A 72089-nucleotide genomic window follows, 5' to 3' on the forward strand; every position below is an offset into this window, starting at 1 on the left:
TATCTTAAAATGGTAATTTGCAGTTTACAAATTAAATTTTTTGTTTCCGAAATTCATACAATCTCAGAGGCTCATGTAGAATGAAGTGTGGCCAGGTTCTGTGCTAGCTCCAGAAGCTAGATCTGTGTTGCAGAGGCTAGAAAAGGCATTTTCATTGAAAGGGTTTCAAGCTGATATATATTGTCATCAGGTTATGGAGTCCTGTGCAATCTACAATCGGAAATCTAAGTTTCAAAAACTAAAATATTTTGGGGATCAAGGTTGTCAAGGGTCATTTTAACAAAGATATCCGGCATCAGTCTAATAGAATGAGACAAAAATGCTGTCAGTGGGAAGTGAGACACTTATTAGGGCTGCTGCATAAAATGGTACTGGCAGCATCTTCCTTTCTGCCATGTAATGTAGTTTCTTAATTACAACCCCAGCCGAAATGACTAGTCTTTGAGAATTGGAAGGAGTTCATGTAAGCACTTACATTATCAGGAAATATAAATAGTCCATTTATTTGCAGGACAGCTACCATGCACCTATTATCATTTTTTGATGGACGCTAGCACAGTATCAATCCACTCAAAATTCAAAATTGTTCTTTTGTGCAAGGACTCGATGGCAAAAGCACTATAATTTAATTTAGTATAATGTCTTTAAAACAATGATGTTTGTTTCTTAAATGAATATTTTATATGTTGTGTTTAATTAAAATAAAAGTCTGCCACTGATCTAGGAAACAGAAAACAGACTTGAGTTCGTATTTATGAAGTGTAACAATATTGGCAAGAAACAACTTATCTTGTTTATGAGACATGCCTCCCATTACTGCTACAGATTGCAGACGCTTTATTGCTGAGCTTTACATGGTTTACAATTCAACAAATGTAGCGAGACTGTCATCATGAAAATAGGCCTATAAACGTAGGTTTGGAGGTTTTTGTTTTTAAGGATAGTACTTACACATCAAAATGTGTCCCTGGTAACTCCACACCCTGGAATATTTCTTGCTTTTACATCTGTAGAAAGACAGAGTCACCCTAGGGAACATTCTTCCAACTACAAAAGGGACATTGAGGTGAAATTTTGGCTCATATCTGAAAATTACCTCTAAATGACAAAGCTTGGCTTGACTTCTTAGAAAGGGGCGGTGGGGTTGCTTGGTTTGAGAAGACAGTGACTTCAAGTGATCAAATTCAAGAACTGTCCATGAATACTGAAGTTATTAACTCGGCTCTTTGGCTGGAGGACGTTGTCTCTGTCCATCCCTTGGTCTTGGGTTTGAGGGTGAAGCTGAACCCCGAGCAACCTTCCTGCTGTGCCCTGCCCTGGCTTCACCCCTATTTCTAGCTGTTATGGCTCAAAACTTCTATATTTTTCATTAAAGCATCTGATGAGATAAAGTATCCCCAATATCTAGGTTTTTAGTTTCAACTCACTACTGGAAGTATCTGCACTTCTAACAGTAGTAACTAGGTGCCGCCTGCTCAGATGCTGAAGTTTTTATACAAGTTTTCTTTCCTTTTCTTTCCTCAAATCCACATTTCTTTCATGGAGACAAAATAACAAGGAGGAAAACAGAGTAGACACAAGCTAAAAAGGGGTGCCAACCTCTGAACGGTGCCGTGCAGGGCTGTTCGTTCGAGACCTCGTGCCCATCATCACATCAACTCCTCTTAGTTTCATCCCAGCCAAGTTCCACGCTTCTGGCTTTCCTTGCAAGGTTTATCAGACTGCTCCAAACTCGGAGATTCATTATCCTTTGACATATTCATTTTTCTCACAACAATATTTTGACCAATTTAATCATCTACACAGAGAGTGTGGAAGTCTTGGCAGCTACTTGGCATAGATTCCCCAAAAGACCAGATACACTTCTGAAATGTTGGAGGGGAAGTGGTGATATATAATTTGCTTATTAATCATAGAGGAGAACAAAGCAGAATAATGTATCTGCTCCTCCCTTTTCTTTCTTTCCTCAAATTCTTTCTTGTCTGAATATCTGAGGCACTTGGGGTAGGAACTTGTAAATTCTTATTTTATATTTATTTGGTTTCATGCCTTCTTTAAAATGCAAAAGAAAAGAGTTTTCTTAAATATTGTGTTTATTTAGTTTATGTATTTGCATTTTTAATGTTATGTACCTTCAGTACATGTTCAGTACTTTTTCTAACTTTATAATTTTATGCCTGATCTGCCTACCTGTGTAACTGCTGAACACTTTTTTCAGCTATTATACACTACACTCATGCTTTTTCTCTTGTTCCTTGGAAAAAATACTTAGCTGTGCACTAAAGTAAATTATGTGATTTTTGTCTTCATTAGTCATTATAACATTGGTGCTGTTTTAACACCTGGTACTTTAAATTTAGAATACTTTTGCTGAAGCAAATAGGATTATTTGAGGTAGATTCCTCTTGGTAGTAAATGTAGGAGAATTTAAGCTTTTATTAGGTAGAGTCAAATGCCTTTTCCACGTGAAATGGGAGGCGGTGTGAAATGGCACAGCATGGAGAAAAGGAGATATTATGTGTTCTCCGATGTCTATACAGACAACTATGTATCCGTGCAGAAAGTGATTATTCTAACATATTTCCTACCCATATGTTTATTCCTCCTTTCTTACAAGATGGCAGCTTGCATGCAATGAAAAAATGTGCAATAGACTTAGATCGGTTGGTGTGGAAATGCAGGGAGGATTTTACACAGGGGTGATCTTAATATTGGCCTGTAGGAGAGCTGAATGCACTGCTATGCTCTGCTAGTAAAAATATTAGGTATTAGGTTTATCACATTTAGAAGATGTGGCCAGAACGGCATTCTGGACTAAAGACAGGCAAGTGGGTCGTTGCATCTGTCAAGAAAATATAAAGGAAAAAAAGGAGGTGAGACTATTGCAAAGACTGGCAGGTGCTCTGTAATTTTTTTATCTTTCTAACTAGTTGCAGCTTGTGGAGTGAGATGGGAAAGTACCAAAAATTGCAGCAGTGTGCTGAGATTTCTAACCCGTTTCCTTTGGCTCTTGCTAGTGTCAGGGAATGCAAATGCCGTGGAGGCAATAAACATTTTTCAGATCTGTATGGGACAAAGTTATTTCGCTTCTGTAGCTGAAGAGGCCATTTTGTGGATATATGAGTTCATATAGATATTCGTTGTCATTTACGTCAAAATGTGAAGAATATATTTGTAAACAGAATATATTTGTGAACATTGTTCATTCACTACTGAAATTATTTTTTAAAATTTACAGTAGGTTATAATAAAGAAAATTGAAATCCCTAATACCCAACTGCATAAATGTTGCTGCCCAGTGCTTACGCTCAAACCTGGGAGAAATTTAAAACATAGGTGTATAGTTTTGTGTCGAAGATACAAATTGAAGTACTGAAGAATATCCCACATAACAGAAGCAACTAGGCTTTGTTCTTGATTCCCTTGGCTAGCAGATGGACATTGGAAAGGCACTATGGTAAGAAGAACAGCAGAAATTTGAGGAATCAGCTAAGAGTCAACTCCCCAGCCACAAAGCCCATTTCCACTCTCTGTCCTTCAAGTGCATCTCCCACCCCAGCCTTCTCGTGACAGGAGAAATCCCATGGCCACCTAGTGAAATTTCTATGGGAAACTGCCTTGCTTTCACATTGGCTGCTAGAACTGGGAGAGCAACAATGCTTTTATGCAGGAAAAAATTAGAAAAAAGGTCCCTGTGCAGCTTTCCTGGCACATAGAGTCATTCCTACTGCTTGGTTCAGACCTCTGACAGCTTCTTAGGCTGCTGAGTTGACTTCCATTACACTACACGTATAATTATTTATTAAGGGTATTCTTTGTCTGGCTTTCTAAATCCTTATGTCTGGTTATAACTCACTTTGCAGTTACGAGGCTCTGGGGGTATTTGAAAGCACCTGGACAGTAGACTAAGTGCTGCAGGTGATTTTTAGCATTTTACTAACATAAATACTTACCTATCGAAATTTTTGAACATAAAACTGCATTCGGGTTGTGCCAGTGCAAAGTACTTATTGCGGAAATTGCCTTGAAATGTCATTTCAAATGCTGGCAAAAAAATTTAAATTTTGCTTTGATAGGCTGCCAAGAACAGTGCATACTCTGGATAATATTTACATCTCAAATGCAGAACTTAATAATAAGCAAGCCCTCCCAATTTATCCTGTCAGCAACACTTACAAGTGTGCTGAAGCTACTGTAACACCCTATCATGCTTTCTAATGACTACAATTCATCATGAGAAGCTATCAGCTTGAAAATAAAATATTGCTATGCAGTATGGAGATTGATAGCCATGACTTGTTTATTTATTCCATTGGAAAAGTGAAAAAAAAAAAAGAATAGAAAATATTTTTTTTAAGCTGATAACACCATGATAAGTGATTTGTAATTTGCCACTTTCTTTTCCACACTTCTGTATAATGTGGCTGCAGCATAGACAGACAAAGAAAATTCAGTGTTATGTTACCATGCAAAAACTAGTTTTGCGTTGGTTTTCTTTTCACATATTTTTCACCGCATTAGATTTCTAAAACAGTGTCATCACTCTTTGAAAATTAATATACCTGTCAACTCATCCCCATTAGCCCTTTAAGTCTCAGTCTTTCTCAAACTTTGAAAAGCCTGGAATTCTGTCATGAAAATAGTCCTTTGAAAGCAGAGGAAAGCTGGTTGAACAAAGCACGGAAAAGGGCAATCTACCTTTTAGAATAAATAAATCAGATCAAGACAGATTTTCTCTTTGCTTGGAACTGAACAACCAGGTTCCCAACTCTTTCACTTGGAAAGTTTCTGTTGTCTAAATATGTTAATCCAGTTTGAAGCTCGGAACCTTCTTGAGTCTTGCCATTACAAATGGAATTTAAAAAGACAAAAATGATTAAAAAAACTTGAGACTTAAACTATAGGTGAGACCTCAAAAGCAACAGAGAAATGGGCAAGGGGGATGATGTTTGGACAGGGCAGACTGGCTGCCCCCCTGCATCTGCCCCAGGTTTTGTGGCTCAGGCCGCAGGAGCTGGTTTTTATCCATCCTCCCGAGTTCCAATTGCAGCAATCTTATTTGCTTCCAAATTTGGTCGCTATGGATACAACCACTCAAAAGTAATCTCCACTTTGGAGGGAAAAAAAAAGACCTTAATGTCCTCCTGTGAAAGCAGGAAAGCGCAGAGACGTTTCTGAGTGTCTGTATTTGTTAAATTCCAAATTGCCTTTCTAAAAATACTGATATAAAATCCTTGGGAATGAGAAGAAATGTATTTCAGAGAGCACATTTTAGAGCAATTTTATGTTGAAAGGAGTCCTAAAACTCCGGCCTTTTGTTCTTTGCCATAGAGGCGAAAGGAAAGAGAAGCCACTGATGATCCTTACGTTAAGTGATTGGAATAAAGAACATTTTCTGATCTTTCTTCCACTTGAGCTCTCATTAACTCTAATGTAACTGGACGTGTTTTCTTTACAGATGAAAATTCAAAGGCCAAATTCTGTTTGTTCAATGCCACTGTGATCTGTGGAGCTGGTTAACAGATAATTTGTTTCAGAACATTTTAACTCTAGTGGCAAATGCAGAAAAGGTTTCTAGGCTTTTAATCTCTTAATTCTTGCTTGCCTCCAAATTTGGAAATGACTAAATAGTCTAAGAATACGGAACAGAATCAAAGTCAGTGAAATAATAGCTATAGTTAAGAAAAAAAAAGACAGCTTAATATGTTTCAGATATTTCTCTGTTAAAGTTACGACTGAGATTTGGCAGGGGGAGTTTGCAGTGGTAGGACTTGTGTCATGTCTAATGTTCCACCTTGATCCAGTTTTCACACCAGTCAAGGGATGTCATAAAAATTTCGTGCTCTTTTCCAAGTCGTAGGCAACTAGATTCAAAGCCACATGCTGCAAAAATGAAAATATTGAGAAAGTGCAGTTAAAGGAATTATAATCAAATTACTTTTTTATGTCATTAAGAAAATGCCGTATCTACATATCATAATTATAAAAAAGAACAAAGTCTTCTGTTTCAGAAACATGACAAGGTGTCACTCGGGAAGCCAGCGATTTCTGCCCTTTCTGGCTAGCACCAAGGAGCTTTTCTGTGCATCCTTGGGGATTCCTGCCTTTCACGTTCTGGACGTGTTCTCCTTGGAGCTGGAATATTGCATGCCTTGTTTCCCTCATGAACTTGGCATCTGTGGAAGCTCTTGGTGACATTTCCGTTATGTCCCACAGGAGTTCTTGCTTCATGCTTTCTTCTTTGCCTTTTCATAGTTCTTATTCCCATGAGGAGCCACCCCTTTTGCTCAGGGAGTTTCTAGGAGAAGAGGGTTATTCAGGGCAAATAGAGGGTCCGTGGAACTACATTGACTTGCAATTAAATCTGCTCCAGGTTCTGTCTGCTTGAACTCAGAGGGACCAAATGACAGCAGACGGTTTTCCCTCTTTGTGAAAGTCTTCCTGACTTTGAAAAGTGGTTTTGATTGACTTCATACTAAAGTTTCATCTGATGTTATCCATTAGCACCTTTAAATAGATAGAGGTAATTCCTATAAATCCATCTCTGGAAGAGCTGGGAGAACTTGGGTCTATTCCCCAGGTCTGTATTGTGTGATCTTGCACAAGTCACTCCATCATGTTGGTCCTCATGTTGCCTAGTACTTTTCTTGACTGTGCTATGTATTGCTCGAGTGCCTAATATATTCATTACAATTAGGAAATTTATTATTCTTAGGAGCCAACCACAGTTGGGACATAAGTTTATAATATGGAAAGTTATTCTTGCATTCTGTACTACTTATTGTAGCAAACAGTCATAACTGGCAGGAACTGTAATCCAACTAATTACTGTAAATATTTGTAAGATAGTCATAACCACTGTGACTGAAATCCCCACCTGTAAAAGTTATGTCGGTGATATTTAAGAAAAATATCTGAATAAATCAGAATTCAAAGACATGCATGTTCATCTATCTGTTAACTTCACAGTCCTGCGTAAAGACATTACCACATCTCAATTCTTATGTATTTTATGTATTTCTGACAGCATACGAATATGCCCTGGAATAACAAATAGATGGATTTGCTTTTTTTTCCAGCTATATTTCAGGACAATCAGTGTCTGTAATGGTTTTACATTGTAAGCCAATGTTGTCAGAGAAATGTATCCCATTAATAATTTGTGAAAAATATATAAGCCATTAAATCAACAGGCAGCATGCTATGTTGCCACAATCTCTAACAAGTTCAGGGGCTGTTATTAATTGCAGAGAACATTACTAAATAGTCAAATATTTCTAATACTAGTAGCTAAGGTCTTGAAAGAAACCATCACATGGAGGGAAGTTTCCAGAAAACAGGTTGATTGTTTGGATCATTGAAAGGTTTTTTTTTTTTTCACATATACATATATAAATATATAGGATATATATATTATGATGGCAAGTTCCAAAATAATGTCAGTTAAAAATGAATGATTCCAACATGTCCAGTCAGAGATTTGTTTCAAGCAGAACTATCGCTCCCAGGACTTGGTTACATTTTAATTTTGCTTTCCTGCTACAAAGAGGAGCCTTTGTTTGCAGTCAGGAAGAGCACCTGTGGAATCCTTAAACATTTTGGGGCATGTTTTAAAAGCTCATCCTTGTGGTAAAGATTTAATCTATCAAAGTGGTATAAATAATGTAGACATAGCCTGAGGTGTCACTTCTTCCCCTTGCAGGCCAGAAAATATCAGAAAGATTGCTCTGCTGCAGGTTAAAATATTGCCTAGGCGGAGCAGTGCCGGGGTTCTGTGCTCTCCTTGAGTTACCGGCAGCCAGCTGTTTATTCCTGATTATTCAGAAGGTCCAAAAAGCCACATGGGAACTGCCAGGCTCCTGACCAGCTTCAAAACATACACAGCAAAATACTTATTAAAACAGAAATGGTCAAAAGTTTACCTTTTCAAGTAATTAAGAAGAAATTACTCAGCAGTAGTTAGCTGATTTGTTTCGCTTACGATATGCTGTTTGATGAATGTTTCTTGAAAAATAGAGCTCCCTCTAAGACGAAGACACGTCAGTTTCTAAATGTATCTACATAAAAATATTTGGGTTTTTTTATGTCAATTGAATACGACCGCATCTAAATAGTCTTCCAAGTCGACGCTGTCTCTTTGCTCCTGCCTGCTGCTTGGCTGGGGAGCTGCTAAGACCATTGGAGAGGTCACCCCGCTTCACAACTTCACAGGGGTTTGTCTTAAGGGCAAGTGCCACCACCTCTTCCATTTGGAAGGAAATGGAATGTTTAGACAGAGAAAATGTGTTGCCTTCTTAGTGGTGGGAAGAGAGTTGGAAAGGGTACAAATACAAGAAGAAAAATAAAAACAATTATTAAGAACCAGTCAAGATGCCTTGGTGGGAGATCTTTCTTTGGGTTTTAGGTGGCTTTTTAAGGAAGATTTGAGGGTTTCTTCTGCTCACAGCTGCTTTGGCACTGGGCATGGCTGATTTCAGGAGAAGTGAGGAATGAAGTGACTTTTCCTGAGAGCCAGCTCAAGGCAGAGCAGCAAGGAGGTGAACGAAGCCTTGTGACCATCACGCCTGGTGGGAATGAGCAGAGGACATCAAGAGGGATTAATGGGAAATGAGTGTCCCTCCTTCTTCTGCCATCCACCACTATGGAGAGCCTGGCTCCTCTTTTATTCTTTTCCATTTATTTCTCTTTATTTTTCCATCTTTCCTTGTGCTTTTTTTTCTTCTAAAAGTTTGTTTCTGTCTGGGAAGCTTTTACCTTTTCCTTTACATATCAGGCTACAGAATGAAATGAAACATACTCTTATCCAGTTGGGGAGAATTCACAAAATACTGATGTTTTGCCCAAAAGACTGTTTCCAAAATATAGAAGAACATCCAAGGTTTATGTGATGTATCTGCGTCAGGGTGAGTTCTGGATGCAGCTCACGATTCGTGTGAGGCACTTGCAGAGTTTGCTGGGTCATTAATTAAAAGAAAAGGAACCACCACAAAGTTTTCCCATTTTCATTAAAAAGCTACATTTTGATTGTTTTGAAAGATGTCCTTTGGTCAGGACATTCATGTGTTGTGAATGCAGATTAATTTAATAAATGCCAATTTATTTTTTTACGTGCAGCACTGTGCTTAGGTTTGGAAAGGCTTTTTTTTACCATAACCTAAGGATCGAGAACAACAATAATTTATGGGTGAATCTTTCAAAGGAAATTACTCATGAAGAGCTTGTTTGTTTGTGCTGCATGTTTAGTTACAACCAATGAGATACTTCATGTGTCCCTTCCTACATAGGATACCCTTATAAATCATAGCATTTCTTTCACACGTATGCAAACATCTGAAAAGATTATTTTTAAACTTGAGGACCAGAGTTGAAGAAGTCGTCTTTATCAGTTACTGCTTCAAACGTTGCGAGTTGCATAAATATCATTTTTTGTTGCCACGTTTGTATTCAAATGCATTAAAAGGAGCTCCTCCGTTGGGAAATGTGGCTTGAAGGCTGGGGTCAAGGTGTCTGGTTTGCTGGGGATCAGGATGGCTTTCTTGGAAGGCCCAGGACGTGTTGGGTTCGGTGTGACAGAAGGCCAAGCGTTCAAAGGCTGCTGAGATGAGCTAGGGAAGGGTGTTTTGGGGGTGGTGGGTGTTCGGGCATGTCCCACAGCGTTCTGTGACCTGTGGGATCGCGTTGCTGGCCCGACCGTGTCAACGTGAGCAAGGCAGCACTGACGCTTCCCTCATCTCCGCGGCAGGGCAGGCCGAGACTGCTGAAACTTCTTCAAATCTCCATGATGCGCTACGCAAATGGCTTTGGTGTCTGATCGGTTCTTTGTTAAATGCAATTCCGTTGTTGTTAATTTTGCGGCCTAGCCTTTTCCACAACAGAACCCTCCAAACCTGCAGGATGAAGGTCGGGAAATCAGGAGCCGACCAAGCCAATGTGCAGCATGGATGTCCAGGTTGGGCAAGTGGCTCCTTGTGTCTTTGGAAGTTTCGAATCAATTCTTTGAAAACTTGCAGCCATATCTCCAGTGGTAGAGAAGAACTCACAAGGGAAAGGGGAAAGGGAGAAGCACCAAAAAAAAAAAAAAAAAAAGTGATATTTTTGCCTCCAGAACTGTGTCTGGACCTCTTATGTCTTCTGGACCTGGCCCAGAAGCTTTTGCATGCCTAATGACTTAAAATTATTCCTGGTCTTGTCGCAATTACTGGAGTAGATCTTGACTCTGCTGTCAGCACATATAACTCAGTACGATGGGGTCTGTTAGGCAGGCACAAATCCAACATGTTCAACATTTGCTAAGATGTGAAATTGTTAGAATTGTTTGTAAGCATTAGAGTAGAACGTGGGGCAATTTGAGAGTGGTAAAGGAGTGGCAGAATTTAAATAGAAAGTTGCTGATTAAAGAGTAAAACAGGAGAAATGTCCTGGCCTGAGCTGATCTGTACAAGCAGACGCTCGAAACCACCTTCATCTCCAGTGGTATTTCTGGGGTAAAACATACCCCATGAAGGTGTAAATACCTAAAAGTTGTTTTGATGGGTTTATCTAAATATTCAGTGTATCTCATCTCTTCTCATGCAGATTACTTTTGAGTGTATTCTGATTTTTAGTGATGGAAGTAGAAGTTCAGCAGTTTCTGTAATGGAGGCCCATGGTGGCTACAGGCTTTGCAGAGATGAAAAGTTAAGGTAATCCCTGTTAAACCTCCTAATTCCTGAGAACTTTTCTGATTCCTGAAAGCTTTTCTAACTCTCCCTTGGTTTCATGTGCCAAGGACTGAATTTTTGACAGGGAGATATTAAAATCTGGGGGGTGGGGGTGGGGGGGGAGTCAGCTATGTTCAGTTTCAGGTATAAAAATTAGCCAAAAAATTCAATTTTGCTACTTGCAAGTCCTACTAAATTAGCTTTCCTGTGGGAAAACAAAAGTTCAAGTAAAACAAAAGACTTGTGTGGCAAACTACTTAAAGTTCAATTTTCAGGTAAGAGACAAATGAACAGTGATTTTGAGGTTTGCATTTTGAGAGTCTGCAAGCACACCAGTGTGTAAAACATAAATAGAGTCTGCAGACGGTTTTGCATGACTTCTGATATAAAAACTAATAGGATGGAAAATTACTCTGATGTAGAAAAAGTGATATAAAAGTAGATATTAATTAATTAACACAACTTGAAGTTGGGTAACTGCTGACTGACAGGTAAGTATTTAGTATCTATAGCAGCAGATTAATGCCCATTTATTGGCAGAAGTGATTTAAAAACAAAATGGTAGTAGAAAGGACTGCCTCCTGTTTCCACTGTCTTATTCCCAGGATGCTTCCCCCCTTCTCCTTTGTTTTTGTGCTTTTGGTTTTCCCTGGAATTACTTGCAGTGTGGCAATGCCCAGGTGCCCCAATACCGTTCAGAGCCCATTTGAACCAAATGCTTCACGTAGCCTCCTCAGGTTCATCTCATTGAGCTTGGAGCATTTCTAAAAGATAGAAGTTATAATGGCTTGGCCCCTGGCTACTTCTGTGAAGGTAAGTGAGTAATTCTTCAAGTCTGCATCATCCTTACCATCTGAAAACTACTTTTTTTAACACAGGCATCTCAGTTGAGTACCTGACCCCAGGTGAGCAAAATCAAGCCTTGATTCAAATAGCTTATGAGCTTGTTTGGTGAAGACCAGGTTTCTAAAAGCAGCTGGGAGCCTCTCCTGGGAGGCTGGAGGGAGGGAGGCTCTGTGACCGTGAGCTAATGCCTTGATCCAGCTGTGGGCATTTGTCCACAGCCTGTTTGCAGAGACAGGTTGAAAGCTCCTGGTGCAGAAAATGTGACAGGGCATGGCTAGACCTGGGAGCCCAGGGACGTGGTGGATGCTGCTGCTCAGGCTGTTGCAGATGCTGAAATCTTGAGCTGTGTGTTATGATAATGCTGTTTTTTATCGGCAAGAACATGAGAAACGCCCTTCTGGAACAGGTCAGTGTCCATCCTGCTTCAGTATTCTGTCTCTGGAAGTGCCATAGGAGATATTATTTAGGGAGAGCACAAATCTGGCCATTCCGAGGCTCATTTACATTGTTGTAGCTTAGCCAGTTGCTGTACTTGACCTCCTGTTTGGCTGAGCACCCATGCAGGGACTTGTTGTGGTTCATGTGGTAGTTCATTAAGCTGCAGAAAGTTGCCTACCTGCTATGAGTCCAAGGAAAAAGGTGCTGGCCTGGATGAATCGTGCTCTGAGGACAGTGATGGAGCACTAGCTCTTGGATGTGGTAGATGATTCTCTGCCAGCAGATGGATAGAAGGAAATTAATAGTGATTTCTAACAGAGTGTTGGTTTGGAAGGCCGTGACAGTATGTGGATGGACAGGAAAGCAGAGTTGGGCCCCACCAGGCTGCTCGTGGTGGGATGAGGGCTGGAAGGGCATGGGAATGAGGACAACGCAGCGAAAAGGACGTTGTCAGAGACGTCGTCCCGCTCTGTTGGTGTGTGTGCATCTCCCTCAAGTAGCTATTACAGACCCGGTGGTCAGAGAAATTAGAGAAATCACCAGTTCTGAGTGTTTTAAGAGTGAAACCAGCCAGGACAGGCTTTCCTGAACGGTGCCTTGGGCCAGGGCACGCTCAGAGCCGTCCTGTGTTTCAGCACGGCCTCGTCCGAATTAACATTCCCCGGCTGCTGCTTCGCAGACACAATATATCTGCAACACGATCTTCATCCCTACAGCTGGCAGCTGCGGTGTCAAGTGCTGCAGATAGATGAGACCATTACCACGATACAAATATTTTCTTTTCCCACATTCGCTCTTTGAAGCAGGCACACACCGCTGTGTTTGCAGCAAAAATCTACACGATGAGGGTCAAAACTCACGTTTCTCTCCTCCTCATCTGTGAGAATTTGTACTCTCCCTTTCCTTGTAACCCAAGGGCCACTGAGGTTGAGTAGCAGCTTCCTGCCTTGCTGGCCAAGGGAACAAAGCAGCTTCCACTTGTAAGTAAGCAGAGAAATGTGGTTAAAATAAGTATTATCTAGCCTTCTGTTTTGCATAATACAGCAATTAATATACATTTGCTCTTAATAATACACCCTGGCAAGAACGATTTGCTCATGAATGAAAACCTCCTCCTAAGAGTCTTTTATTTACCAAACTCCTGCATTAAGTGGTACTTAAATGTATAAAGATCACAGTGGGAACAAAAGAGAAAAATCTACTGAGTGAAGAAAGCAAAGCATTCAAGTTTGCCTGCATAGAGTGCTTGGGTTTGCTGTCTTGAGCATTTTCACGTGCTGCTCTGTTTTTCTGGACCAAATGGATGTGGTCAGCCTTGTAAGTGTCATACACAGCTGATTGCTGGGTTTCTTTCTTGCATCAGGACAGCAAACCAGTATGGAATGAACCTATTTTCTTGCATTTTGGTTCTGCATTTAGTAGTCACAAGCCATTTGAGTATTTGGGATTACAAGTTTGAGGCAAGGAAGGGGGAGAGCGTCAGGGACAGTATTTTGATGCCTGCCTTAGACCATCTAGGGGAGATGCTCTGCCAGATTAAGAATAAGAAGGATGTGTGGATCGATGGCGACCTTGGCTGCTGTCACCATGGGATAACGGCGTTTACGATCCAGCGGGAAGCAATGAAGCCTCGAGTGACTTGATCCAGCTTTGAAGCTGCTTCTGCTTTGGGCAGGTGGCTGGGCTGGAGGCTGCCAGGGGTCTTGCAGCTGAGGTTATTCTCCAAGGCTCAGATTTCTCTGGTCTGTATGAAAAAATGAAACTCTGGTCATTTCCCATTTATGAGGTCAGAATCTTTTCCCCATGGTTTTGCTTCAGTTTTGAATGATTTGTAGACATGTCTTTTCATAAAGCTTTTTTCTTTTTTTCTTTTTTTTTCTTTTTTTCTCCTCTTGCCATTATTTGACTGATTTTCTTGGAAATCAGTCTCATTTCTGGTTTTAGGAATTTACTATCACCATTTACTTCTAGTAAGAAATTATTTTGCCAGGTTATGTTGGATGAACTCTGCTCCAGCTGCGTTGCATTCAATGTTTTGCCATGCAATGGTACCACTTGCAAGTTTTATTGTTACTTTGAAGTTAAAGATGTGGTTAGGAAGGCAGATAGTTATTTCCAGACAGGTTATTCTTTGGGCTTTTAGATTATTTTCTAAGACCTAGAACTCTTAAAAGGCACTGAATACACTTAAATCTAGACTGGGAGGATATGCCATCTCTACTGACTTTCAAAATCTGAGACATTTGGAAATATATGGATTCAAATGAAACCTCTGCAACGCACATTCAGATTTTGATCGCACTCCAGCAGGATTATTCATCTTCTGTACTCCCTCTAGTGTTTAATGCACTATATGACTGAAAAGAGAAAACAAGTAGAGACTTGTGCTTGCTCAAAGCCAGTGAAAGAATTAATGCCATCTTCTCTCCCTTGGCGTTTCGCTTCTGCTAGGTTTTCCTCCCTTGGGATTAGCCAGCCGATGGAGCTGATAGCAGGCGTTTGTTGTGTGCCCAAATGCATTGGGGGAATTAGGCCAAATTTGGGCTTTAAATATAATATTGCTTCAAAAATTTCCAAATACAGGATAGTCCCTAGATAAAGCATTTGCGATCACTCGGTACCTCATAATTAGGCAGACTTATTGGTATTTAAATTAATACTATACTTAAGCCTATATGTGTTGCGGTTCCTTGCAGTCATGTTTAAACGGGGACTGGAAAGAAAGCCCTGGTAAAAGCAACTCGGATTTTTCAGTTACATAAAACTCTGAAAGGCTTTTACAAATTGCCTCTGTGTGGGAGGCAGCTTGCTGCAAAGCTGTCACTTGAAACTTTATCAATCAGAAGACAGTGTGGTTTTTAATTATGCAGATTTTTCAAAGTAAAATAACTTTTTCTTACATGAAAATGTGAAACAGTTACAGTCAGGTGAGATGTGGAACAATCAGATTTTTTTTTTTGAAGTGTTTGCTAGGCTTAATTGAAATAGCTTCAAAAATCTTGCTCTTGTGAAGAAATACAGTGTACTTGAAATATTTGAGCTTTCTCTTTTATGAAAAGAAAACCTTTTCTTCCCATATATATGGTACAAGGTGTCACTAACTTCTAATTATCTCTTTATCCAGCAAAAGATTCCATCTCAGCACCTCCTTGCATGTCTCTAGCTGTTAAGATCTGCACTTGCAGCATTTTTGTGGCTTAAATTAAGAATCATGAGCCCTAAGACAGTGGGATGGTGCAGAATTTTCTGTCTGTCAACATGCAGCAGGGGCAGCAAATGCTCTGCTCTTTGCAAAGTGTCTCATAAATCCTTTTCTTGTGGAGACGGTTTGAAGTTCCCACCAAATAGGTAGAACTGAGTGTGCAGCCACCCTGATGCTTGCGAGGAAACCTCAAAACCGCTCAGCTGTGCTTTGGGCTTCACTGTTACATGAGCTGCCATGATGTCACGTCTCCTCCGTCTTCAGAGAGGAGAAACAATGCGCTGAATTTCATGCTGCTCTAGCAAGATAGACGATGGGAAAGGAATGTGAATTAATCATGAACACTCCATTTTGCTAATGTATCGCATGATGGGAGAGAGAGAGAGCCCTTCCTTTTGCTCCCTTACTTTCTCGGGTTGTTTGACTTCATTAAAAGTTGAGTTATACTGTTTGTTCTCGCTCTAGGAAACATGCCGTGCTAACATGTCATGCAGTTATGACTGATGTGTTCTCTAAGCTCTTGTCTCCAGTGTTTATTGTGCAACAAAGTTGGCGCCAGAAGCTGTTGAAATTTGATCAAATCATGACTTCTACCAGAAAGAGGCACTTCTGAAATTACTGCAACAAAATCAATAAGTAGTTTTGCTTCTAATTTCTGCTGGCATTTCCCCTGTTTTTCTCCTTTTTTCCCATCTTGGCATCCTCTGATGTTTTTGCTCTGGCAGGGCTATCCTTTCGCTAAGCCATGTTTTCACCCTGCCTTGCAATCAGACAGGGATGCAGGGCAGGAGCAGAGCTCAGTTTACTCCATTGCTCTCTTTATTTCATCACTGCTGCCTTCTCGGAGTGACTGCCTGTATGCACGTTCGTGCAGGCAATATGTGGAGGTTGTCTGAGAAATCCCACCGGCCTCCCCTAGCACGAGGGTAGCTCCAAGCCTCTTCCCTTCCCTTGGATGTGGTAATGACAGCGATGGATTGCAGATCCGGATGCCTAGGTGGTCCAGCACTGGGGTCAGCTGCATGAGGATGTCACAGGTCCCTCTGACTCTCTGCAGATCTTTTACTCTCTTTGCAAACTTGTACTAGTTGCTTTTTGCTCTTTTTTTTTTTTTTTTTTTTTTTTTCTTTTTTTGCAGCCTGGAATTAGCCTTTTGGCAGCTTCCCTTCCCACCATTGCTTTGTCTTCCCTAGCACTGTTTTAAACCATGTTGCATTTCTGGATTCAACACCTACAAGGCTATGACCTCTTGCTCAATGTGAAGAATTGCTTGGCCTGTAGTTTTTAGGGTTTTTAGTCTCAGGGCTGCAGCTGCTACCTCTGCTGCCTGGGAGTAGGGCACCTTAAAATTATCCATCCTAATTTTGGTATTCAAAGAAAAAAAACCTCAAAATAATAAAAACAACCCTCCGCTCAACAGGACCTTTGTGACTGTTGCTGGTGTAGAAACTGCTCTCCAAAGAGATGCTGGAGGCACCAGAGATCACTGGTGCTCCAAGGCTCTTTGGTGCAGAGACATTTCAAGGGAAGCTCGTCTGAACACTAGAGTTTTGTTCTCAGGCTGGCAGCAGAAGTCCTTGACACGGCCTCTCTGATCAAAGGGAAAGAGAAGGTCTTCAGTACAGTTCTGTATCACCCCCCAGGCAAGAAAAAAAAAAATCCCCAAACCCAGAAACTCTGATATTCTTGTGTAGCACCCTGTAATGAGCTAGCACGTGGAGCTCGTGACCCGCTTGATGATCCACTTTATGAATTAGCGTTCATCCTGTAATGTCTTTGGAGCAATCTCAGTGTTGCGGGAACCAGAGCCAGATCACTTTCTGGATGCAGCTTAGTCGCTGCTCATCTTCCTCCTCCCTCTCCAATATGCCACTTAACCTTCAAAACAAGAGTTGAGGGAGGGATTGGCCTTGGAGTCCTCTCTTGGCCTATGAGCTCAGGCAAATGCGTGGATGATTTTCAGAGCTTAAAAACTCCGATCATCAGGCAAATCCCTTATTTACTTGTTGACGAATTATGCCTGGAAATTGCCTCAATTTATTTGTGACTGGTAGAGCATCTTGTGGTTCTTATTTTTCTTCCTGGTAGTACTGCAATAGCTGGTTATTCACATCTAGCAAAGCCTCCAAATCTTTTTTTTTCAAAACTACAGACTGTGAAGTGGGATTGACAGTTGTTGAAATTTATGGCATTTGTGGATGTAAAAGAAAATGTGCGACTTGAAGTAGCACCCCTACTGCATTTGGATTATAGGTTATACACACAGAGCATTTATGACATTTCTGTACTATCCCTAATGAAGACAGAAGGGGAGAATTCAACATTTAAAGATTTGTAATTAAAAGAAGAGCTCTAGAAGCTGGCAAATCTGCTCTTAAAATTCTCTTCCCTCGTTTGGGAAAATGGGGTGATTTAAAATGCCATTTCAAGATTGACATGAAAATGTGAAGACTGTATCAGTGACTGTTATGTAAATGGTTCTTGAAAAATTGTCTCTGGATCATTTACTCAGAGGTGTATTTAAAGCAGGAAATGACTTATTCATGCATTGTTTCATGAACTCATACTGTGATTTTTGTTTTTCCAAGCTACTTGAAAGGAAGTTCAAGGAAATATGAGCACAGAGAGACCGGTGTGATGAATGAGAACAGCAAAGTGAGTGTGGAGGTCCCAGGAAAACAGAAACAAAACTGGGGAATAAACAGAGTAAATACAACAAGGCAAGCTGAAGGAACTTGCTGAGCAAGGTCCATCTGGACCTTTTGATTGTGAATGTCAGAAATCCTTATAGGAGTTTCACTTGGAAAGCAAACTAATGTTTCAGACTGAAATATTCTAACGTTCTCCTGCCTATAGAAGTCCAGAAAGATTTGGTTAGGACATTGCTGCTCACAGAGTAGGTGAAAAGGACTATCAGTTTTGTGAGTAGTTTAGTTGTGTGAGAAGGTCATCCCAACTGTATGCGAGTAATCTGAGTGTGCGGAAGCATGGAGGACTTTTTAATGGCAATTTGGCTTATTTACACTTCCATCTGCCAGGTCCTTTGCCTAAATAGGATGCAGGTGATCTATGTAATTCCTGAATTTCCTAATCTTTTGGGATCCTGTGTGACTTTGGACAAGTGATTTAACCCTTTGTTTGGTTGTTTTCTGTCTGTCAGAAGCAAGCACTGTTCTCCCCATTGCAGAAGGGCTTTGGGAAGGACCAACCTACTCAATCTGGGAGCTGCTCAGGCTCTTCAGTGACAGGAAAGATGAATACCACAGACCCTTCTCCATAGAATTATTGCTGATCCAATCATGTATGTGAGATTTGATTAATCCTTTCTAGAAACCTTTTAAAAATGTCTGTATTGTTTCAGATTTAATTAATCTCCACCTTGTTCTGCAGTTCCCCAAGATCATTCTGTTTATACTGACCATTAGCTCATAAGCCTGACTGGTGCACAGAAGGACTTTGTATGCTCTGTACCTTGGATAAGCACAGTCTTTTCTCCTCTTTATTCTTTAATTAACATCTTTAAAAGACCCACGGGGAGCATCAAACCATCTTGAAAAGTGTGCTGCTGCGAAAGGTATGACAAAAGAAATCCTGTTTAATGAATGCCTCCCAGCTGTACTATGTGCATCAAGTCCATGCTGGAAGTTGTGTCCATGCCTTTCTGTCATGGTCAGCAAAGTCCTATGGCATGTTTTCAGCTGGACTCTTATTCCAGCAATATTACAACTGAAGCCCAGAAGTTAACGTGGACTTTAAGCTCAGTTTCATTTCTAAGTTTACAGAAACAGACACCATCTCTAATTTTATGTGTGGACTTAGCTTTGTGTAGACTGTGTAGATTAGATGAAGATTAGCTCACTGTAGTGTTGATAATGCTGATCCTGAAGGACAGACAAACTTTGCAGCTTCTTACACTTGAAAAATAGATACTTCTTCACACAGCCATTTAGCAGGTAAATGCTTACGTGCTATTCTGATGTTCTCAGGTTTATGTCACATAATTAAACTTTCCAAAGATGTCAGACAGTCCTCAAAACAGTGATACATAGTAAAAATCTGAATTAAACTGCTGCTGAGTATTGCTGTCTTAGTTAAGAGGAAAATAGCATTTATAAATTTAATGTGGAACTCCTACTCTTGCATGTCTATTTGGACTTCTGGAGCCTACCTACGTTTTGGAAGGTGAGCTAGGGAAACCTTGGCCTTTGATTTACCACTATTAATGGCTTTTAACTGATGAGCTGGAGTCAGGTATACTTGCTGCGGCCTTGCAAGGAGAAAGACCAGTCAAAGCTCCTTGGCATCGTGCCTCACTAATCTGTTGTCTCTGGATTTGAAGGTCCAGAGGTAAGGATCAAGGGTCGAGGACATGAGAAAGAAGCGCTGCAATGTCAGAGATTAGGTTTCCCTTGTTTTTCCTTGCCAAGTGTACAGGAAAAACCACCTTTGGCCTGAAAACTTTTCCGTGCTATGTAATGATTGATTGTGCTACATTGGGACGAGAACTTATTCTCCATAAAATATAACTCAAAGGCTGAATTTTACTACTGTAGAAGTCCCTGTTTGCTTAGTGCTCCTTCGCAGGGCCCTTTGCCCAAGTGTCCTTGAAGTAATTCTGCAGTTTTAGTCAGCTCTCAGAGCTGTCTTCAGGGTTTTCTGCACACAAGAAGGCTGCTGAGCCTCCACAGTTAGTTTTAAACAAAGATTTAGTCAATGCAGATACTATGATTGGATTTTATGGTATTCTGTACGTGAGCCAAAAGGAGTAATCTTGTGTTCAAAAACTCAGTTTGTGGCAGTAGGAAGAACTTAGTCATATAACCTCTGAGTTCCAGGAGACAGAAAGGCAGTGAAGAAAATGGTTCTCAGAAAAAAATAAGCTTAAATCAAGGCATTGTGGTTAAAGTTTAAGTCCTGTTTTTATAACAGAGAAAAAAATGTCTAACTCAAACACTGAGGAGAGTACATTTATAAATCTGGATAATAAATCAAAGAAAAGCATGTGTTTGGGCAAGGAAGTTTCTTGTCTTTCTTGAACTGTATTTCTTATTCTTTCAAGTTATGAAGTAAGAACGTCAGGACACTAAAGCCAAAATTCTTCCCTTGACAATGCGGGGCGATTAATCACCCAGTTGATCCCCATGTGATGTGCACATGTTGAGGACGGCTAACCCAACCGTTGGGTAGGGGTGATTAGTGTAGCCACATGAAAGGACTTGGGGCTGCCGTCATGAGGAACTTGCATGGAGCCGTGCGGGCATCGGTGGGAGCAAAGAGAAAATATCCTTGCATCTTGCATTCTTACATGTGAAATGTGCATTTGATATTGGTCATGGCATGGAGGAAGCTGTTGAGTGGAAAAGCAGAATTAAACCTCTTCTCCATAGTTGTTTTGTTCCTCTGTGCTTGGCCCTTTAAAACAGCAGCGCTATAAAATTGTTATATATAATATGCAATATATTTATATAAAATATGAAATATAACCACCTTGTTTGTTTCCTATGAGTGTGGATAAAAGTTTATAATTACGGATGTTTTCCTCTGTCCTTCCAACCTTTGGATCGTCGTTGGTGCTTCCTTCCAATGTTGCCTGTGTGCAAATATTTTGAGATTTGTGCTGGTGAAAGCTGCTGGCCTGGCCTCCCTGTTGGCCTCCGTGCTGTGAAAGACAAAATTGAGCTTGCAAACTCTACAGAATTAATTTTCACCTTGAAGCAAGGGATTTATCTCTCCATTTTATTGGTCTCTATCAATGTGCGGTTGTTCCTTCTTGTTTGTTGTTCAGAAATTGAAGATATGCAAGTGCATGAATATATAAACACGGGTGATACTGGTACACAGTTTAATGAATAACTGGTGCTGTATTTTGTGGCGCTGCCGTTGCTCTGAGCAGTGCCGTTTTTATGGGCACTATGAGCCGGATCCCTCATCTTCAGATTTTTGCATTCTGCAGCCCCAATCTTGCAGATCCTATGGGATAAGAGCCCACAGAACAGGTGCTCTGAAGTCTTGTCAGTATTTAAATATTCAAAGCGACTTATGTACAGTAACTTCAAAGATTAGGGCCTATTCTGAGATCTCCTTTCCAAACACTTCAGCAAATGTCCTACAGACTTTTGCTCCGAAATGAAACTGAGTTTGTTTGATCAATGGTCCAAGAGCTGTCCAAAACCCTTGAGGTTTGTTTAGCACCTTAGAGGTGCAGTTCTCGCCACCATCCAGGCTACCAAACTCAATAGGTATTTCTGGCTGCTGCATCACTTGTAAAACAACCTGTATAGGAACATTTCTTCATGAAATGGGATTTAGGCAAACCCCTCCCTCCTTTCTTTCTTATTTCCCATTGTATCGTCAACTCTCTTTTCCTGTGAACATAGGAATGATAAATTGACTGGTTATGAGTCGAGCTGCATTTGGAAGACATTGTGAATGTGTCTGCTGGGAAGACTCCTGAAGGTTTTAATGCGGATGTGTTACATGGTAGGGACTTGGTTTAAGGTACATTGGCATTTTTGGTCTTAAGGTTGCTTTTCTGTTGCCTGTCAACAAATATCCATGATTCCCTAATGCAAATAATTCATTGCATTTGCATATAATATTGTTGCCTGGCAGTGGGACAGTATTAATTAAATGCTCATTATTAATAATGATCTGATACTTCACATGAGGCATTCCCTTGGGCTCCTAACATGGGCCTGCAAAGAAAAACACATCTTTCCCATAATTGTTTATCCATAAGTGTCTGGAGGCTGGAAACAGCCTTGTCTGAGGCCAGTCCAACTATCCTGGGTGTGCCAGGTCATGCAGTGGGACCAGGAATGGGAAGAGAGGTGTAAAAGAGCCATAGGAGACATAGTTTGACCTTGCTGGTCTCCATGGTGCAGGTTCTGGTGTGGAGTTGATGCTTCATCGAGGTGTTGGTCGTCTGCCCGTCAGAAGATGCTGTACCAAAGTGCAGCCCTGCACAGCTAAAGCCATCACAGACCCGTGTGACAACATAAGGCTACCGTTTCGTCCCAATAACGGGTGCCACATATCAGGAAGATGCCATATGCCTCGCTGAATATCTGATAGACTTAGGAGACTTTGAACAGAGAGAGTTTGCGAGCCAATGACATATCAAAGACTGTCAGAATAATCATTTTTCCCCTGATTTCAGTCAGTTTCTGTCTGACAAATGGAAAGCATGCCTATTGAGCTAGCACTCACCCACGCCGGTGCCTGGGCTTCGGTGCTAAAACTGTTCCCTCTCCATAGCCCTGGAAGCACAAGGAAGAAGTGCACATATGAAACACCAAATGGAGGTTGCTAAACACAAACCATATGTGTTACTTAGCTTTGGAGTGTAGCGAGGTTGTGAAGCCCTTCTCGGAGGAGAAGACGTGCGCTTTCCTCTGCATCCAAATCACCGATAACAACGAGAAAAGTTTGTGGAAAGAGGAGGTGCGACGGGAAGGAGGGTGCCCGGAGCCACCCCCGTGCCGCGCTAACGAAGGGGTATCTTGATTAACCCCAGGGCACCAGCACGGGTGCTAAAGGGCCTTGCCTTGCACAGGCTTTGCAGTCGCTGGGGCATGAAATGGAAGCAGGCTGCGTGCTGGGAAAAACTGGGAATCTTGGGTCCAAACGCACAGTACAAGCATCCCATAAGAACTTGCTGGGCAGCCCTGGTGGGATATGAAGTGTCTCTGGATACTGTGCAAAATCTGCTCTCATCCCTACCTATGTTTTTAATTAAAACTCAAATGAGCTATTGCTGTTTGTAATTCCATTAGGTTTTGGCCAGGCTACTGTCTCCTTTATTTTTTTGTATTAATTTTTAGCTATTTTTCAAAATTTAACTTCTGTTTCTGGTAGATTACAGGTCTGTAAGCCCTACCAGTGTGTGGGAGTGGGAGCAGGGTGGGACCACCTCTGGAAACTCAGCTGCTTCCCACACGGAGCACTGTTTGCCCAAGCAATACACTCCAATAAGAAATTATCTGCAAGCAGAAATTCAGGATTGCTCTGCAGAGCTAGGTGAGTGGAAACATCAATTTTCTGAATTTCTGATGCTCTAGAAATGCCTGGATGAGGGGAGGCTGCATTGCTCCTTCACTGCCTTCTGGAGGGCGTCCTGCTCCCACCACCGCTTTGGGGCGATTTCAGGCCATTTGTGACATTTTTAGGGAGACAGCTCCCTCCCGTGGTGGCAAAACCCAACCCATCGCTCCGGCTTCCCGTGAAAAGGAGTCGAAAACTCAACTGTGTCTATTTTTATTTCCCACTTCTAAGGCTAAGGGAGAATAAGAGGAGCATTTGGGGGCAGGAAAGGCTGTTTGTTTCTTTGTTGGTGTAAGTGCTGGTAGGAAATTTTATAGGAAAGAGCACGTTACCAATAGGATGTTGTGGGAAAATTGGTCCTGCTAATAAAAAGAGGTCATCCCAGAACAGGATAAAATCCTACAGACTGCTGCTGCATAATGAATGCTAATGAAATCAGTATATTTATATACATAAAATCAGTATAAAGCTTTGGTCTGCTCATTATATCATCTAATAAGTGGTCAGCAAGAGAGGCAGCTGCATGTGTACATGTGCACCTTTATGCTGTGGAAGACCCGGTTATTTGGTGTACGGACTTGGCCTTGCATTTCATTCATGAGACATCCAATTTCTCTCCTGGAAAAATAATCAAAACATTTTTTCCTTAAGGCTCAGCTCCTGAACTTACCTGCTGTAGCACCCGATGCACAGCTTGCCCTTGAGAACCCCAACTTGTTTGGAGTTTGAGAGGACACTTGCCACTCAAAGAAGAGGAAGGGATTTTGCTTGATGAGCAGGTAGGTTAAAACCTACATGCTGCCTTCGTGTATGCCTTTCTTGGGGAAAAAAAGGCACAAAAGCTACTGCGTTTTAGACAGCTGGTCTGGCAGTTGGTAATGTGAAGGCCTATTAAAATATTTGTTATTTGTTATTTAACTTTGGCTTGTTTTTTGAGGAATTTGGAAATAGGCTGATTAAATAAAATAGTGTGAGGTCACGCTGATGGGTAGTGATATGTATTGGCACAAGTCTGGGAAAACGTGTCGTATGCCGGGCTCCAACGGCCTGTCTTTCACTTCCATAAAATCCAGTCACTCTGTTTTCCTTCTGTGAAAGGAGAAGTGCTGATAAATATGCTGAAAATATTTTCACACTTCTGCTGGGTGGAATTTCAATTTAGTGGCTGGTACATAAAGGCCTTGATCCATGAAAGCTTCTGAGTCAGTGCAAAAACTCCTTGTGCCATCCACAGAAGAAGAATTGCACCAGTGGAAGTCAGTGTTGAAAATTGCACCTCTGCTTCTGACTTTTGCAGGGTCCTTGGTTGTAGGAGGAAGAGCTTTGGTGGCCACCTGGAGATAAAGAAAGTGTCTTCGTAGTGTCTGCTGCAAAGGAGTTATGACAAGTCCTGTTCAGCACCTTGCTGCCCTGGGTCATAGGGGAATTGGGTTGGGAAGGGACCTCCATGGTTCCTACCCCAAGCAGGGTCACATCTGGCTGCTCAGGACTTTGTCCTCCTGGCCCTTGAAAGCCTCCAAGGATAAAGATGGTCCCATCTACATGGGGAGCTGGTTCCCCTGCAGCTTTGAAGATCTTGACAATGGTCGTTGGAAAGCTGATGATGTTCAGTCTGCTCCCTAGGAATTAATGAGGAATCCAACTTTAAGGCTACTTTGGAAACCTGTCAGCTCTTTAGTTAACTGTGATGTCCCAAATGCAGTTTGAACAAGTTTTGTTCTTTTCCTGTATTAGAACAGTTGTCTTGGAAATGTGGAATGGCTATTTTAGTTGGGTGCCCCCAGTCAAAAACGAAAATCACTATAATTGTTTACCATAGTCCAGAAACAATGATACTGAAAGTAACTCCAGGGTATTAATATCTGCAAAGGGTGATTTTTTTTTTTCAAAGCAGGAGAAAATGATTCTTTCAGTTCTTATGAAATTCAATTCACAATGTGCACACATTTGTTTTATGTTAAATGAAAGTACATTTTATTATTTTTTCCTGTTTACATATTCTATTTGAATTTTTTTATATATTTTTTTAAAAAGTATATCCAGATAATGAATTTGCAAGTCAGCTAGATATTATGCTGACTATTAGATGGCTCCAGATATTGGCCCCTTTATTGGCCCTCAACTCTTTTGACTTATGCTATCTGTGGGTGTCACAAATACTTCAGAAGAGAGACCAAGAGGTCAAATATATGTGTTCATAGATGGTGATACACCATGAATAAATAGTGCTAGACGTACAGAGATCAAATTAGTAAAGCCTAGTTTCAAGTTAACCAGATTATAACAAGATTATGTGGTGTGAAATTATTTAATTACTAAAAATCCCCGGATATTCTGGGAAACAGCAGAATGTAAGAAAAGCAGTGTCAAGATAATGGTCAAGGAGATCAACAGTAGAGCCTCCGTGTCTTCATGCTTGTTATTAGAGAGTGAGAAAAAGGGCAAATTCCCTCCTCTGGTGAGAACATGAGTCCTGTTAGCTCCATACTTGTGGGTTAAGAAATTGGTCCATGCGTGTGAGGATGCGTCTGCACGGGTTGGTGACGGCTGTGCCATGGCTTGATCTGCAGCACCGCGGGCTGCCCTTGTGGTCCTCCTGTTCTCCAGCACCTCTCCCGTGTCCCCGGATCTCCGCTGCAGGTGGGCAGCCAAACGCACGTGTCGTTCGTGCGGTCCCGGCGTTTCAGATGCTCGGTGTCGTGCTGTACTTACGGTCCCAATGTCACGTTGTGTGTCCACAGTGCCTTTCTTATCCTAAATGGGCCCTGGGCTCTGGGGTGCAACATTGGTGGCATCTGGGTGGAAGACAGTCGTAAGTCAGTCTTGGAGAGCCTAGAGAGGGATGTATCCTGTCAGTATTCGCCTTTTCCATAAAATTGTTAGGAATTAATTCTCATTACATATTTGTGCATTGTTTCTGTGTTATCTATCATTTTATTGTCTTGGTGAGCTCCTCATTCTGGAGAGCTGCTGTGTAGCCATGGAGGGTTTTGGCATTCCTAGGGACTTCTGCCCATAGTGCGATGGTAAGTGCCTGTCCAGCTCTCCACTTGCTTTCTTAAGTTGAGTTTCTAAGTAGGTTCAGTTTCTAAGTTTTCTTCAGCAGAGAATGAATATTTTTCAACATCTCCCCTCAAAACATGTGAAGATACCTTTTTTGGAAGCTCTGTGGGTCACTGTGAGTTGCTCTACCATGCATTTGTTAGAATACATTGGGCATTAAAAATCACAAATAGCTGCTTTTAGCAGCAGGAAAAGCTCTTCCCATTACTCTCCTCCTCCCCTATCATTTTGTAACTTTAAGAATCTGCACCATTATTTCAGTGTTTTCAGGCTCAGGACTGTGAAATGGAGAACATGCATTAGATGACTTAAGTTAGTCATGTTATTTTAATTCTTGGTTTGGTTTGGTTGATTTCCCAGGTAACCAGTTTCGTATCTCCTGTTCTTGCAGTTGCAACAGCAAGTGAAAGATAAGAAAACATTACAATACATGGAGATTCTGTTTTTGTATTTTTGTGCTTTTTTCTTGATTTTGCTCTCTTTAATGTAGCTACATTAAGTGACTTTAAGTTATATGGCTTATTTTCTGTATGCATATTAAGCTGCGATTGAAACTTTTAGTTCTTTCATCTATTATGTTACAGGATTTTCCCACAATGTAGAGATATTTTACAGAATAGCTACACTTTGCAACCAAAACATTGGCATCATTCTTATCTTTCATTGCTTTTTCCATAACTGCCGTTGCTACAGGACAGTTGATCTATAATTTAAACTTGTGGTTATTGTTAAAATGATTCTTTGAAACAATCCTCTTGTTCAGCTTCTTTAATCTTCAGCACATTTCTCAGCATCACCAGGGAAATTTAGGCAGACAACCTTGCAACTGTTTACAATTAAAGATCGAAAAATAAAATAGAAAGCAAATACTCAGGTGGTTGTAGCGGAGCTAGCATCTTCTGCACTTTAACTCTTGCTGTGAGTGCGAACTTCAGAAAGCAATTTTCAGCTTGAATTCTGTGATGATTTTCTTTTTTGAATAATTCTCTTCAATACCTATGTACATTAATTCTCAAATATAGTGTCACTAGTATACCATACTAGCGACATGGCACACCATAACTTAACAGAGGGGTGAGTAGGTGAAAATCCAATACCCACCTGGTAATTTTTTGGTCTTAATAGACAACTGATACATTTCTTGATTATGTTTCCACCTAACAGATATTTGCCTTTTGACATATTTTGTTTTGAAATCTTAAGAGGATGATTTATATTTATATATTTTAGTTTTGTATACAGAAGATAGGAGAGGTGGGAGGGTTAATGGCTGCCGCCTGGGTGGGGAAAGGGAGAAATCAGATTGTGGCTTCGAAGCAAACGCTCGAGAGCCTCGTGCCTCTTTGCCTCCTCCGTGAATCCTGCTTGCTTGGCCTTTGGGCCCTACACATCCTTGATGGTAGGGCCCATAAACTGGCCATTTTGCCAACGACTGAGGAGGAGGATGGTTTGCAGAAGTGTGTAATTTTAATTGGTTAAAAAAATGAGCTGAAAATAATACCAAGCATTGCCTTGACAGTGCCTTTCTGCACAAAACAGCCTCACAGGTTTCCATCCTCTTCAAATCTACCCGTTTAAAAGCTTTAAAATTTGCTTCTAATACAATGTGCTGCACGATTCAGGTTAGAATTAAATATGAAGTGTTTTTGAGAGCAAGGAGTCATTGCAATGTGTCTCTCCGGTGCTAAAGCTGTGAGAGTTTGTATGTGCCCAGATCTACAGTAAAATCATTAGAGCTCATAGATGTGCAGAGGTGACACGACATGACATAGTCCACATGAGCAGGACCCTAAGAAAATTCATATTAAATCAGTGATGAGAGGTGACACTGTGCCGAGCTAATCACTTTTCAGTTGGGCAATGCCAAAGGTAGAGACACACGAGGTAAAAATGAACCACAAGTTATTTAGCTGCTTAAGGGAGACAACAAGCTCTTTATAGTGCTGCTTTCCAGCTTAATTTTTAGGGCCAGCATAAATAGAATTCAATCTAGCAACTGATTCAGTGAGGATAATCCATCAATATTTAATTTGGTAAGCAAGGGAAGGCTTTAAAATAATATAATGTAGTTCATGAATCAGATGCACTGTTGGATTCCGTTATTAAATGTAGATATATAATATCGGTGGCATTGTGTTTGTTATTTTAATAATTCTAATTAACTTTTGGTAATTGTAGCAGATCTGCTGCCAAGTATCCTGGCTATGATTATTATTCAGGGTTATTATTTTCAGGAGACAGCCAGCCAGCCAATGAATAAAAGAAGTTTTATGGCAAACTAGACTTAAATGGCACAACAAGGTTTTCTTATTGAAGAAAAATGCCTCTTGGTGAACTTCATCATTATCCGTCCATGTTTGAGAGCTGCAGAGAGTTTCGGGCAAGCTTTATGATAATGCAGTAATTTACAAAAACCCCTATAAACATTTAGTATTTCACACTTTCTGGCTGATTATTGATGATTAGTGAGATTTGTGGGAGGAAGCACCAGCTTCTCTCCCTTACGATTACCCTGTTCCTCCTTGTGTACCATGCTCCATTTTTTTATGCCACAGTTGTGGTCCCAATTGTGATAATCGCTTCAGGCCGAGATGTTGCACACATCCCATGTATATAAAATAAATCTGTTTACGTGTGCAAGGTTGAGTTCACTGAATTTATGGTGGCCTTCATGCGACCGTGGTGGTAGCACCCGTCCTGTGGTGTCCAGGAGCCATCGGTTCCTGCTCCGTCCTGCACACATGGGGTGCAAAATCAGGCTGCAAGTTGGCAGTGTCATCAACGTCAAGGGACAGTCCCACTTAAACTGGCTGCTAATTTCTTATGTGGTGGACCTAGCCGAGGTACCTGCTCGTTCTTCAAAGCTCATCGTGTTGCCAAGGGAGTAATTGAACTTATTCCGAGTCCCCAGACGATGCTCATCTTCAATTTGACCCTCAGAAACATCCATACAATTATTTGGGGCATCTTCAAAGTCTTTCGTTGCTTTAGAGTAGATTATTGAGATAATTTTGATAGGGGCACGCCTGCTCAGTGGCAATGTCAGAAAATGAAACCTCCACCTCTCCGGGATCTTTTCCAAGCTCTCAGATCATATATATCCTATAGATTTTGTTTTGAGTGAAATTAATCATAAGAGGGTTTGTCTCATTTTCTGTTTATTGCCTGCTGTGATTTGTTATCCTAATTTGCAAATGATGAATTTGATGCCCTGCTATCAATGAGTGTCTGCCTTTCAGGAAACCCTGAGCATGAGTAGCATAATGAAAAGTGTTTCCTGTATTGCAGTTTTATATGTTTATATTAAGAACTTGCCTCTCTCTAAGAATGAAGTTTAGATGGCAGATCCTATTGTTTCTTCAGTGCACGTTCTTGATCGTCTTTATCATCAAAGTGAAGAAAAATAATGCTTCTGAAGTAGTAGTAATGGTGTAACCTTGTGCACCAAAAATAGGAAAAAAATATACGAAATTAAATATAAGGCCAATCTCCGTTTTTTTTTCTGTTGACCGTATAAGATACAGAGGTTTAAACTGCTGTTACTAAAGAAAGATTAGTGATCTATTTTTTGTTGTTGGAAATAGATCTAGGTCGATATTAGTAGTTTTTTTTTTTTTCTCTTGAAATCTCTTTTTTTTTCTCTATTTAGAATATGTTCATATGAGGAATGTTGCTCCCCATGAGAAGCACAAGCAGCACATTTGCCCCCGAGATCGCAGCTCGGCTCCTGCTCCTGGTTTACTACGACTGAGACGGTTGTTTGCTGCCAGATGGGAGGTTTTAATGATTGCGACTTCAACCTCTGCTGTTCCCAAATTTACAGCAGTTTGCACTTGACAGTTTATTTTTTATTTTTTATCTTCATCTCAATTACATAGTAAGATGTTCTTTTTAAAAACTTGTTTGTTATTAAGATATAAATCTCCTTATTTTAGTCATGTAGTGCATGCCAGCGTAATGCAATACAAGAAGATTACAAGCTGATGGTTAGATGTTAATAACAGTAACACAAAACATTAAGGCAAGTGACATTTACATAAGTATCTTGATCTTAATACATGTAATTTACATATGAAAATTTAATCACCATAGAGATAAACAGCTGCAATGTTTAATTAAACTCTCCACACAAAATCAGCCTGCAAGAAGTAGTTTGTCACTGCTAATTTATCACAATTCTCCTAAGTATTCTTTAAAATAAAAATGCAAAATAAATGACTCTTATTGATAATTTAACTTCTGGTTACTTTATCGTATTCTCAACAGGCTTTGATGATACAATTACAATATGAAGATTCCAGGCTCATTTTCTCACAATTTGGAAGACAAAACATAAATATATAGAGAACAAATGTATTTGTTTACAGACTTACGGGTCAGCCGTGTGGCAGCACTAGAGTACAATTTTAGGCAAATTTAGTGCCATGATAACTTATGTGTAATGAAGGGATGCGTGAGCCTCTCTCTGCGGGGCTGTTTGAGGAGGAAACAATTATAAGTGAAAATTAATGCTGGCATTAACGCAGAGTTGGAGCAGACTCCGATGTATCAACGACTAAAACGCACAGGGGTGACATCAGAGAGGTTATTTTGAGGCTTAGACTTAGCTCCTAGTGATGTATTTTAAAGAAGAACGAAGTGCAGGGTATCCCAAAAGAAACATTTTCCCTACATTTCTGAGGGTCCTACAAAGAAAACAGAGTTTGAAGGTGGACTGGATCTTCTTCACAATTCCAAGACAGCAGTAATATCAAAAAGGAAATCCTTCTATAACCAGTGGAGAATAAATATGTAACCATTGGTACCCTCAAATGCATGATTTTTTAGCTGTGAAATTATCTTTGTACAAGGCAAATTCTATAAATTGCATGGACCCATTAAAGTGAGGACTCTCTCAAAATACTCTTTTTGCCCGGATTTTGGATTTGTTATCTCTGTTGCCTGTACTTCCTTTTTCATGGAATCATAGAATCGTCGTTATGGTTGGAAAAGAGCTTCAAGATTTTGCATAAGTTTTGTTTAAAGCAGCTAGATGTGAGCATCTCACAGAGGGCAATTGGGGTATTCTGGTCTTGAGTTCAAAAATTATTATTGTTAAAATATATTATTATATGCCAAAAAATATCATTGCCAATTTAATTGAAATAAAAGCTGAGTGAAATTCAGCTTCAAAAAGGGACTTTGTAGGAAAACTACTATTTGTGGAAGACTTTCAACTTTGAAATAATGAAGCATTCTCTGTTTCATTCTGAACTCTGATTTTGCAAAGCAGATAAAGTTAAAAATGAGGCAATCTAAAGTAGCATAAGTTTCTACAACTCTTGGGCTTCTAAGTCACCACTGGAAAAAAAGAAGTAAGCATATATATATATATAAAAATATAATCCCGGATGTATAACTGCCTGATCTTTTTTTTTTTTTTTTTTTTTTTTTCCCCCAAGGTTGACTCTGGATATTTTTTCCTGTAATTATATATTGAGTTAAATCTTCCCCAGAATATTTATTGCATTTTGGGCTTGATTTGGTTGCCCTTGGGTACTTTTCCCGGTCTCCAGCTGTTGCGCTAGCAGCAAGGGGCTACCGTGTGTCCCACGTGGGCATCTTGCCCCGGAGCATCCGAAGTGGCACATGGTGGCCATGCTCAGGCTATCAGCTCTTTACTCCAGAAATCAAGGAAAAGGTTTTAAGTGGAAGCATTGGCAATTGCAACAACCATACCCGTGCAAAAGGCAAAAATTCTCCAAGAGCTCATAGAGAGAATTGTGAAAGGAGTAAAGGTTCTCATAACTCAGGTAAATAGATAAATAAATAAATTAAATACAAAACATTTTCACTATGAGGCAAAGAATATTTTATCTTTGATTTGGGTTATAATGTGTTGGCAGGCCACTGATCCTAAGTGGCAATTTCCTGGATACGCTGTGATTAACTGCTTTCTGGTACAATGCATATGGTCATGATTTGAGGTAAAATGTACCATATTAGGCACAGTTCCCTTTGATTAAAATATTTTTATTGAAAGAGCAGAAGCAGCAAAATGAGGATTACATTAAATAACTAATTCTGTAACGTTCTAAATTACACATTAGGCCTGATTGCCAAGTTTCCTTTGAGATCTGTAAGTACAGAACCTGTTAATCCTAAGAAAAGAGGTACTAAATCAGAAATAGAGTCCTAGAAATATCTATATTCACAGCAGAAAAAAAAGGAAACACAAAAAAGGCAAAAGCCAAATAACCTGTTGAAATATTGGTGTTTTATGTCCTGTTACTGTCTTTTTGATTGCCTGAGCTCTTTCTTAGGAGTTAACAGTTTAGTGCTTTGGGATGGCAATACTTTATTTCAGCTATTATTAAGGAAGAGTGATGTGAAATTTAATACACTATTTTCCTTTCCTGAGTCCACTTTTTTACCTTATAACGCTCCAAAACTCATAAAAATAGAGATATATCTGCTTACCTGAAGGCCAGCCATTTGTTACAATACAAAAACTGTGCAGTTCTAAGTAAAACTTAGCTGTAATATTTCCCAGTAAATCGTTCTGATCTACATTTCTGTTTAGCATGCCGTGGTCTCCTCTCTGAGTTCATATGTCCTCACAGTTCTCTTTTGCTGGGGGAAAATTTCTCTGTTGAGATAAAAATCTGTCCTCTCACATCGAGCACTGAAGACTTGGAGAGGCTGCCACGTGCTGGGGCTCTTCTGCATTTTAACTGTCCTCAAGTGCTGTTGTAAGTACGTTTTATATCTCCTTTCTGGAGACGAGATAGCCTTAAACCTTCCAGTTAACTTGGTTATTCAAACAGCCTTTATTTGAATTGATGATAAGGATGTATTAGTCATATATATGCTTTATGTGTATCTATATATCCAGTGTGTTGTTGGGGGACAGCAAGCCTCTCCATGGGCAGCACGATGGAGATGTGTCACTGCCGAGGGGCAGGTCGATGTGTAGATCAATATAGATTCGGGCATGGAGGCATGGTGCATTTAAGTCATATATGGTCATTAGGAATTTAGGGCATTCGGCATCCCACAAAATCAGATCTGGTGGCAGCAAATGCCCCTGTCCGTAGGACAAAGGTGACCCAAGGAAAACACTGCTGTGTCGTTGCTTTTCGTTGGGTGGTGTGATGCAGAGCTGGTCTTGAGGATGTTGTCCAAGGGGCTGGCAAGAGCTTGGGTTGTCGCAGGGGGTGACATTGGCACAGTGGCACTTGCTGTGCCAGTGCTGAGTTACACTTGCTTTCCGAGTGGGTGGGTTGGGTAAATTTATACACCGAGGAGAGCCCCAGGTGCTGCCTATTTTGCAAAAAGAAGGATGTTTATGCAGAAAATGATGCTGGCTTGCAAGAAGCATCTGCAATAAAATAAAAAGGCAAATCCTCCTGCTCAGGCCTGGTGCCCTCTGCTTGGAGAGGCGTCTGCATCCCGCTGGGCAAGGGCCTTTGTGTCAGCCAAGGGTGAATTAACTGCTGCCGTGATTAGATCTGCAAAATCTGTGGGGATGAGAGCATTAAGTAACTACAAAATGATTAAAATGCAGCTCTGGTTGATGATTGTACCGTGCCACTGCAAACACAGTCCCCCTTGTATTTGGTCTCCTGGTTGAGAAGTCAGCAAGGTTAGGAAAGCTGCAGAGCAGAAGTCAGGGAAAGGATGATTAAACCTGCTTGTGTCTGCAAAGTGACAACTTCTGCAGAGGGTGGATGGCCAAGGACTGCATCGTTTCACTAGGATCTCCACCACACTGGAAATTAAACGAAAAACAGTAAAAACCTGTATTTCAGCGCTAATTAAAAATAGTGCCGTAGCACTTTATTTACTTACAAAATATACGTAAGCACCTGGTGCCAACGTTGACTTTAGCCTTGCAAGGAGTGATGGGTCCCCCAGGAGAGCTTTTCCCCATCGGTGATGTCAGTGAGTCCTTGATTAGCTGCTGCCACACGAAATTATGGGGGTCACCAAGGTTAATGAAAGGCTTCTTTATGCAGCCATGCCCATGCACTGTCTCCCTCCGTCCCCTTCGGCACTGGATTGGGGGGTGACCTCAGCGAGAAAGTCAAGAGAGGAAATATCAGTGCATGCTAATCAGCGTCTCTCTGCTAATATCTAATTATATAATGAAGGGGCAGTGTGTTATTTGCAGCCCAGTGTTTCCTATAGACCTGGGGCGAGCTCTGTGGCGGTGCCGTCCCCGCAGCATTGCCGCCCATTCGCCCGGCCACCACGAAGGGCTCTTTTTGCAGGTGAACACCAGAAATTGTGTCCTCTCCGCGGCAATGGAGCCAGGCAGCGTTTGCCCTTGCTAGGGAGCATCCCGAGGGCAGAGGGACTCGCGTGAGACGCGGGGATTTGCCCAGCGCTGGGTTGATGTTGCCCGTAAGGCAGCGAGGAGCAGGTTTCATAAGGCTGCGTGGCCCTGGTGACTGTCACTGCTCTGTCCCCTTCCGAAACGTGCTGCGAGGGAGCAATGCGTGAGAAGAAATAGCTGGTTTTGCATTTGCCCACCCACGTGCTTGTGTCAGTAGGCAGGATTTTCTAGGAACATCCTTTCTTTTTTGTCCTCTCTTAAGAGAGGGTGCTGCAGGGTCAGGTTGTGCTTTGGAAAATCCTCTCCTTGCCCCGTTGATTTGGGTCTGTACTTGCCATCACTGCTGTGCAGCCTGGGCATTTGTACCTATTAATTTAAGTCATCCTCCTTTAAAGATTCGGCTTAGAAAAGATTTCCCGAGTTAGAGTGACCTAAACATATGCCGTGCTTTCTTCAGATTAAATAGTTATTTCCATATTAATTACTCCTGCAAAGTTTGCCCTTCCTGGCCACCCCAATTGCTTTCTGTCCCTCCCTTTTGGGATTTGCTTTTTAGCAACCTCTTTTTTGCCCTTTTGAGCATATCCATTTTACTGTAGAAAAAAAAAGTGGGAATTTATTTGCCTCACCTAAACGATTGTTCTTTATATGTATTTGTTTTCAGATATGTGTGTGTTTTAATGCACATCGTACTCTTCCCATCCACGTTCAGGATGTGCTGTCCGGCCCTGAGTTATGGAAAGCATAATAAGCAAAATAAACACAATGTTTTAAGCCTCAGCTGATCAAGGTATGTGCTCAAATTTAGGCATCTCTGTAGTTTCATTAAACTTAATGTGACTTGTAGGTTAAGCGACCGCCTGGCCGGAGGGCTGGGTTGGTGGTGGCTTCTGGTGTGTGTCGTGCACCAGCTTTCAAACTGTTCTGGGGGTGTCACAGGAGCAGTGCAAGATGGCACTTTGTGAACACTGTTTTTCTTTTTTTAATATACTGAATTAAGCACGTAAGGTGATTTAGGCTAGAAGCTACTAGGAAGGAGATAATTGTTCTTTTATTATTATAATAGATCAAAATAAAATCAGTTTGTGCTTCTGAAGTGGAGAGTTTTTTAACTGGAAGAAGTGTACAGTAATTCTTTTACGGGGTTATCAAATGGCATAATAAACCAGCGAAAAGCATCTCATTTTCTAGGCTGTTTATTTTACATGTCTTCCTTGAATTGATAAGTGTTTATATTCAGATCTGGGATTCTACAGGGAGTATCAGCCACAAAAAAGACTGAGGAAGGATCCCTAGATTTTAAAAGAACTAATTTTTGCACTTGCAAAGTATACAAATTATTTCTTGCCTATATTTACACAAAAAGTTAACTTACAACCATGGATGCAGAACAGATATTAATGCATGCTCATAGCAGTTAAGCATCGGAATTGCCATTTCAGTATGCAAATACCAGAATGATAGTGTTAAGAGTTAAGAGTCTTCATTTAGTACCTGTGCTATCTCTCATACAGCTGAAATATTTACATAAAGGCCTAAGTAATTTTGTGTACATTTTAATAAAGAAAACTCTCTTCTTTGGTCTACTATGTTATTTTAAGAAAAACTTGATATGATCAAAAATATTTCAGATACTGCATTATGGCTCTTTTTTCCCTAAAATTTAGCCTTCTTTAGAAACTCACTGAAGCTGGGGATAAGAGAGCAGGCGGAGGCTGCTGCTGGCATGGGATGGCAGTGCCACTCTCCAGGATGCATCCCCAAGTCCTGAGATATTCCCTGATGGAATCTGCGTGGCCGCTTTTCCTGGCTCTCATGTGGGGTGTGCGTGGAGAAATGCACCATTCTGAGTCCCATTGCATGGAACAGTTCAGATAACAGCACAAAACTTGTGCCTCCACGTAGGCAGCATTTCACGCGCTCGCTGCTCCTGCTACGGCGGCTGCCGTAAATTGAACTTTTTTTTTTTTTGCACAGATTTTGTGCCCCAATTAGCAGTGCTAATTGGGGCACACGAGTACATCGCACTCTCCCCTGTGGAGCTTGTCAGCCAGTCAACCAGATCACTGAGTCACCAGGAGCGTGGCCCCAACCCCGAGTTCCTATTTAATCAGGTGCAAAATCAGAGGTGCCTCCAGGAAGGACATGGTCCCGCTGCTGGGTGTCAGTGGCAGCAGCCACTTGGGGCTCTTGCTTTTCCTTTTTTTTCTCTTTTTCTTTATTTTTTTTTACATTTTTCCTCATTCTTTAAAGGCCACAGTTTAAAATAAAAACGTGGTTGGTGGGAAAGGGCACTTTGCTGGTGCAGAGGCCCGTGCTCGGCACGGTGAGGGCTCCCTGGGTGCAGTGTTCGTTCCTACGTGTAGAAGTTAATGTGTGATTTCCTGCATTTTTGGACCTTGCATGTGCCAGGACCCTGGAGACCAAGGTGATGTGCACCCACTGCAGGGGGGCCAGGCAGCTTTATAGTCCCGTTTAAAACCCGATTTAAGTAATTCGACCTTTTTCTACCTATTTGTATTTCCACTGTCCTTCCATGGGGCGTGTGGCCCTGGTGGAGCACTTATGCTCCATGGCGTTGGATGATGGACACATTCTCACCAGAGAGTGTGTTGAGGTCAGGGTCTAAAAAATACTCAACTTTTGGTTAGTATCCAAAGGCTAAAGCCAAATGTGATCCCAATTACCCATGCAGTGCCCTCCTCTTTTTCCCACCTCCAAGTTGTGGGCAGAAATGTCCGTTTATGAACTGGTTCTATCACATCAGAACTTTCTGCAGTGTGATATGTGAAATGAGGTGGTGTGGTTGCAATACTGGCTCCAATGCAAAAAGTAAATCCAATCTGTGTTCTATATCCTTCCTAGGACAGAGAAACCTCCTGTTTACGACGGATGAAATGTTTTTTGCCTCTGTTCTTTGATATAGTTGTGTCTTGCTATAAGGAATTGGATCCACTAGATGGTGATAAAGACCATCAACTATATCCTCCTGTAGTAAGGGAAAAATGGGAAAAAGTTAAGATTGCAATGTCCTATTAAAAAAAAAAACTCTAAATAAACAAACATACCTACCTTTTTATTTTGTATATTAAAGCACATTGCAAGCAAGCAAAAGAGCAGGGCTGCTTTTCGGCAGCATTATTACCCTGTGAGCAGCACTCGGGATTAAATTGTTTTGTCAGGATAAATATTGAGTAAAATGATTATGAATCATTGTGGCAAGTTTTAATACAGATCAGAAACTAAATTAATCCAGCTCTGTCTAACTCATCGTGGATCTCTCTCTCTTCAGATACAAATGAATAGTAAACAACATTTTGGCAATTTTTAGGTTAATCATGTAGAACTGATTACTCAAGAAGAATGCTATTAACATTTAGTCAATTTATACCCTACTATGTGACAAATGAAAATTAATGTTGCTGTTTTAAAGATATCAAATGGGTCATGATTTTAAGAAAAATGATTACCCCTAAAGATAACTGATAATGATGGCTAAAGGCTCAGAGCACCAAACAACTCGGTACATTCATAAGCAAATACTGTGCAAAAGCACATATAGCTTAGACTGTTTGCTGACTATATGGACAGTACTTTAGGTATTATAGGTTGAGTCATATTTTATTGTTATTTTAAAAGCATTATTTTGTATTAATTAGCTTTGAGTCAATTCTCATTAAAAAAGACATGGTCAATACTATCCAAACATTTCATCACAAAAAGGAGATTTGGGATTTTGGATGTTCAATGCTTTTGGTGAAATCTATATAGTATTTTTTCTTCTGGAATTAGTTGTTCTTGTTGGTAGTGATCTCATTCTCTCTTATTCTGATACTTTTATATTGTTTATTTTAAAGAAATGCTTTTCTATGATCAGTGCAAATAATGCAAGGAAAGCCACTACAAGCCTTTGCAACAAGTAGAGGACAAAGCAGGCAAAGCATTTGGGGGCAAAAGTCTTTAAGAAAATGGTCTTTTTAAAAAAACATTTATATTTTAGAAATGTATATTGTATATCGTGTGGCTGTTTGGGAATTGGACTATCTATAAAGAAGCTTTGAATATATATTGAGCAGGTATGAATTTATTTCATGCCATATTGTGGGGAGAGCTGTTATTAGCATGCCCCTACACATGCCCCATCCTTCAGTGGCTTTCGTCTTGCTATGGGCATATGTAAAGTTGTGCTGTACTTCCTCCAGTGAGTAATTTTTAAAAGCCTTGACCAAATTCAGAGAATTTTGAAGAACTGAGGAAAAAAATCTGCTATTCCAGTGCTTTCTCCCTATCTTAGGCTTCATAAGGAATGACTAAAAGGAGTTTTAGGACTGGTATTCATAATCTTTCTAATGGAGGCAATACGTTCATGGGATTTCCATTTTTGTTTTAAATCTTTTCTTAAATACATTGCATATTGTAGTTTCCTCGTTTGACTTATGATTGTAGCAAAACTTTTCAATTTTACTCGTTATTTTTTTAAACCACAAACACTGAAAGGATTTTTTTAGGGGAAATTTATGAACCTTATTGTACATTTAGGATAGAAGACAAATAGTAGATTCTTGAATTTCCCGTGTAACAAGATAGCCCGTTCTTGTGCTTTTTTAGACTGATTGCTTTACTTGTATGGTGTTCCCACCAGAGCACCCCAAACTAATCTCTGTGAGATATAGGCTCCATTTCAGCCTTGCGAGAGCCCAGCCATCGTGAAATGGAATATATCAGAAGCCAGAGATGACCTTTGAAACCCAACAAGTCAGTGATTTGTGTGTGGGGGCTCGTTAAATTCAGTAATCTACATTTCTCATTGCTTACAGCAGCATTTTCACTTTAATTCTTCTTCTGGAGGAGATTGGATTTGAGTTCTGGTGTGCTTGGGAAAGAAGAGCGCAGCGTCACAGTGGAGAGGCCGGTTTCTTTGAAGAAATGATCCTTGGAAAGGCTCCAAAGTGCATGAACAAGTAGGAGGTTCATGCATTTGGTGTGGCCACCAGGATACCCCCATTCACTCCCACTCCTTCCCAATTTATTTTAATCTTGCCTTAGTTTGTGGCACAAAGTGGTGCCCGATTCACTGAATGAATGGTCACTTGAGAAAAATACCACAATCAGCCCTCAGGGAACTGCTTTGCGTGTTGGGCAGTTTTGAGATAAAATCTAAGATATGGGGCTTAAATTATATTATCTTTACTGTCTTGGAGCTTGGTTACTTAAGAAATTACTTCTCTTCTTATGCTAGTCTGCATTGGCTGTAATTAGCAAACAGTAAAGCAGGAGACCAGTTTGTAAGTAGAAGATTTTTCCTTCAAAGGTGGCAGGAAAGTCTAGGCAAAGCAAATTGGGTCCTGGATCCATGGTGCGTATCAAAAATAACATCAAAAATGGTGCAGATTCTTCGCCAACTCGTAGTTACCTACAGCTCCAGCATCACCTCCTCTCCATCATCAAAAACTCCTTCCTGCTTTGGGTTCTTGGCTCTTGTCTGATCTGGTGTTGCCAAATCGTCTTTCACAGGTGACAGGAAAGTATTTGCCTCCTAAAGGAGATCTTGCAATCTGTAGGACAAGGTCCTTTCCCTTTCCCGTGCTGCAAAGAAGACCCCACTGCTGCTGAGCTCCACATGGGTTGAGGTGCCCTGTTGCCTGTGCTTGGTGATGAAGGACGAAGTCATCATCTGCAGTTTGAGGTGTGAACCGTATTAATTGTGTAAAGCAAATTAAATTTTAAGGCCTCTTTTTTAGGGTATAAAATTAAATTTTAGGGTTTTTAAGGGTGTTTTATGCTGCTCCTCAATAAATAGTGGAGTATTCTTTTTGAATGTTTTGGCCATTTAGGCCTGTCTTTAGTTTCCGTTTCATTTACTGAAGTTATGTTAATGACAGTGAAAAGGAAATGAAAGTAAGGTCAAGTTTCATTGTCAAATTCTTGACCTGGAGAATTAAATCATACTATTCTTAAAAAACTATCTGGATTCCCCACCATTTGAAGACTTCAGATGAGGGTGGAATGCCTTTACAGGTTTAAGAAAATAAGTGTCTTATGTAAAAATCACTTGGAGAACTTCTGTTACCAGCATTACACTATCACAAAACTTCAGTAAAACCTCTAATTTGGTTATGGCAAACACACAGTGAAAGACTTTTTTAATATCCTCATATTGGACTTCTCTCTGCAACATCGTCCAAAAATGATTTTTTTTTATTTTTCCCAGAAGCTGATACAATCAGAGTGATGGGAAGACAGAGATGAAAGAAAAGCAAACGAGTTTATTATTTACAAACAAGTGATAAATAGGATGAAAGGACAGCAATTAAGAACTCTCAAAGGTAAAATAAAAGCAGCAGATCTGTTGCTGCAAGGGAAAGAAAGGGATTTTCATTACAAATCAGCGGAGGGCTGAAGGATGAATGGTTGCCCAAAACAACATCTACCTGCATGAATCAGTGGGGTAAATCACAGCGGGAGCTGGACAAGAGGAGAACAGAGTCAGATCACGGTGAAAACCATATGTAGGTCTTTTTCTGCTCCAAAAAAATGTAGATTAGATATTAGATTAGATTAATAGATTAGATTAATTAGATTAGATATGTCCATCTCCAACTATTTTAACCGTGACACTGAATATCCCGTATTTCTGTGACTGTCTAACCCTGGGGCTTATGCAGAAAGACCATAGTTTAGGCTGCTGGATAACACAAAATGCTTCTGTTAAAGAATTAAAATGTTAAAAATGCTTCTGACTTCTCATATGTCCAATATATTCTGTTACAGGGACAGACCCTTTATGTTCTCTAGGTCATCTTCTTTAGCCTAGGTATTTTAAAATAAAATAGAAAAAAAATTGCATTAAGATCCAAATCATATTTAATGGGCCAAATCCTGCAAAATGTGTATGTATATACATATGGATCAGAATCAACACATTAAACAATTTTATTTATTAGTGTGCTTTTCAGTCGTGCCACAATGCCATGTATTGACAGGCATGCGATCAAGGAACATCTGCCTAGAAGCATTTCGATGTAATAAAATTGCCTCTTGTTCTTATATTATATAGACATTTCAGAGGTGTGGTAATTGCTAAGAAGCAGGGTCTGCTCCTCATATGCTTACAGTGCCTTGAGAAATGAATTCATATGTCTTTTCTTCCAAGAAATGTTTACAGGTTCCAGTTCACCTACCACACTTAAGCAGAGCACTGATTCTAGGACATCTTTCTTGTTTTACTCCTGACTTGCAAGCAAAAAATGGGCTCCCACGTCCACAGCAGGTTTCCAGAAGGAGCTTTTGAAAACCTTACTTTAGACTAGTTACTAATACACTGTGTCTGTAAAGACATATTTTGCTGCCTTAAATATGATGGTAGTGTTGCTTGTATAACTTTACCAGCAAGTACTGGTTTTTAGTTAGCAGTGAACCAGTTAAAAGAGAAACAAAGTATTTTTTTTAACCAACTCTAGCTCCACTCAGGCCTAAATTATTATTTTTACTTCAGAAACAGGCATTTTAATGTGTCACTTTTCAGTTCCAGCTCAATAAACAACCATTTATTTACAATTTTAAAGCAATCTTCAGCCTAGTCAGGTAAGAATCATTTCAAAAGAATAAAAACATTTTCATTTCCCATCACTGCCAAAAATGAAAAGAACATGAGTTATGAGTCTTGCTCTGTTGTCTTAAGTTGATTACTATGGAATGATTAAAAAACTAGCTGTGCTGTCATAGCAGAAGAGTACATTATAAGTGTAATAACAGCTTAGGGATACAATCCATCAATGCCGTACTTGGAAGAAGAAAAAAGTTGATCTATTTCTTTGGTCATCATTTTCAGCATATTAGATGACAAATAATTGTACATTCATCAATAACAATAGATTAAAGTTGAAATGATTTATTGCTATTACGCTGCTGGTATGATGGAGCACTGGGTCACTCAAGCATTGATGGGGTCTGTATTTAATTTTCACGGGTCCCTTGGCAGAAATAATAGACAGCGAGGAAGCCACCTGAAACAAGGTGGATCAAAGTTGGTGACAAGTGATTTGTAGGTTGGTTCTCCATGGCTGCTGGACTGGAGGTAGCAGCTCTCCTGCTTGGCTTCGTGACCTGCTCCGTTGGCTCCTCGCGTTCCTGCTTGGCCAGGCAGCCATGGAAGCAACCCCGAGCACTGATCCTGGCGGTCAGGCCAGTTAACAAGCAGCAAATTATCATGAAACTTTTTTTTCTATGTGTTATTTTTTCATAAAGCATTTTCACTCCTTCTGAAATAGCATGCAAGGAAGAAAAATCACCACTATCCAAAGATATGAGTTAGACTGCTATTCTAAAATGCAGAGCAATAACTTGGTGTGGGCTGAGACCAGCTTTAAAACACAAATTTTGTTTTTCTGAAAAATCTCTCTAAAGAAAAGTCATTCAAAAGTCTGGCAATAACTGCATCATCTTACCTGAGGAATAGAATATGTACGAGGCTAGGCCTGGTTAAAATGTTTCTGCTCAAAAGTTTTTTGAACTGGACTTTATCATTTCATCGAAGTTCTGGGCAGAAACGGGTGGATTTTGGTGGCTGTGTGGCAGTGCTCTGATCTGCTGCCAGCCTGCCCATGGCGCGGGATGCTCGAGGGTCCGCGTTTTTGGAGTCCTTGACTCCAAAGTGGGTAACAAGTTGATTGCTCCAAGAAAATCTGTAGAGCGTATTTCATTCCTGGAAGGCCCTCAACTGCATTTTTTAAAATAAAATAATGAGCTTTGAGTTAAGCAAAACTTTTAAGTTCTTGGATTTTGCCCCAATTTTGATGAACCTTTAACTCTGCTGATAAGAAGATAGTTTTAAAGTCCGATTAAGTTCAAAATTATTTCCGCTATTATATTGCTTTTATGAAGAGCCAACTTTTATGGTTAAGGTTAGCATTCGAGACTCTGCGTTTATGGTATGGAAGCCACCAGTGATCATAACAGTGAAAGAAAGGACCACAGAGAACCAAGGTCTCACTTTCTCATTGACCAATAAGAAGAAAATGAAAAACAATTACCTTTTAGATAGTATCTAGAATATTTTGGAGTTCCAAAATACTTTTAAATAGTCACTAGTGTACTGTGATAACATCTTGGTAAACTGAGAGAAGACAGAGACTAGAAAGATCTCTTAGGCCACTACTGACGTGTAATCAGGAGTCCTCTGTGTATGCTGTATGGCCTGAAAAATTAAATTAAACTGCGCTATAATTTCCTAAGGTGACATGTGTTTGAAGTGATCCAGGACATTTTTTTCAGTTGGTTTTGATGACCTTTTATATTTTATCTTCACACTCTTGATATTTTTTATGCAGAACAGAGCTAAATTCAGCACTGGATGGCTCACAAATCATTTTAATACTGTAATGTAATACTAATAATTAAGTGTACTGAGTCAGTTCCCCTAACTTTAGGAACTTATTTGATTATCTCAATAATCTGTCTGGTAGTGTTTGTAATTAGTAAAGTAGTTTTAATACCAATGACCTGGTACCGGATAACCATTTTAGTTTAAACTAGCAGTTGAATCCACATTATTTCCTCACCTAAAATCTATAAAGATGAACGTCCCACCTGTCCCTCTAGGAACTCCAGGCAGAACCTACATGCAATAACACCAATAAAAGTTAGAATAAGTTGTATTTGATCTTTAAACCGTTGAATTTTCAAGATTCATACTCCTTTGAAAATCCTTATCTGTCAATAAATCGCCCAATGTAAGTGACATGAATAGCAATAGAGTTTTAATTTTCTGTCCAGTCAAATCTTCATGTATCTCACACCATTTTCTTTCCTCAGTAATCTAAATAATTTCCCACCTTGCTCATGATGAATGTCTTGCCAGTTCCTACTCAGTCCCTCCACTTTACACAACCTAATTAAAGAAAACATTCCATGATTGCCTATTTTTCCTCATGCATGACAACCTATTATTTTTTCTACCACCTGATTAGGGCTTTATTATCCTTGGATTTAGATTGATTTGCTGGGCACTTTAATAAAGCACTACTTAGTTTGATTTAAAGGGCTACAGGTTTCAGTCATTCATAGAATTACTCTTATAACTATCTCACATTGTTAAGTACTGTATAGTCTCCATGAAAAGGGATTTGAAGGTGCCATGATGCAGGCTCAAAGAAATGAGACTCGCAGGTAGCGTGCCCATCATGTACATTGTTAATATTTCTATTGTGAGCAGTCAGGAGAGGACGTTTTGCAATATAATTTGTCAAGGGTGATAAATCTGTTTCATCATTTCTGTCAAGAATGGATTCCGTGTATTAAAACTACTATAAATATTTTCTCAAGATAAACCCAAACTTTCATATGATTAAATAATAATACGTTTATGATGACAAATTGCATTTACCATGTGTTATCTGAAATGCGAGACAAAATTAGGTAGTTAAAGTTCAAATGGATGGAGATCAGTTTTGATTTAAAATCAAGGGAATTTTATTAAGCAAATGAGATTTTCATCATTATTTTGTTATATCGAACATTCTCTCCTCTCAGAAATATTACTTATAAGCTTATGTGGTGATTTAAAAAAACAAGAGAGCTTACGTTTCAACAAAAGGTCATTCAGAGGAAAAAAGTTGGTAACTGGTCGTGGTTACGCGGTTCATGTCGATGGCTCCCAACCCGCTCCGGTCGGGCTTGCCGAAACTCATGGAATATGCCCAGTGGAAGGGACTCCTGTTTACAGGCCTGATCCACTTGATGATGCAGTTCAACTGAGCCATCATTTAGTATCCTGCTGCCTTGGAATGTCAATGCTTGACGTCCAAGGTTCATTGACGTTACAAAGACTATTGACTATAGTGTAGGTATAGCTGCATTTCCACAGCTTCCCGTAGTTCAGGACAGGTGGCAAAGCTCTTCTGCACCAAGCATGGATGTGTTTTTGTAGTAGTAGCGACTTGCCTAGGTTACAATAACTGTTTGGCTTATGCAAAGTCTTGGGTTTGCTGCATTTAACTGCTCTATCAATGGGCGTAATGTGAAGTAACCCATTTCCTGGCTTCCTGCTATAAAATTGTTTTATTATTTTGCAGGAACCTCTAGTTTTAACTGGGAGATGGGGCAAAAGAGTAGAATTTTCTCTTTTCTCTCTTTCCTCAGTATAGAAAATATATCTTCTGCTTTTTCTCAAAATTGCTCCCTGAAAAAAAAAAGTGTTTTGTGTGCTGGAAGAGCCTAGTGCTTGTGGATGCATTTTGTGTTTCTCCTCAACCAGTAAATCTGTTAATGTAGCTGCTCGCATGCCTAAATTTAATCACTTTTGGATGGAGACCATGGTGTTTGTTGACTCTTTCAGGATTAGGCCATGCTGGGTCGCATGGCCTGGTTCCACCTGGGTGGATGGGCCCTCACCATACAGCTCTGTGCAGAGCCGTCCTGCTGGCTTTCACTTAGAGCATGACAATGGATGAGCTAGGATTCCAGGGAAAAAATCCCACTGAAATAGCACTCTAAAATATGGAAAAATTATATTTATTTTTCTGGAAAATAGAAAAAGTTTTACTGAAGAGGAAATAATTTTATTTTGTGTTTGGTTTAATCATTTCCCTATACTTTCAGAAGTGAAGAAGAAAAAGGGGGTTGCATTTGTATGAAGACATGCTGCAAAAACAATTACAGTGAAAATAAACAAGAGGATCATATAAAAGCAAAGTTGTAGTGCTAGAGAGACTTAATAGCTATGAACTGGTAGCTATTAGCTTCTAATTACTCTCAAATAATTACTGAATAGAATAGTAAATGTTATTAGCTTACTTTAATATTCAACATAAAACATTGATTTCAACAATAATTTACTATTTGGTCTGCTCTAATATATACACATGTGAAATTGGACAACTTCATAAATGTCCCTAATAAATCCACTTATTGTCTGTTATTTTACTGAGTTATGTGGAGGAGACCTGTACGCTGCTATGCTGTGTGCTACTTTAAGAAACATTTAAACTTAAAATTAAAAAAAAAAAAGTTAAATATCGGAAAATAAAAAGATTTGAGTTGAGAAAATGAGTTAGACCTAGAAGTTTGGTTGTGGTTTCCAGAAGCTAGGAGCATCTCTCAGGTTTGGATGTCTGCCGTAAAGTCACTTGCTAGCCAGCATCTCCGCTGGTGTTTTTGACCTTATGGCAGGTATATATTATTTAAAGGGAACAGATCACTTTGTCTGGAATTAGTGACCTATTTTATATTGCATCATCTTCTTTGGAGATATTATGTAAAATTCTGCACCTACAGCTGACCTGAGACCTCACTTTTCCTGAAAGAAAAGGGGTTGGGATTCACTAAATGGATAATGAAAGCTTCATATTGCTTTAGGACACCGTGTGACATGCAGAAAAATGCAGAAATCATCATAGCCTCCAAATGGAGGTAAGGAGGAACCTCTCTTCTTTTTCCTGTGTTTTCTGGTCCTTTGGCTGGCTGAGTGGAGGGAAAGTACCGGGAATTTCTGTTTTCCGACGAGTAGGAATCTCAGGGCTCCATGAATTTCTGTACACACCATACAGAAGAGAGAGAGAACAAGGAACTTTCTGCTTTTCTCTTTGCAGTAATGAAGCTATCCTGATGAGCACAGTTAAGAACTTTTTGTGCATCACGACGCAGACTGCCCAGCTGCAGAGCTGGCTCCAACTCGTGACATGAACCAGTGAGGTCTCTCCTTAGTGGAGCTTTATTTAATTGCACATATCATCCTTTTTTTCCCCTTTTTTCTTTTTTCTTTCTGTAATTTCAGCAATGTCAAGCAAAAGTCAGATAGGCAGAGTGAGAGCCTAATCGCAACTCGAGGCGATGAGATGGGGAGCTCTGCTTCAGCCCCAGCCTCAGCTGTTGTTATTCCATTTAACACACTGAAATTTATCACAGCATTCAGTATTTTCAAGTATTGTTTGTCATTGCAAGTAAACCAAATAACATTTTTTGAAAGATGCTGGTGGCAGAGTTCAGCCTCCGAAGCTATTTTAAATGTGGGCTGAAACAGACCCGAATCTACATTTCAACTTTATGTGATATTGTATATTCAAAACCCAATCTTTCCTTCCTAGAGCATGGGAAAATATACTATTTCAATACTCTGCCATTTTTAAACTTCATAGTTTGAGATAATCACCCAAATACATTATAACAGCATCATACAAGCACAAGGAAATATGTTAGAAATTTCGTTTTTTATTGTAACACAAGATAGTGCTTCCCAAATCCCAAACTGAATTGCTTTTCAGGAGATAAGCATCAAAAAATACATTTCCTGCTTTCGGTGAAGGTGCAATAAGGTGCTATATCAGTGGAATAGTTCGGAATGATATGCTCTAGTAGTATTTTGATGAATTAGATGATTATAGCTAAAATGAACACTTTTATCATGCCTGAATTAATAATGGTGGTATGATTTGGCAAGTACTCCTGCAGTGTTCTTTAACTCATCACTTTAGAAGACAGAGTTTTCGAGCCTGTCCTTTGTCTGGGAAACACAGGAATCCTTTATGGTTTAAAAACACAAGGAGCGGGAGAAAATGTGACAGCTTTAGAGGAGAAAGAGAAACTAATGCATGCGTACCTTCTCAAGCTCATCAGGGCTTAATTGGTTTATTTTTCACTGCCTTATTCCAATGTCTTGGGCGCCGAGCACTGTGTCAAAAAGAAAAGGATTGGTATTTTTTGTGAGAGTAGGTTTGCTGTATAAATAAATTGCAAATATGGTGTATTTCCAAGTGAGTCTACAGACCTTTTAAAGATCTAGATTTAGGTGTAATTGGTGTGTTTGCTTCCATGTCTTCCAAGTTACTTAATATACAAAGAAACACACACAGTAAGTTTAGTCATTCTGCATATAGCTGTGTATTGATGTGCCCATTTCAGGACTTCTCTAGGTGATCCAAAAGCATGCATTAAAATTCCTCAGATTGGGTGTTCTTTAAGTTCTTCCATAATGTTATGAGTATGCGTGTTGGTAGAGCAATGAGAAAAACCTGCCTTGCTGGTGCCATTATAGCCTTATTTTGTCAGTAATAAATGAAGGCTCTGAATCTTTAGGGCTATCATCTGCTTCCTTTAATGAGAACTAATTTTACTTGAAATAATAGTAATAATACTAGTCAATCTGCTATAGATAAGAAATGTAAACTTTTGCTGGCTATTGTGAAAAAATGGTTGTGTACAATACATGAAAAGCATCTTGAACAGATGTTCCTGTAATTATGATGCACTGTAGGGTTATGCTGTGTTCAGTGGCCTTAGCTGGTACCTGCTGAAGCTGGGTGATGCTACATGCTTGTGCTGGTGAATCTTTATCCTTTGTGTTTGTAGCAAATACTAATTTTATGCTCTGAAATATCCCAAACCTGCAGGTGCAAAGTTCAGGCAAATATAAGATACTGTTCTGAACTTAAATAATAGGAAAAGTAATATATGACACATATGAGGTTATAACCATGGATCTCATATAGTTTAGCATAGGTGGCAGTTATCTATATTGGCTACACAGTCACTTATCTTTTTTGGGAAAAATCTTAGCATCCCACATGCAGTTTCCTTGTGCTTCTTAAACAAATTTGGACGGTCCTCTTAAAGCTGGGACTTTTGCATGTTCGTGCAAACTCTGGCATCAGAAGCAACCCTTTAGGCATGAGTCAAAGGAGCTGCTTTAACTGCATTACACGATTGCTTTCTGTTTTGGGGGGTTTAGATCTCTACCCAAATATGATAGAGAGCAAAATGCCATTTGGCTGTGTTTGGGACTTGCTCACGCTTTCCACTCAGGAGCTGCCTTCATCCCCTGTGTTAGGTTTTGGTGTAGGATATATTAATTTCTGGTGCTCTTACAGTGTCAGGCTTGTTAATAGCTTTGTGTACAGAACCACCATCCCGGCTTAGCTCCTGCTAATGAAACAAATTGTAATTCTGAATTGATTTCTCCTATGGAAATACCAGCAATATAAATTGCAATGTCACTAGAATAAAAGAGGAGGGGAAAAAAGCCCTTTTTACAAGCCTCAGGATGATAATTTATAAATAAACTATAACTAAGAAGCCTTTACAAAAAATCCCAATGGAATCTGGCATTAATAGCCTTTATTTTTAATCTGATACAATAAATCTTGTAGCTATGCATCCACAACAGAAATAACAGAAACCAGGCCATGCTGGAGTAGGTATGGGGGAGTGGGAGGGAAGCATGTCCTTTTCTGATTAAAAGTATATGATGATTTTCTGGTATTCCAAAGTCAACAAATCATTTCTGCCAACTTGTAGCCAGCCAGCCAGTTCCAAAGATTTTTTTTTAGGTTGGATTTTTTGCCTAAAAGCAATAGAGTATTGTCAGAGTTTCAAAATCAGGAAAGCCCTCAAGAGGGATTTTGCATGCTCAGCATCAGACCCCAACGTGCTCTCATTCCCTGAGTCCAGTCTGTTGTCTTGTTGTCTTGTAAGTGGCAACATTTTAAAAGCAAGTCTAAATAGTAATCATTTCTGTAATGTCGTGAGTGTTTGATATGAGTTTTGAATGGGGGGAAGGATCCTGACAACAATTTGTCCTTGTAGAGGATGTAATAAGTTTCTGCAAGGTGAATAAGTTTTTTGCATGGGGACAGAGAGGGACATGAGCACTAAGGTGTCCTGTGGCCACATTTTGGTCAGAGGGCAGTGCTGGATGGAGACAAGGTCCTTAACATCTTGTGTTACTGGTAGGAGGTTGAGGAAGCTGCATCTACTGCCTACGGTGAACACCAAGAATGTGAACTGGAGATTTTTCTAGGCTCATAGTATTGCCAGCAGCCAACAGTCAAAGATCTTTAGCTAGATACAAAAAAAAGCATGCAGCAATCATAAAATTTTAATAAAATAAGAATACATTGGCTTCTCTATTTGACTGCCTTAAGAAAAGCAGTAATATTCATAACAGTCCCAACACAGTCATGGGATTTTCTCAGTAGTGGTCAGAGTGTGGGGATCTTTTCTGAAATGCTAAATTTTGGGATTTTTTTTCTTAAGTCTTGATAATATAAACAAGACTTAACTGCATGTTTTACTCGCTGTGATGGTGAGGAGCACAGATAAAATTTTGTATTTCTGTGTTGGTCTGTGCCAACGTAGGAGGACTCGGATGGGAAGTTTTACCTATGTGTCCCCCACCAACTGTATCAGAGAAGACCTTTTTCTGGCTACAACATTGGTGAGTTCAAAGTGATGATTTTTTCATTCAAGAACTTGCCTTGTTAACCTGGAGGTTCAGATTTGAGCCAAACTCTGTGCTTGACTGTGTATGATGATTTAGATTAAGCAAACTGTCCTGCCCTTTACATACTTTTGTGATATAAATAAAGAACAAATATCCTGCATCTGCAAAGGTTTCCTACACTTAGATTAAATAAACTTCCAACATTTGGATTGAATAAAATATGATTTTATTTATTTTTCTTTTTTTTTTCATTTTTCATTTCATATCATTTTTTTTTTCTTGGCCAATGCCAGAAAGATGTAAAATTACTAAGTATGTGGGACCAATGAACTTAATTACTGCTCAAAAGAAAAAGGAGAGTCCATGACTTAGCTTTGATAGATATTTATATATATTGAAATTTGAACTTATTAGGCAAGCTCTGTGACTGGGTAGATAAGTACATGTACCTGACTCAGTCCTCTGATAGTCACTTAGGGAAAATAATACCTTTGAACAAATCAGTAAAGCAAAAGTATTGCCACGATGAACCTCAGAAGGAGGTGAACAAAGATATTTAAGAGTTACTTGTAGATCTGTTACTTGTAGATCTGAAAGAAATTTAATGTGCCACAGCACTACATGCATTTTTCCTCTGTTTGGTGAATTATTTTCTCCTGGAGCACCTAGGGGCACGTGGAGGGTTTGTATTGCCTATGGTGAAAGCATATGCAGAAATATTCCTCAAAAAAAGAAAACTTCATAAAACAGAAATCATGCTCTGGGTATTTCTGTGTGATGATATGTAACTTGTATGGAGTATGTGCAACTTTCCAGCATTGGATGTGGTTCTGATCAGTTTTAATTCTCCAGGGAGGTTATGCCAAGGCTTTTAGTTTATGATTTTTAATAGCAGTGATGTAAAAGTCTCGTTGTCTTAAGTGTATTCCTAAACAGAGCAAGCTGAGAGGCTGACGGTAAAGCCAGCACTTGGTTGACTTGTGCTTTCTGGAATGTGAAAATATCTGACCAAGATTGTAATAACTGAAGATTAAGGTAAAAAAACGAAATTTCACCCACTTTCAGGGCACGGTGCTGCCAGGAGCAAGCGTTAGAATTGCCCGTCTGACGAGGAGCGCGGCGATTAGCATCACCCTTCCAAAAGTTCCACAGGAACTTAAGGAAAAATTTCTTCCCAGTGAGGGTGCCAGAGCCCTGGAACAGGCTGCCCAGAGAGGTTGTGGAGTCTCCTTCTCTGGAGATCTTCAAACCCGCTTGGACGCAGTCCTGTGCCACGTGCTCTAGGTGACCCTGCGTGTGCAGGGGGTTGGACTAGATGATCTCTAGAGGTCCCTTCCAACCTTCAGCGTTCTGTGATTCTGTGATTCACCGTGAGCTGCGTAGGCCGGGCCGCGGGGCCTTGTGTCAAGCTACTTAGCCATGACCCATCGGGGTGTCTAAATGCCCTGAATTCTAGGTCACACACATGCAAATCACCCTGAATATTTCACTGGGTGAACTGCTAATCGCTGCCTTCCCCAAAAATTGGTTGGACATTCCCTGTGTGCAGCAGCCAGCTGCAATTTTTTTTAAGTGATATAGGCAGTAAGATGAAGGCTCAAGCATGAGACCTTCAGAAAACAGTGTACAAAACAACCAAGTAGAGTAAATTAAACATGATACTCATTACATAAATACAATTATATTTATCAGCCTTTTATAACCACACAAAGCATTTACCAGTAAGAGTTATTTTGAAGTAGATAATTCCCAATTAACTTTTACTACTTTATTTTTGCTAATTTAGTTAGATTTAATTTTTCAAATAAAAAAAAACTGTATCAAATGGCATCTCTAACTATTACACTGGAGATGAGATATAATTAAAATGTTATGTATATGGAATTGCAGCTGATGGGAACCTCAGCTTAAACTCTTATTTTTGTCTTTATTTGATTGTTGCCTGCACTGCCTAGATAACATGATTGAATTGCAAGATGGCTGCGTGCCCACAGCAGCAGCCGCTTGGAGAAGAGAGTGAAAGAAAAAGCTTGAGACAAAAATTACCTGCAAAATAGGACAGATCAAGGCTTGGCCTTAAGCGTACTCAGGAATGATATGGAGGGACCTTCCTTGACCATATAGTTTTCCTTGGTAAAGCCAAACTTCAGCATCTTGCAGGGCTTGGTTTTGCTTGCTCTGCACCTTTAGACCTATCATGTGTCGGATTGTCCATCCTTGGTGACTCCTCTGCCAAGGGAAGTGAAGGGATAACATTTGGGATGGACTCAGATGCCACTTCTACAGGGTTCAGGGTGAGATGGCATTGATGTTAATCTGCCCTTTTTGGGGTTAAATATGCCAAAGGTAGGTGTCACAGTCCTGGAGGTACCAACCTTTGGGTCTGCACATGGCTCAGGGTCGGCTAGACGCGCTCGGTGACTTTTGGCAGGGGAGGTGCTGTGGAGACCCATAATATTATTAAAGCAAACCGCTCTTAATTTCATCCGTCACTAATAATTAAAATGTAAATGCGGTGTTACTAATTGTGTTCCAGACAATATGATTTTAAAATAAAATACATGTGAACTTCAGATGTTCAACATGGCTTTAAGACAAGAATTAATGTGTTTTACCCAAAGAGGGGGCCTTATGCTCGAGGTAAATATCACAGCTATCTTTCTAAAAGCTTACAGTTACAGATGCCCTGTTCATTACTTTGGATGTGTCACATTTGCTAGTATGAAAAGATGTATTATGGGTGAGGATTTTTGCAGATGGAGAGAAATACCCATGCAAGTTGTTTATTCGATTTTTTTCAATATTTTTCTGTTTCCTTTTACTACCCTGACCAACCTTGGGATAATGGAATTATTTTATGCCTTCTGCACTATCATCAGGCTTTGGATGGCTGCACAAAGGCCACTGGCAACAGAATAAGATGGCTGTAAAAAAATGCAAAAAATTGGGATAGGGAAAAAAAAAAAAGGTACAACCAATAACTTGCCCTTAAATTTAAAAGGAACTAAATGAGGAACTTCTGGACAATTTATCTTGCTGTTTACAGATAACAAGTCACTTTGTTTTTATGTGCTCAGTCTAGTATTCCATAATTTATTTGAAAGAAGATGAGAAATAATGTAGATAAATGATGAAGTGTCAGGGTCTGACGCTCTTAAATGAAGCTATTATGGTCAAAGAGAAAACGTAAAACCTGCGGCTCATTATGAGAGCGTTCTACTTGTCAGTTAAGTGAAAAGGCCTGGAATGATTTCCAGTTTATTTGTCATTGCAGTTATTAAAGCTGTCTTTTTGGTGCCATGAAAATGAATTGAAGACTTTATTCGAAGTAAATTTGTACTAAAGCTTTCAGATGTATCTTATGTGAGTTCAGTGAGGCAAGAAAACAGCTTAAAAGCTGAAATATTACAAGAAGGCAACTACTGAAGTCCTGGAACGCACAGGAATATAAAGTCTGAGGAAGTTGCACAAATAAATGAAGTATTTCATCTCTAGGGAAATAAAGCTTAGTTTTACTGTGTTGTACACCCAGACAAAGAAATCAACCCTTGTTAGTAGTAACAAAATACTGTCTTTCATGGCGTGGTGCTCACTGTTGTATTAAGCTATTAATTTGGGGACAGCCTTAGCAGAGAAGTGGGGCTTTGTGATGTTGTGCACCATGTGGGGTTGGAAAGCCCTTCTCTTGGTCAAAGGGTAGGTAGTGCAGGAATGGCAGTGGTAGCCGGGGTTATGGTCATCGAGGCTGATGTAGCTCAATGACAGAGCGTGGAAGATGAAGGGTTCAGGGAGACCAGCTCAGTTTTACCCATTTCCCCAACTGAATCATGGCTAGATGACACCTCGTCTGGCTACACTGGAGGAAGATGTTATTGGCATCTCTCTTGTGAAACAGTCTTAAAACGCTTGGAGCTTTGCATAGTTTGGAGGTTGGAGTAAAGTTTTAGTTCACTGCCAGCTGAACTCAAGCTAGCCCTACCACTGGGATGGTTGATCGACACTCACTTTATTGCAAATCCCTCCTTAAGATTCCTTCTACTAAACTGTAGGTCTCAAATTTACATAGAAACCTTTGGTAGGTTTGTTTTATTCTACCTAATGCTTTGGACTTTTCCAGCAATCATGTTCCCCACAACCACTTTGCATTTGCCAAGACAATTTAGTATTGTACTAGTTTAGGCTGTCCAAAAGGAAATTAAGAGTCTCTCTTTTCTTCTTTTTTCTTTCTTTTTTTTTTTTTTTTACTTTAAATTGAAAGCTGCAGGATCACTAAACTGAATGCTTAACTCCAAGCTCCAGCAGTCTTACAGCAGTATAGTTGACACTTTATTGCAGATATTACAAATGTTATGACATGTCTTCAGGGTCAAGTTAAAAACAAAAAGGGTTCCACATTCTCATCAGAAGTAATCTGTCAGTTTTGTCATCAAATATTATAGCAACCCTCCATAGCAGCATCACAGTCAAGGGTTTATCACGCTCCATAGTATATGTGTACATACTCTGATTTCCAAGGGTTTATATCTGCAATAAAAATTCCCTCTGGGCTAAAACTTGACATTCATAGCTCAAAGGGATTTTTTTTAATTAAAAAAAAAGTATAAGTGAAGGTTTTCATGAATGATAAGAGCACAAAAAGTCTATTCTGCATTTTAAAAATATTTAAATCTTTTAAACTGGCAGACTTCAAATGTGTAAGTGGCCAAGTCTTTTTACATAAGAGACCGTTAAAAAGGACACCCCGGGAAGGGGCTAGGTGGTAGAGCAGACAAGTGCTGTGCGCTCGTCATGAGTGTAAGTGTCAAGCATCTGATGAGATGTATAATTAGCAACACGTTCCTAAAGTTCTTGTTGTCTTTATCTATAGAAACAGCTACCAACATGGTAATTTTTTGTTTCTTTTTCCATTATGGTAGCAACCAGAATATACAAGACATATTTAGATGTCAAGACATACAAGGCATAGATGGAATTGCAAAGCAAAAAGACGTGCCCATGCAAATGATGGATGTGGAGGGGTTGCAAAATATGACTGGTCACTGTTCTGATAGTCATCCTGCTGTTCAAGAGCGTCAACCTCGGGTTCTCATTTATTGCTAAGTAATGCTGTAGCCTTGGTCTTTGAATAAGTGGTGAGGAAAGTAGAGCAAATTAAAAGTTGTAGAGATGTTTGTATTAAACTGTGATGAAGGCCATGCCGTCTCTTATCACTTTGAAAACTCCATCCTTAATCCTTTTCTTGAATGCCCCAAACAGACTATATAAGCTATATATCTTATACTGTAGATACCAGGGCACATTAATGAGTCACCAGCGTGACATAAGATGTTGGCAAACCAGTAGAATATGAGCACTGCTTTGTAACAGGGAGGGAGCACACCGTGGGATATATGTTCGGATTATTATGTTGCAATGCCACTGATTTGCTAAGTTGGGGAAATAAAGGAAGCAAGTAAAGAAAATTGGCCCTGGGAGGGTTTTCTGCTCCGTGAAAGGGAATCGTCCTCAGATAAATCTGCGGGTGCTCCATTCAAGGCCGACCTGTTAAAGCAAGGTGAAAGCACAGCTAAGGCCTTCCGTTCAGGGAGTATATTGGGCTTTGGGAAGACACTTGGTGTTTTCCTTTGAGTTCCTCAGCAACCGGAGAGCCCTCAGATGTGGCAGTGGAGAAGGCCCTGCTTGGCGCCTGCTCAGAAGGCCTTGCTCCCGGGCTCTTTCCAAGTGAGCCCCTTGCCTTTGCCAGAAGCTGCTTCTGAGAACTGTTAAGAGAGTGCTGGCAAATGAGACTGAGGTCAGAATAGTCTGGGTTTGTCCTGTTTTATCTCTTTTTTAATTTTTTTTTAATTTAAATGTACGTGACAAATCTGTTGCCTTGCTATCGAGAGTTTGACTCTTCCCTTGACTGGAACACACTTATTTTCTTGTTGCAGTTCACTCTAGCACTAAGGGGGAATCCAAAGGATTTTGAGCAGCCCAAGACATGTGTTTTCCAAGGGCAACCCAATGATGCTGCAGGATGCTGCAGGGTGTCCCAGGTGAGGCTGTCTTGGGACACAAGTGATAGGTGAGTGTCAAGAGTTGAGGGCTGCTAGTGCCAAGATCCAAAATACGGGAGTTTTCCAGGAATTACTCAATTACTATCAGTTCTGAAAAGACAAGAGTCAGCACCAGGTAAATCTCTTCATCACAGATCAGGCCTGACTCTGGTCTTTCAATGCAATATATTATTCTTCCAATTAACCAATTTACAATAACCTTCAACAAATACGGATAGACCCATGCTGTCCACAATGCGCTTATTTTTCAGACCTGCTTTTGCATTTTTTCGCAGCGGTTCCTATGCTTGGTGCCGTTGGAGGTTCCTGAGGAGAGGAGACCCATTGATCATCAGCCGCTTCCACAAGGATCAGTGCCCCGGCCCGCACAGCGTTTGCGTGCGCCGCCTTCACCAGAGCATATTTAGGTACATTATTTTCCCTGACCACTGTAGCCTATTCCATACCTGCCCCGTGGCACCAATTCCCCTAGTTTCAGATGACAGCTTTGTACTGTCTGCTGCTAGATCTTTGGAAATGCCTCCTATTTCCAGCATCTGGGCAGCTCCTGATGCGGTAAAGGAGACTTTTGGAACAAGGGGGCTGTTTGAGTTGAAAAGTCTTGTATATAAACCCAACAACACTGCGTTTCTTCTTGCTCCAGCAAATGCACAGTCAAATGCTGCTCTGTGATGCTGTAATAAACTTCCAGTTTCTGCGTCAAGCAGACTGCGACTGATGGTGACAAGTCTGATACGCTACAGCGGGATATAATCCTGGCGGGATGGAAGAGGAAAGGGCTGTCCCAAGGGAAGGAAAATGGTTCCAGCAAAGGGCCATAAATACAAACCTAAGTGCTCTTTTTAGTAGTGCTAGTCTATTATTGCAGCCTAAAGGAAGTTCATTTAATTAATAATTAAGCTCCCTATCTTCAAGTTGTTCTCAGTATGAACCTTAGCACTAGAATCGGTCAGGATTTTTTTTTTTAATGAAGCGATTGCCTTTCAGAAAAGACAGCACCAAATGCAAAATGTTCTTGCTTTGGAAATAACAGTATTCTGTTTTCTCACCCATGTTTAACCAGTTTGAATGATTAAGCACTGGTTCTGCTTTGTGCTGTTTTATCCGTGTTCCTATTTCCTTCTGCGCGATCTGTTGCGTTGCATTCACACTTTACTCAGTTTTCTCTTTAATCACTGGTACGACTCGATTCAAGACCTCTTTGAGCAGCTGTTTTGAGCAGTTTTGCCTCTCCATTCCCATGGCAGAGTGTGAGTTTAGGCAGCAGAAAGAGGGAGAAAATACTCATTTTGTGGGCTGGATAGTTGCTGCCTTCCTACCAGTGAATACTATGGACTGTAAATCTTACACCATGTGCAAGTATAAAGTGCTCACATATCCTATTAATTAATATTATAAAGATAATGTATTAAATTTATTAAATAATGTTAATTAATAGGTCAGGCATTTATTAGCAGGTTAGCGTGGATCTTTCTGAATTGTTGCTCTCAGGTAAGCTTTAACAGAGGGTATATTGGGGTGTTCAGGCTCCTGTGCTGGCTAGGAGGCAGAAAAGGAGCTGCCAGTCCCTGCGCGTGGCCACCAAATTCCCCCCCTGATCCCATGCCCAGGGATGGGACTTTTCCTTTGCAGGGCCTGACAGCACAATATGAACAACCCAGGGGCTGAGGATCGGGGTCGGGATTATTTTGTATTTTGCACGACAATAGCATCAGAGATGGGACTGTAATTCCCTATACTGCAAAATTAGGTGAGCACTGAATTCAGCACTGTTTTCACGCCAATTACTTAGCATCTGTACATAGGTATCATTAATGATACAAGTGAAAATACTCTGCAAGGATTTCTTACTTCTGAGGGCTCAGGAGTTCCCTTTTCTATGATTTTTCTTTTTTTAACATTGAAACACTAATTAGTAAAATAGGTTGCCTAGCCTCACTGCATCTGTGCTCATGAAAAGCATTTGAATAATGCAAAAATAGAAGGATTTTTTCAAAAGTCTGGAAAGCTCTAAAATGAAATTTAAAGTTAATATGGGAGGCCATGTTTAAAGATGGGAGGCATCTAAAATTTTGTTTTATTGTAACGACATTTCCTTGTACAAGTGGATTTGCATCCGCTTGATAATACGCAGATAACCCTGCAAAGTCAGGAGATGGCCTCATTTCCCGTGATTTCACGTGAGATTTCATGTGAGATTCCAATGTTATTCCACCTTACTGAGGAGTGCTACGGCGCTGCCCTAAAATATGCAAAACTAATAGGGAGAACATCAGTAAAAAATGGTTCCCGAGACACCCAACCTGCAAAGATAGAAATGAATTAGAGATTAAAATCTATGATATTTGACTGTTCTTTTTCCCCTTGCCTGATTTATCTCTAATTCAGCCTGCTTAAGTTAAGTTAAATACAGATACCACAGCCGGGGTATTTGTTAAGGCCCTAAGCTGACAAGTACAGAGCGCTGGCCATTATTTCTGTTGGAAAGTCAGAGGTTTGAGCTATTCATTTTGCGGGCCGACACTCAGCACCACAATTCCCTGAATTCCCCAGGCTTTCCGTGTGGCTTCCTCAAGGACAGCTATCGTGTCTTCGCTGCGGCGGAGACAGATGGGACTCAATGTGTCATGTGATGGATAACACCGGAGCCGCAGTACTTAATCCGTCTAATACTAATAGCGGCATTATCATAGAGATTTATGAGAATGTCACTTCCAAGTTCCCAGTTCCATTCATGGGTTTTTAAAACTTCAGCTGCAAAAAACATGCATCCATCCCATTAATTCTAATTATCATGGTTCATCTTCTCAGCAGTTTTGTACTCCGGAACCTTTCAGTGCAAATTAACGTACCAAAAAAGTGTATTAATTAATATTTGTAGCTTTTAATTTCTGCAAGAGTGTTGTCTGGAAGCAGCTGGCAGTACAGGGCCGCTGCTATTGAATCTTTGCCAAACAAGTGCAGATGTAATTTTGTTATCTCTTGCTTAGTCATTTACGCAAATTAATTTGAACAATTAGCCTTTTACTGGTCCTTCATGAATCATGCAAAAGGGATCTGCCAAAAAATTACTAGTTGACAGGAAAGAATTGGTTAACATTGTAAATCTTACAAAAAGGTATTGCTATGTTTGGTGTAAAGAATGACTTCAGTAGAAATCTTAGGGATTTTTTTTTCCTTGACCTGTCTGTTCAGAATGTTGATTAAATTTTTTTGGGGAAAAAAAAAAAGAACCCAAGAGAAAGCTGTAGAAACTTGGGAAGTTTGTTTTGGATGAACACCAAAAAGGAAAGGTTCTTCACTAAATATTGTCTTGTCCGTGTTGCTTGCCAGGTTGTGCTTGGCTTCTTTGGGGAAGGGTAAGATGGTTTCTCTGGATACTGTCCTAGAGGAAGTCTCTTTTCTTACCCTCTTCTGGGTAAAACACATGCTAAGGCCAGGCTCGAGTGCTAGCAAACCCCAGGGTTCAGGAAGTAGCATCATTACTGTTTTCTTAAGTATCGGGTGTATTTTTAGTGAGATGAACCAAATCATCAAAATGAGCAGCGGGCAGTGCCATCCAGAGACCTTGCTGGGAGTGAAGGTCTCTAGGTGGCTCCTGACATAGCAGATACAGTCACAATTTTCTCATAACTTGTTTATGTTATTTTTCTTTAAATTGCATCATACAGTCAGGAGCCTTGTGCTGGATATTCCTAAATGTAACCTCCCAGGTACATTTTACAAGCTGGTGTTGACATCTGAGCTGAGTTCACGATTACCCGTGCCTTAGTTTCCACTGTTAAGACAGTTATTGCCATTTTAGGATGTGATGGCAAGTGCTTTGAGGCAAAAAGAAGCCCCAACTTGTGTTCTGAAAATACAATTTGTGTTGCTTTCAGGACCAATTGCATGAGAATAAAGTGAATGAGGTATTTAAGTAAAGCTTAATATTGTCTAAGCACTTCTCTGCCTTGACAAGAGGATGGCACAGGGTGATCTGTCCCTGCTGCCACCCACCTCATCCCTCTTGCAGAGCAGGCAGAGCTTGAGAGATTTCCTTGGGCACTTTCATCTTGATTAGCCTAAGACTCAAATGTTCATTGTCACCAGCCTGATCATGTCAGAATTAAACAGTTTGGTAGAAATCAAGCCCAAGCTCAAGCAAATGATGCCTTGCTTAGCCCAGCCCCACAGTCCTGGGTAAATCCCCTTGCTGCAGCGAGGTAAACTATGGGTGCCTTCCTCTCTAATTGTTTTTTGCAAGCTGCGCTTTCCCAGCCTGTATTGTTATTTCCATTTGTCCATTTGATTGCAGAGAGAAGAGACCAGATGTTGTGTGACAAATCATAGCTATTTGCAATCTGTTGGAATTCTTATAAATCGTACTGGGGATCATTTTCTGATAACTGATCCTGCAATCACTTATGCACGTGCATCACTTAGAGCATAAGATGCCCTATTGAAGTGTGCGGATCTATTCACACGCTTAAATTAAGCACACATCATGCACGTTTGTGTAAATGTTTGTGTTGTAAAATATGCTGGTATTTAGGGCTTGCCTATTAGAATCACCATTGCATTCATTTACATGTCATCAAATCGCCTATTATTATTACACTGTGAGAAACAGTATCAGTTAATGTTTTTATTGTAGCTTGATATATATGGCTCCAAATTTCGCCTAAGTATATGCTGCAACCAAAGGATCCTATTCTGTTTACTGATCTGTAATTCACATCAAATAGGATTTTTGGTAAAGTGCATCTAGCCCAACTCTGTTATCCATCTGTTTTTAGGGCGTATGGCTAATCAAGGAAGTGGTCTCTCACTGACACACTGAGAAGAATGAAGTTAGTTCCTCCGTAATTGAAAGTATCAGTAGTAAACTTGGCTGGAGCTTGATTAATGGTATATTAAAATCAGAGTCTTCATGGTGAGTGCTAGATAAGGAGTTTTGGGCAAATTACTTGGTTACTGGGAAGCCTTTAAATTTTAATCATGGAGACACTTCAGCATCATTAGGAACTGAAGAAGACAATGGGCTCTGGGAGGAAGTTATGCGAATTGATGGGCTTTTCAATCTCTTCCTCCGCGCTGATATTGAGTGATGCATTGGCTGCAATTGAGAATCCTCTTGCTCCCCATGCCTTTGATTGCTGTTGTTATAATTTAATATTATACGGTTCTTTATGATCATGGAAATCAGATGAGTTAGTTGCAAAAGATGGAAGATTTTAGTATTAGAAAAATTAGTTTAACATCACAGTTTTTCTGTGCTATCTGGCTGGGTAGCAAAATGAATGGATGCTTTAACTTGCAGTTAGAAGGAGTGGAAAGAGAAAAACATGCTCTTTTGCATGCATATTTATTCTTTAATGTGATATTAACCTTATGAACCTCAAATAATTATTTACACTTTAATTTTAAGTCCATTTTTGTGTAGTAAGTATAGGCGTATCAGGATAGTCTTGAGGTGCATATGTGTAGTAGCTATGCTGTATCTGTATTTATAGAGATGTGATTTATATAATAGCTTTATGAGAATACGTATGGAATGTGGATCTTTCTCCTGGGTGACAGATTCAATTCAGACAAGTGCCATTAAAACCAGTACACCGGACCCCTTCACTTGCATCTTTTTCTTCTGCCTGGGATTTTGAAACGACTCCAGGGATGTGAGGTGCTCGGCTCCAATATCATCCAACAGGCTAGAAATATTCAACATATTTGAAGTGACAGCAGGAGCTATCAAATTCAGTCCCCTGCTCTTCCAGGTAAGTGTATGATGGAACTGAGTTGGTAAAGTGACCAAACTACTTTAAAGTGCAGGCATTTGTTTGCCTTTATTACCACTGTAGGAGAACCTCCCTATATATCTCACATGGAGATGTCATTCAGACATATCCTTCCAACAGTCACAATTTATCTATAGTTAGTGCAGACTTTTTCATATTTGCACCAGTATTGTCTAGGGAATTAAAATAGTTTTAACCTCCAACCTGTGTTTATTTTTTTAGGCTAAATAAAGGACTTTGTTTAATTCCCATCACTTAAAAAAAGGTTCCCTGCTAGTCTGACTATCGCTGTAGGCCTTCTTTGATCCTCCTCCATATTCTGCTTGATTTTCTTCCTGTGCACCAATAATTTGGAGCATGGAGCTATCCAGACGTGGTTTCAACAGAGACTTACAGAACAGCACAAAAGTGTTCTTAATTCTAATGGGAAAACTTGGCTGTTTTCTACCCTGAAATGCTCCATTTGCTTTTGTGTTCATGGATGCACCATGCCAGTGCCTTGTAGTCAGCATTTTGTGAAATCTTTGCCTTCATGTGCTGTTTCCAAGCAGTAAATTCCAGCTGTCTGCAGAAATGCTGATGATTAGTTTTAAAATGGTGAACTTTCTGTGTTACTGAAGTTTGTACCACTGAATTTTATCCTACTTCTGTCACTGCAGTCCCCAGACCACGTAATCTTACCTGTGTTCTGTTACTCCTTTGGGGTGGCAATGTCTTCCAAATTCATGTCATGAAAAAAGAAATGTAATTGGTATACGAGCCTTCTGTGTCAAAGCAATTATCAAAACTGTTAAATAAAATCAGTTCTGACACCTAGGCCAAGAGGGATTAAAAGTGATTTGTCCAAAGTCACATTGGAGTGCTGTGAAGAAGATGGTCTAAATCCCAGTGTGTTCTCTAAATTTACTGGGCCATGAACTAGAAAGCTGTAAGCTAAGAAAAAGATTTCTTTCTAGGAAAGAGAGAGCTTGTTGCAAATAAAACTACACTTGTTCAGATAATGGTATTTTTTAGGAAAAAAAACAAACAACAAAAACTCCCTGCAATACATACACCAGTTACTATAGGGAAAGCTTGTTGGTTTTAGACTGGAATTTCTGGTCGCACCACAGGAAATCTCTCACGCAGTCCAGTTTGTCTGGAAATTTGGTGCATGACACATTAATGTAGGGTGCAGGAAACAGAAGCCCAAGCTGCTAGCTTCAAGAAAGCATCGTACATCCTGGAGGTCTTTTCCAACCCTAATGATTCCATGATTCTAGATTCCATACCAGGGATTCTATGATTCTATCTCCAGGTAGCTCTTCTGTGCTCTGTGTGACCACCCCATTGACCGACTGATTCATCTGCCCTTGTCCTTTCTCACCTTATTTTTCTTTTTGGTTGTGTGTGTGTGCTTGTTTTGTCACACATACACACAACTCTCTCAACAGCCCTGAAGGCTCTCGGTTGATGCACGCTATAAACACTTTAAAAACTCCAATTCTTTGCATAGAGTGGGAGCTCCTTCTCCACCTATCAACTCCATAGGCGAGAGGTTGAGATCTGGCAACACGAGAGAAAACCTCAGACCTGAAAGGGAGAGGAAGAAACGTGTCCTGGCAGGGGGAGTTACGCTTCTGTTTTCTGTTATTTTTTTTCTTTCATTTAATAAATGATGTGTACTTAGGGATTTAGAATATTAGAACAAGTCCTAGGGGGATATGGATTTAATCGAAGGGGATGAAGTTGTTGTGGAAACATATCTTTATTAAATTTTCTCATTTGGATGTTTATTATATGATTTATGGAGACTTAAGCTTATTAGGTGCCCCTTTTTAATTTGTCATGTAGTGTGTATGGATATAGCCATGTTGCAGGTGTGTTCATATGTCCAGACTAAGCCAAATGCTACAAGAAACCGTTCTGATCAATGGATCTACCTTCATTTTCAGTGAAAACCTTATAATTTCAACCAATATTGTCTCATTCAAATATGAATATATTCTGAGTAGGCAAAATATATTTCAGAATTGTTCTTGAGCTATATGATTTGAAAAAAAAATGTATTTTGTAGTATTATGTAGGTTTTCTGTATGTATGTGCATAAAAGCTAATATAAATAGGACCATATCCCCAGTGGTATATATTCTGCCATAATTTCACAGATCCATTGTTTTATGTTTATAATGCCTAATTGTGGGCTTAAAGCTGTAGAAAAATCGGAGGCGTTGCATATGAATATGTAATGCTTATCTAATGTGGTTTAGATTTGCCTAATCAGCCTTGTTGAAGAGTAGCCTACATGTGGCAGGCTTGGATTATTTATTAGATTCAGACTCTCGATGCAGAGAGAAGTACGAAAAGTTGGATTTAGCATTTCTAAAGTGCAGGAAAGAGCTCAAAAGCTTAGTAAAAAAATAATTTAATTAATAAAACTTTCATTTGCTTAGGTAACTTTTTCCCTTTCCTCACTTCTTTCTTTCTTTCATCCACCACCAACCACATCCCTGTGAGGGGAGCAGAAAATCAGGAAAAGAATCTGATTAAAGATCCATCATAAATTAATGAATAAAAGTGTAATCCTGGCACTTCATGCTAGAGTGGAACATTTTAAAAAATCATGAAGTGAAACATAAGAACACTACAAAAGTTCGGATTGGGGTATAAAAATTATTTGGAAGACTGTGTGCTAATCAACAGCAAATGTAGGAATCAGCTAGGTTGATAGGGCAGTGAATGACTTGTATTTTTTATATGGGAGTTTTTCAATCAGCACTTTCTGAACATGGTTTCTCATTATGATAATGATGATGGGATTAATTATCACCATGAGAACAAGTGATAATGGTACTTTGAACTGTATTTGTCACCATATGACACAGGCTATTACTTGCTTTTACATTCTCCTGTGTGCACTGGAAGGAGATGACTTGTGTGCTAAACCACAGACTGGCCTGTGATGAGATGGCCAAAGAGGACTAAAACTTGCCCGGGCAGGACTCCTGTCCTTTTCCACATTCCTTACCTGGTTGCATTGATGGAGCACCAGGAAAATCACTGAAATTAGTCCCTGGGGTTAGTATTCAGCTGGGAGAATAGTTTAAATGTGACAACTTTGTTTCTTGTCTTGCATTAGAACTTCAGTGTGTTTACAACATCCATATCATTAGGGAGAGGAGACTTCTGCATACAAATCCTGCTCCTAAAGATGTCATTAAATTTATTCTACAAAATCGGTGGACTCCATGGTGATTAGATTGTTCTGTGTTTATTATATATATTATATGTATTGCAGGAAAAGAATACTGAATGTGAAAAAGGTGTCTTTTACACTCCATAAATGAGCACCTCAGCACTGTAAATTGCAGCGTGATTTATCTTATAGCTTTTATTCTTGGGATGGATTCACAGGTGAAAATATGTGGTTATGTTGAAAATGTTGCTTTTTGATCCTTGAGGCATGTCTGGTGAATATTTCAGAGAAGCCCTTGAAAAGTTAAAATATATATAATCAGAAGAAACCGCTTTAAAACAATGTTGACCTTCAGTCACAGTCCTAATGTATGCATAATTCTGAAAAGAGCTAATTTCTGTATTTTCTGCTCATACCTGATGAATTTGCTGACAAAAAATATTTGCTTGAAATTCGTTCCACGTGCAGTGAATTGCAGGGAACACTTTTTGTCTGCAGACGTGACCAGAACAATGTGTTCTTCATAGCAATGTTTACCCGGAGCAGAGAATGTGTTCCTGAACTTCGTTCCTGGTAATTAAATTTATTCAAGGAATGTGTAAGAGGCTTCTGGTGCTATTTAGGGTCTCCTACTATACTAACTAATTAATGTATAACTGACATACACGTACTCAGCCTTAATAATGTTATCCGATTAATAAGCAATAGCTACCTCAGTAAATCAAAATTAAATGCCCACTTATGGCACGGAGTTTCAAACCCTCCTGCCTAGAGACTTTACATTGATTGATTCATTAAACATTGCATTGTCTTATGAAGATTAGTGCAAAAATCTTGTGAGCTACATTTACTTTTTGTTTTATAGGGAATGTTTTACTGAGCAGAGCAAAGCATATGTGGAAAAAAATGACTGCAGAATGAAAATGTGTACTGTGCTTCTCAGTAAAACGCAGATGCATTTTAGAATAGGAAAAAGAAGCAAGCATCAACCTGAGGTTGGAAGGGAGGAGCAGCAGTGGTCATTCATGAACGGAGATACTTCTGTAGAAGAAACATAGGCACTTCTCAAAAGTGCCTTCCTTTTCCCATGGGCCTCCCAACAGCCAATGCCATCAACCTGAATTTTAGGTCACAGAAGAAAGTTTAACAGGAGAACAAAAATTCAAACTATTCCTCTTACTGCAGCGCTTTCCATTTCATAGTGCAAAGCTTTCCATTTCAGTTATACTAGTCTATTTTGGCTGTCTGCCTTATACCTAGTAGAGATGTACCTGTGATGTTTCATAAATAGGTAGTTTTCTTTTGCAATAAAGCTACTCTCTATAGAGAGATACATTTTCAGTATTACATTATTTCCTAGAACTACATTTATCCCAAATTTTCGGACATATGGCCAGCTTCACTGCTTGTACATTAAATTTGTTAGCTATTCCGTTATTTATCATATGTTCCAATTCACGTTTGTGTTGTTCTGTACTCATTAAACGCTAACAGACGTTACCCGGAGTGCTGATCACATGCCAAAATGCCACAAATATTGGCTTGACATGGCATTTATTTATGGTCAGTCTTCTATCTTTAATATTCTTGCCTGGTGCTGAAAAATATTCATTGTGAAATGGAATGAAATCAGCACAACACAGCACGTAAGCAGCATTTCTGGTTGCAGTGAGCCTCTGATTATGGTGAATTTGTACGATGAAATGCCCTGCTGTTGTGTTTTCTTTTACATGCAGCAACCTTTGGCTTTAACGAAGCAATTCTAGGGACAATAATTTATTGCAATGATATACTTTTCAGTGAAACTCTATGCTTTCGCCGCTGTGCTAACCTGCAGAAGATGAAGATACATCTTGGCTTCCCCTTAAACTTTTCCAGTCGTTCCTTTCTTAACTCGCTGTTCGAACAGTCCATTTTAAGCAACAGCTCTGACAGCAATACCTATGAGGGTTTTGAGATTCAATAACCACGAGTGCAAGGAAGACATCCCTCATCGCCACTTGAGCTGGGTAACTGCAGATCCATAACAGCACCCTCTGCACTGGAGGTCTTCAATGTCATCACTCCGATGGGAACACGGTGACAGCTCGGAGGGGCTGGCGACGCTGCTCTCAGAGGTCTGTGCTTGTAGACCTCGAGGTGACTTTCAAGGGGAAAGGTTGAAGCTTTTGGCTTCTGCAGCACCTTGTGCATGTGGCCATCGTGCAGCCGATCTGGCCCAAACGTGCCGGGGACATGAAACGGAATTTCGCCCGGAAAACAGGCCATGCTGGTGGAGGAATTGATGGTCAGGACGTGCTGAAAGAGAAGTTCAAAGAGCAAAAATATTGTTGACCGCTGTAAAATATATTTTAAAGAAGGTATAGAATGTGAGCCTCATTCAAAATCTGTCCATCTGTCTGTGTGCTCTTTCCCTGCTCTCACAGGGCTTTGCAATCCCTCACAGCAACTGCTGCAGAAGGGGTTTCCTGAGCCCCGTGTTGGTGGGAACTGAGTGTTTGTGTCGTGTTACGGAGCTACCGTTCTCACTGCGAGACCTGTCCCTGTCTCATCCTCCTGAGCTTGTTTTTCCTAAATACTCAGCACATTTTTGGAGCGACCAGGATTTCTTTGGAATCAGAAGTTTCCACATTTCCCAATTCAAGTAGTCTCTCTATCTCTTTTCCCCCTCAAACTAGTTTTCAGCAAAGCTTTGAATTACTGTGTCTTCCTTACATAATATTAAATATGATTTTTAGCGATGTCGGAGGAGCTCATATATGGGTGCTCGTAATAGCAAGATGACTGGAATATTTTGTGATTGCTGATGTTCCCATGCTGTTGAACTAAAAAAAACTTTTCTTCCAGAATTTATCCCTAGGCTTCAAAATGTCACCAGCTAATTGTCAATCTTAAGGGAATGTTAAGACTCTTCCTAAAAAATGACGGCAAACAGTGCAAAACTTTTTCTTTCCTTTTCAGGTTAGAGTTACAGCATAGATGGTGATTTGGCATCCAGATGCCTTAGGAAGGCAAGATGAGACTTCAACACTCAACTTGAGTTCACTCCCTTCTACATATGAGACGTATGTTGCTGGTCTCTGTTGTAATACATGATCACCTGCTCCTTTTCCATCAGCATAATGTGATGGCATTCACACCTAAGTGAGTCCATTTTTAGCTCTGACAGTGTTTTTTTTTTTCATAATTAAAAAAAAATCACAGAGAGAAAGAGACGTTATACACGATCACTCTGCTACCATTTAGTCCTGCAATTGGTTACCATTTTCTTTGCAGATATTGGAAGGGGACACATGATGATTGTTCTGGCCTCTAAGAATAAAGCTTGGAGTCTAAACCTCATGAGTCAGTTAGATACCTAAAGAGCACCAAAATTACTGGGAATTGGGTGTTGGGAGCCCTTCGTCTCTTTTTGAGGACACAGCTTGATGAATTCTGCCTAATACCCATAATTTCTGATTAACATACATCTTAGTTCAAGACTTTGTCCACATTTTCTTCCCCACTGTTTTGCTTTTGATTTGTCTCCAGTTTGTGTTTGGTCAGGAAATAGAATTTTCTTTCAAGCTGCCTCATACCTGTGCTCTGCCCTGACAAGTCTACTGATGCCTTTTGGGCCAAATTATACTTGTCTTAGGTTTATAGTCAGATGGATTTCTGCAAGGCAGGTATGATGTGTGTCCCCTGCGTAATGTCATGGAGATGATGAGTGGTTCTGCTTTGCTAATGCCAATCTCCAGGTCTCTGAATCATCTGTAGCACAAGCTGCAGTGTGCAGAAGACACACGTGTGCTGTAGAAACACAGGTTTTCCCCCCAGCTCTCCAGCACAGTCGTTGCTTTGCTGCAGTACTTTGGGTAAAGCTGTTCAACCATATCGCAAACAACTTGCTTTAAGACCGGAGCACATACTGTTTACTGCATAATCCTCTCTAAATGCGCAATTTTTTTTTCTGGAGTAAAGATTAAAGGACGGAATTACATTGGAACTGGTGGAGGCATGATCCATGCCCCCTTGATTATATGGAAACATTAAAATATCATCAGCATGTTAATTTTATCATCTGAACTGTATGAGATTTATTCATATCTCTTATCTATTACATTAGTCTGGGAATACAATTTATTCTGATGGTGGGAATGTCAGGCAGAGAGACCAAAAACATCTGGACTTCTTAATATGAAACAAATTTTCTAGGATGTATATTGCCACTTTAAAATTAATTCTGCTAATAAGGAGGCAGAACTCTTATAGCCTATTGATCTTACAAAATAACTTTACTGGGATAAGACAGGTAGATCCAAGAAAGATCCCCTGGGGATTTGTAGTTCACTTATCTTCTGTTACATTTTTGAATATCAAATACAATAGATTATTTTAGCATCCTAATATAAAACACGCAGCAGCAGATAAAACCCAGCCATTGCAAACTAGAGGATTAATAAAAATCAATGAAAATTCCCCTGGAAAAACAACATCTCTCATACATTTTCCAAGTCTGAATTGGTGGATTTTCTTTCTAAACATGTAAAATCAATATTAATTAAAACCAACTATTAAGAAACTCAAGCCCACTGAAAGACAGTTTTCATTTAAAAAAAAAAGTATATATTGCATTACCCAGGCTATGTTATCACAGCCCCTTTTCAGACATGGAGCTCCATGGGCTCCATGTCCAGAGGTTTCTCCCAGCTCATCCTTCTTGCAGGTGCTTGAGCAGGGAGGTTGGAGACGTACCTGGAGCTCGGTGCCAGCCCGACCCTCTCCCGGTCCGATTTGACTTCTTGGACTTCTTTGACTTCTTTCTTCAGAGGAAATAAAGCAGAGCCACAATCTCTATTTCCAAAGCTCTTCCAGGCTGCTCCAGCATGGTGGCATTTATATGCTAAAAGTTCGGGGCCAGCCCGTAGCAATAACTTGATAATTGTTCTGGGAAGACTCTCAGCAGAGCTATCTCTGCACAAGTAAACAGGCGTCCGTAAGATTAAGAATTATATTCCAGGGCTTTGACACAGCCATCAGTTATGCCAGATGCAAATAATTTATTCTTTGTCAGTTCAAATATACAATCTTGTTTGGATGGCTCTAAATTTATACTGGCACCAAAATGCAGCGAGTGATATTATTTAAGTGTGGCGTTGAAGGCGCAGATATGCATCTCCGATGACCCAAAAAGTGGAAGAAAAATGTTAGTTCTTTTTTCCGAGAGTAACTCATCATTGCTGTGTAATCAGGGATGATGTAATAAGCGCTGATGTAATAACTTGTCATTGCTGTGCAATAACATAACACAAAATGTTAGGAGCTCTATCCTGCCTCTTTTCCAGCATCCGTAGGTGACATGGCCAGCGTGGTGATTTGGATTGGAGCAGCCCAACAGTAGCAAGGGGGTTTGACTTCTGTTTTGTAATTGATGCACTATATTCCCTTAACTTTCAGAATACACAGATATTGACATACCTGCCAAAAAGGACAAGGTGCTTTACTTGAAAGTGCCTAGTGCGGTACTGACTTTGGCTATTTTTTATTTTACTGGACAATTGACTCTTTCCCATGCTCAGAAAATCACTTAATTCTGTTGTGTATTGGAGCAAAAACATTTATTGCTTTATTTTGACTCTACTTATTTCATTTGGGTGAGTTTGTTGCTGAAAATGTTGTCTTCCTACCATTTTAGATTTTGGATATTGAACTTGATCTTGAACTGAAGTGGCACATGACTTAAATTTAAAAATCATAAAATATTCAGTTTAGGCTTTCCAAAGAAGAGAAAAGCACGTATGGAAAGAGCATGAGAGCAGCCAAGCAGTTGCTACTGCAGAACTTCACTGTTGATGAGATGAACCTGAGGGAGACACTCAACTGACACAGGATGCTGAGCAGCAGCTTGGGCTTTACCTTTGCAAAACAGCAGAAAATATAGATTCAGTTCAGTGAAGATGATTACAAACACTTAACTTTATGCACAGGGACTAGTCCAGTGTGTAAAGTTAAACGAGAACCTAAGTACCTTCAAGATTAAGGCTTTTAGCTTTAAATAGCATCTTGAACGTTTAGTTCACATTTGGCGAAATTGTCAAATTATTTGTTTCTGTACCATCAGCTGAAAATCCTGTTCATTTTTATAGGATTGAGCTTACATGGATTTACTGGACAACAGAATAAGTGAAATTTAAGACAGGCATCTTAAGCTGAGTTCATAACGGCCCACATTTCCAATAAGAAAACTAGCGGTGACAGTGATATATGGCTTTTTTTA

This window comes from Tinamus guttatus, unplaced genomic scaffold, assembly GCF_059628265.1.
Source record: "Tinamus guttatus ecotype Peru unplaced genomic scaffold, ASM5962826v1 Tinamus_guttatus_pri_ptg000325l, whole genome shotgun sequence".
Lineage (NCBI taxonomy): Eukaryota > Metazoa > Chordata > Aves > Tinamiformes > Tinamidae > Tinamus > Tinamus guttatus.